At 36.0% G+C, this 72,089-nt stretch overlaps 3 protein-coding genes across 3 annotated transcripts in view; all 3 read left to right on the top strand.

The window, feature by feature from the left end:
• LOC144436569 (acylamino-acid-releasing enzyme-like) overlaps nt 1-4,631 on the top strand; it is a 19,419-nt gene extending 14,788 nt beyond the window's left edge. Inside the window, exons 16-22 of the mRNA XM_078125392.1 lie at nt 120-208; nt 594-704; nt 1,467-1,515; nt 1,830-1,860; nt 2,622-2,727; nt 3,307-3,413; nt 3,955-4,631. Coding sequence (XP_077981518.1) covers nt 120-208; nt 594-704; nt 1,467-1,515; nt 1,830-1,860; nt 2,622-2,727; nt 3,307-3,413; nt 3,955-4,060 — 599 coding nt within the window. The 3' untranslated portion in view covers nt 4,061-4,631. The remainder of the gene's footprint in view (nt 1-119; nt 209-593; nt 705-1,466; nt 1,516-1,829; nt 1,861-2,621; nt 2,728-3,306; nt 3,414-3,954) is intronic.
• A 13,592-nt stretch (nt 4,632-18,223) lies between these two features.
• LOC144440122 (organic cation transporter protein-like) lies at nt 18,224-28,688 on the top strand. The gene is made up of 11 exons (XM_078129389.1): nt 18,224-18,325; nt 18,747-19,139; nt 20,865-20,968; nt 21,632-21,786; nt 22,090-22,261; nt 22,894-23,047; nt 23,548-23,630; nt 23,926-24,140; nt 24,837-24,945; nt 25,950-26,159; nt 28,376-28,688. The coding sequence occupies exons 1-11, from the start codon at nt 18,305-18,307 to the stop codon at nt 28,479-28,481; spliced, it is 1,722 nt and encodes a 573-aa protein (XP_077985515.1). The 5' UTR covers nt 18,224-18,304; the 3' UTR covers nt 28,482-28,688.
• Nucleotides 28,689-29,188: 500 nt separating this feature from the next.
• Nucleotides 29,189-52,853, top strand: LOC144434021 (ATP-binding cassette sub-family C member 5-like). Its single transcript, XM_078122466.1, has 25 exons — nt 29,189-29,219; nt 33,594-33,891; nt 34,442-34,597; nt 35,655-35,802; nt 36,288-36,518; nt 36,793-36,966; nt 37,407-37,554; nt 38,925-39,073; nt 40,064-40,171; nt 40,645-40,890; nt 41,914-42,183; nt 42,567-42,770; nt 43,537-43,918; nt 44,615-44,799; nt 45,259-45,408; nt 46,317-46,446; nt 46,703-46,985; nt 47,204-47,390; nt 47,995-48,084; nt 48,292-48,481; nt 48,849-49,008; nt 49,464-49,542; nt 49,872-49,985; nt 51,850-52,014; nt 52,752-52,853. Exons 1-25 carry the CDS (start codon nt 29,189-29,191, stop codon nt 52,851-52,853), a joined length of 4,380 nt encoding a protein of 1,459 aa, XP_077978592.1.
• The last annotated feature ends 19,236 nt before the right edge of the window (nt 52,854-72,089 follow it).

Genomic DNA, 72,089 nt, shown 5'->3' with positions numbered 1-72,089 from the left:
CTTTCTCCTCTGACAAAGCATCACACAATGATGATACCATTAAAAGAGATTTTACATCAGTTTTAGCACAGAGGTATTTTAAGTACTTCCTATCTACAATTTGTTGATTGTTCTTTCAGTGAATTATCGTGGCTCATTTGGCTTTGGTCAAGCAAGCATTCTCTCTTTACCTGGTAATGTTGGATGTCAAGATGTACATGATGTTCAGGTAAAATAGTTATCCAGGTGTTCTTTGATAGCCAAACTATATAATACCAAAATGCATTTCTTCCCCATTAGAGCAAAATTACGGCACAATAAAAAACTACTTAAAAATCTCTTATTGTCCATTTTAGGAAGGAATTGCGTTATTAAGCTTTTGATTGTGTATAATTTCTTATGTCCCAGCAGTTATAGTTTGAAGAGTTTTGAAATGTTAACTAAAGTTAGTGTATTGTTGGTTAAAGTTTGTTGGTGTACAGAAGAATTTGTTGATAGACAACTGTTTTCTGTTGAAATTCACGATTGCTGTCAAAGTAATTGTAATAACCAGGAAATTTCAAAGTATAACATAAATTAATCATGAAATTTTATTTATATATTTATCTTATAAGAATGCTGTATCTTCTATCGTAGCTGAAGGCCTAGCAGATGAAAAAAGTTTGGTCTTGTGTGGAGGGTCTCATGGAGGTTTTCTTGTTACACACCTGATTGGACAGTTTCCAGTAAGTAGGGAGGTGGTTTTGAGGAGGTGGATTTTATAATTTCGTATAATTTTTTTTTTTTTTTTTTTTTTTTTTTTGGGAGGGGGGGGGGGGGTGGGGGGGGGTGTTGATATCAATCAATAATCTTGTTATAGGAACAGCAGTCAGTCCAACTGCAGTGACAAACCAATTAGGAAACATGGACTTGAGATTGGTAAAGTTGGATTTGATATAAAGTTGACAAGTTCTTTAAATCTCTGTTAAAGCTTTATTACCAATACTTTGACACCACATACACGGGAGGTCTTCATCAGGGTCTAAAATCAGTCACATAAACCACTCTGAATGCGTGGATTAAACCAAGTAGTCGACATTACAATAATGGAAACAGTATTTTATTAAACATTTCATAAAATGATGTCATAGCCACAGAGACTTGATTTGAAAGCATGATTTCCATTGGCTTACTATTGGTCTGATTCTTAAATTTGACTAATCACTACATTGTATCCACTGTGTTTTACTTGTAACTATAACTTGCCACTATTGTAATGTTCATGCTTGGAAGATGGAGTTCACTTATGTAAGCTTTCTTTTAAGACCTTGACTTTCACCTACAACGTAAAGCATCAAAATCAAGCCATTTCTTTCTGATCACAGACACTTTGTAGTATTTATTCATTCAGTCAGTCAGTCAGTTTAGTTTAAAGGGTAGAATAAAATATATGGAGAAGGACACACAAAGACAATTTTAATAATGGATTTTTTAACATTTTATTATAGGGAAAGTACAAAGCCTGTGTTGCAAGAAACCCGGTAACTAATATGGCTTGTGAGTATATGATCATTTTTGTCATTGCCCCATATGTATTTTCCCAATGCAATTGTAAACGTCTGTACTGATCCAAGGAAGATTCAAGTACCCAGCTCTGTAGAAAAGTTTACGGATTGAGAGAGGGGTGTGGGTGAGTTTTCGAAGAGTATCACATGGCTAAGGAAAGCCTAATGAATCAGTGCTTATGAACACCTTTGACCAATAATGTTATGTCATTTTCAATTTAAATGTTGAAATACAAAAAATTATTATCGAAGTTTTTATCATACCACTACCTAATAATAAATATTTTCTTGATTTATCCAAAACAGCTATGCTGTCAATAACAGACATACCAGACTGGTAAGTAAACTACTTTTACTACTTTTCACTCTACTACTGTGTTACATTTTGCCAGTTCCAAGATGCATCATGCATCTTTCCACACAATGTCATGTTTTCTGTACATGTGGGGGTTGGGGGGTAATGCATGCATTACTCGGTATGGTTGTCATCTGACCATACCGTGGGTTAACCAGTAAAATCCAAGTCTGTCATTGATGGGATGTGGGTCTTTTGTTCTATAAAACCACTTTTATCTCAACAAGATATTTACAATTAAAGAGGTCGACACTGATATCTTGCAAACCTTTCTAGCAATTTCTATGGATTTAGAAATTCACACATCAGATAGTATCTCATAAGAACAACAAACTTAAACTTACAGATTAAAAATTCAATAAAAATAATCTAGAGTTTATTTTACCTACTGTTGCTTTTTGGACAAGGACTATGCTACAGATATATACAACTTTTGAGTCATTTTGGGGAGAGGTTGATATACATGACTGTGTATTATCATACCATTGATAAACAAAACAATTAGAAATAACCAAATGCTTTGAACAAAAATTGACAATATAGTTAACATAGTGTTTTGAATTCTAAGGGACTTTGGATACGTAAGAAATTATAGACAAAGACATGATATGTAGTCATGACAACAGTTTGTCCTTTGCCATGTTTGACATAATGTTTTGTAAATAAATGCTGATATGTTATTATCCTAAACTTTACTGAAATATGACAAATTTTTTATGAGTATCATAAATTTGTCATACAAGGGTCACATGTGAAAGTGGTTTTGAAGAATTTGAACACAGTATTATACCATCACCAAAGATGTATGAAATGATGTTTTCAAGATCGCCCATTCAGTATGTTGACAAGGTAGGTTTCTGTTTTGTAGATGAACATGCTCAGTCATGAAGTCAGTTAAGTATGTCTACAAAAATGTACATTATGTGTGTGTATACCATGGCCCTAATCTCTTGCCCCCTAATCTAATAGCCTGAGCATTGTTTAGGGCAAGAGCTCCTAGTTTGCTTATTTTCCAGAATGCTCTGCCTCAGTGTACAGCAGGCCTCATCTCTTGTAGGCCAGGTTTACTAACTTCCATAATTCTATTTGACTATTTGAGAGAGGTTACACAACACAGGGTTGGCCAAAATTCATTTCTTGATCCCTTGTCTATAAAGAAATGCAGCTAATATAAAATTGCCTTGCCTTCATTCCACTTTAATTTTAAAGCATTTTCAAAATAGAATTTTTTATTCCTCCTTTCATGATACAACACTTGCTCTAAGATACCAAGTGCACTTATTCACTTGGGATTCAGTGTGCATTAGTGTCCAGCCATTTGTCAGATGAGATTAGTTCAAGAGTGATTTGGATCGTTGCATTTTTGTCAGTAATACATTGCATACCACCTGATGTATTCCTAACCATTGAGATTTAACAATTTAACAGGTGGAAACTCCTACTATGATAATGCTTGGTGAAGTAGACCGTAGAGTGCCTCCTAAACAAGGACATGAATATTATAAAGCCTTAAAGACCAGAGGAGTAGAAGTCAGGTAAAAACCATAGTTTGTTTTGAAGGGTCTGAGTAACTCCAAGACAATGGCATGAATACTACTAAGCCTTCGGGTTGGGCAACTTGGCAAGTACCAGAGTTTGTTTTATGGGGTTTGAGTACCTCCTAGACAAAGGCATGGATACTACAAAGCCTTAAAGTAGACAGGACTTGAAGTCAGGTAAGAACCACAGTTTGATTTGTGTGGTGTCAAGTTCCTCGTAAATGAAGACATGAATATTTAAAAACCTTTGTTCAGAAGATGTAAATGTATGTACAACTCAGAACTTTACAAGTGCTTCAGACATCAAGTAAGTTGTTTCTGAAATCAGATAACTCAAAATTGAAAGGACATTGTATATAATTAATTTATGTCTTACCTATACAGACTAATGAACATTTTGCAATTGTCACACCATCTTCTGATGAAATATTTGGAATGCCTTGTTACTAATTCTATGTGATGATGATGTTGTGAAAAAATTATGAAAAAAGTTGTTTTCAAACGCAAACACTTTCTTCCAAAATCCATCTATTTTCAGGCTTTTGGTTTATCCCAACAACAGTCACCCTATAAACAAAGTAGATGCTGAAGCAGATGCATTTGTGAATATTTACAAGTGGTACATGGAACATCTCAATGAGTGATTGGAGACCAGAGAAACATATGTAAAGAACCAACATTGATAGTGGTCAAGTAAAAATGGAAACCGTTTTCAGAAATCAGTGTGAATGTGATAGATACCACAAAGTAGTTATTATAGCCAAGACAACTAATCTTAACGATTATATTTGATTACATTCATGCTACATTAACAAGTGAACAATTTAAACAGTTTAAACAGGCGGAATAGGCATCCAGAGTGGCGCATTTTTATTGTCTTAATAAAATTTACGAGACGCTGTGTAAATTCATGTTTACTATTGTTACCACCACCTGATTAAAGTATACATTACGCATGCGTTCCAATGTAGATATATAAAAATTGCGATATATTGACAATTGCGTGCTTGACGCAATGACCACACACTGCGTTCACTCCTAAATAGTAGGAGTGAACGCAGTGTGTGGTCATAGCGTCCAGCATACAGTCTGTGCATACAGACTTATGTAGGTCTGATGCACTTCTACCTGTGTGTGAGCCGAAAGTCATTGAAGATTGTACTTTCTTTATGTATGCATTATCTTTTTTTCTTTTTTTTTTAAGCTTCACATTGTCACAAGCCAAAGAAAATGATATCAATTTATTTAATATATGAATAAAGTAATGATGTCATCACTAATATCACAATCGCATACTGTGATACAATTAATACTCACGATGGTAGTGGTAGTGGATGTAGAGGTTATTTTGTTGTGGTGATAGCAGTTTCAAAACCATTAAACACAGATACATATACACAAAGCAAACACAGATACACGTCAAACAGACACATACATTTCACGACCTTCCCAGAGTGCTTTCAGAAAAGTCATGCTTCGTGACCCCCCGCCCCCAAATGAGCCCAAGATCTTTTTCGTAGCCTCTCCCAACGTTAATATTAAATTGCGTGCATTGCAGCCCCCCCCCCCCCTTCACATCCCGAAATAATTTCGTGTCCGTGTCTGTGTCCACCCCGCCATAAATTCTGTTCGTTCCTTTAAGGTGACACAACTTCAGGCACATGCTGTGACACTTAATAACGGAAGAACGATCCCGTTACTAGGTCTTGGCACATATCAGGTGGGTATTTTTAATAGCTATCTCATTTCGTTCGCATAATAATGATATTAGTGTGTCTTAGATACATCCACAAATTTAGATATCTCAGTACGTATAATTTACATTGAGTGCACTTTGCCCTTTACACGACCCATTTTCAACTAGTATTTGTCATGCAACTCGTCCCATTAAAATAATATATCCTCTCTCAATCTCGACTTTGCAAACTATGAATTCTTTGAAAACATCGCAGTCGTGCATGTAAAAGATGGGATCCCGAGTGTAGGATTTGGCGTGCCATTCGATAGATGAGTGGATGGCCTGGGTCCACGGTCTACACGTCTGGGTAACTTGGGTTTGCGCTGAACCGAGGAACACATAATTCGAGTTCATACTGAATGAGTTTGCACCGCTTACTCAGCTTGACTCGTGTTAACTTGAACCCTTTACGAACTACTGTGAGAAACATTGTAAATAACAATCATAATGATAAAGTTGTATCTTCAAAGACTGTTTTTAAGGACATGCTGAAATTAGGCCGAATTCAAAATGTGACGAGTTGACTGGACACGCGTACGATCACCTGTCAGTCACGTGTGAGCTAATATTCTGGTCAAGGATGGTCATGATACAATTGGCGTTATTACTACTGTATTAGGTATTTATGAATATTTCAAAAATACCATCACCGGTGTTTACACGGGCAAAGTCTCCTTTTCTTCTGTTCAAAAACTGGTGACGGTATTTATATTCGTAAAATACCTTAGAACGCCATAATTTGGGATTGAGGGCCGGCCATTTTTAACTGACTTTGGGGCTGTCAAGTAATATTCAGTGTATATGCACGCCACTTAATTGTTTGATATATGCAAATTTGACTGAATGGTGGCCATATTTGTAGGTAAAAATCACGATTTACTGCATAACTCAAAAACTGTAATGCACAGACTCCATTCAAGTGTCTAACCCATATTATCAGATGCAAGCTATCTTTGGAGACAAGACCTTTGACCTTGACCTTAACATTCAGGGTCAATTATCAAATTCAACTCAATACATGCCTGTCACAGACACATTGTAGTATTTATATATCTCATGGTATTACTGCACAACTAAAAAACTGTAGTACATATAGCAACTCCATTCAAGTGTCTAACCCCACATGTAAATTTTCTTTTATGAGAGTGACCTTTGACCTGTATCTTGACCTACAGATTAGGCCATCAAACTTAAGAGTTGTAGCACGAGCCAGGTTCAACAAAGCATATTGAATACATACTTTGGTCGTTCCATGTGACGACAACGAGCGTGTGTGACCTTGGATTTTATCCATAAGTAGTTCAGTAACATGTTGAAATCGTGATCACCGCTGAGGGGGCTGATTTTTTGGTGCGGATCCAAAATTAATATTAGTTAATTATTGTACTTATCTGTATCTTGCATACAGCTCCAAAAATACGTTCGCCCAAAGGTAATTCAATACTGTTCAGCTACTGCAGCTTCAACAACAACAACAACAACAACAACAACAACAACAACAACAACAACAACAACTTAGCTAACCTTAAAGTCACTTTCTTTCCAGGCACTAAACTTTGAATTGATTGCCGAAGACGTTTAAGTGCTAGAGGGCCTAAACTGTGGTTGGAGGATTGCGGAAAACGTTTGGCAAATGTAATCATATATGATAATTTCTTATTAACACGATAATTTACCATCCAATGTAATACATCCAATGTAATACAATGTCATGCAATACAATGCAATATATACAATACAATGCCATGCAATACAATGCAATAGTATACAATGCAATTCAGTGCAGCAATAGAATACAATACAGTATAATACATTATAATACAACACAGCACAATATAATACAATACAGTACAGTATATACACTGCAATATAATTCAAATACAACAATAGGCATAATACAATGGATTACAATAGTCAATGCAACACAACACAAAATAATACATCACAACTGAATAAATGATGTAAATATCTCATATCTCTATCACTTCTGTCACATACAACGTCACCTGCGACGTTTTTTTAATCGTAATGACATAGATTTGTCATTATTTTACAGATTGAAATCGCATCCTCACTATCCTTGGGATGACAAATAGGAAGATCGAAAGGTTGTCACTACATAAATGATGATGATGATTCCATTATTCTTGTCAAAAACTAATGGGGATGATCGCACAATGTCACACAAGCTCAATAAGCGAACTTCGTTCTTTAAAGGAGGGAGGCCGTAGTCAATGCGATGGCTGAACTCCATTTTCGCACTTCTAACCAGATTTCGAAAACTTCCATGCCTGAGATACAGTTCTGGGTTTCCGGTAGTATTTTGATGTGTTTACCATCATCTCAGTATTGCAGGTTCGTAAGTTTGGAACTTTATGTTTACCATAATGTTTTTAAATGTCGATCGCAGTGGTGTGACCACTACAGTGTTCATCATGTGGTTTACATCGTATATAAACGTGTGATGTCACACTTGTGAACGTTTGTGTAAGGGAAGGGGTTGTCCTAACGAAAGGTGTTCGTTTATTGAGCTTTTCCGACATAGTGTGATCGTCGCTAATAGGATTGGGTTTGTTTAAGTCGGCATTTTGAAATTAATGACACGACTGATATTGATTTTATGTTAATGTCAATATACTGCTGCTGAACAAAATACTTACAACTTGTCACAAGGTTTTACATAATGTAGTTAATAAACAAATGTTATCCTCAGTCTACATTTCAAATAAAAATAACATAATTATAAATACATACAAAATCATATTGTTTTTCTATATTTTTAAAACTGTCCGAAAAACCAGTGTGAAAATACGAAACAAACTTGGCTACTCAGCGGGTACCGTGAAACATTGGAATGAATTGTTCGTGTCGCTATATCGTGACACATTGCATCGTATTAAGACCACCACCCCCTTCCTTCCCTGAAATAAACCCAACATTTGATAAAATTATATGCAATTATACGGCAACCCCCGCCTGCATTCTGGAGGTGTACAATTAAATTACCAGAACAATTCAAAATCACCCAATGGCACTAACAAGCCACCATAGTTAGTTATATTAGGCTGTGTAAACCAAGTCACATTAACAATATTTTTATTGGACAAATAAAGATATCATCATTATTATTGTTATTATTACAGTATACGGCATGGCTCTAGAGTTAACTCTGCTCAGTATACATACTAGTAAACAAACTGATATGAGCATGGCACTATCCTACACCAGAGGCACCTGTTGTTGTAGTTTTGTATCAATGGATGTCAATTTGATAGTGTGATAAGGAGACTTTGCGACACCTTCAAAGACAGTTTAATTGTCCACCACTGCTAAAACATCATCAGAGACTGTCTTACACAACTGTTGCACTGAGAGGTCGTATAATTTGAAACGCATGATGAATACACACATTCCAAGAAATAGGTTTGACCGAATAAACAGTTTTGTTAGTTATTTTTTACAAAACCATTTTCACAGAACCTGTACTTACAACCAATTTGCGACAATAGCCACTGCACTTGCGAAAATAATTATGATATATGAGATTGCGAATTTAAATAGATTGTTCAGTGTTGAGATTTCATTGTAGATTTGCGGAGTCATGTTATAGTTTCCGATACACTTGTTTATATTTTGCAAATTCACATTCCATTTATTAGTATAGAGCCTTTAGATTACAGATTATGATATAGTTATGCATCGCAAGAAAAAAAAAACTAGTGCACAACTAGAATTTGATGATGGTAACTAAATAAATGGTCTTTGATAAATGTTGAAACGTCTATATAATCTATACACTGGAAGTTTATTTTTAGGACCAGACAGACAGACTATTACGTTGTATTATATAAGCTTATACTCGAATTTTATGTTACAACATGACTAACTTTCACAGACATAAACAAATTGATAAAAGAGTCGTGTGAACCACAGACGGGTATATGTATTATATGTGCGTGAACCTACATCAGAGTAGCCCGGTGTTGTTTTTGTACCAATGTTTGTCAGTTTGATAGTGAGAAAAAGTAGACTTTTTTCGGCACCCTGAAAGACAGTTTTCATTGTCCACCACTGACAAAACGACGTTCTGATCACAGGCATTTCTATATAACTCCTGCAATGGTACTACTATTGTAACAAATCCGAGTGTGTGATTCCTATAATAAGCGGAGTCTAAATTATGCTTGGGCTAATAAGTTTTATTCGCTGCCATGTCCACCCAACAATCAACCACATTAAAAATTGTTTAAATAAAATTCAACCACGAGTGTTCTGATTTCTAAAAGCCGAATTCATTGTGTATGACGAAACGGGCCATGTACAGTTGTAGACAAGTTGTACATGCATACATTGTATTATGATCATCATCATCATCATCTTGATCATCATCAAATTCTAGCTGTGCACTTTGATTTTTAACACTGATCCAATATTGACGTGAACGCCGGTTCAAACAACAAGAAAAGACGTTGTTGCTATCTTGGGTGATTATGTAATACTAAATCGAAATCCGTTGTATATGTGGTAGGTAATACTATAACTGTACTCTCGCAAGTTCCCTTTGTTTTCAATCGCAAAATTACCGAAGATTCTGTTTTTTAATTTGTTTCGCAAGGTTAGACAATCATGCTACAAGCGGTACATGGGGATTACCTCGTTGGCAATTAGCGTCAAAAATACGCGCAACTGCACACTTCGCCGCAAGCTGTACAGCTTTTTGTGAAGGAGTATTTTGGTCAGATATCTCTACGTTGTCTTTGTCTTTGTCACTCCTTTTTCTGCACGCATCCTGACATCTATCCAATCCCGTTTTCCCTGCCATCACGATGGAACCAATTATAACCATTGACGCACCTACCCACTCTAACGGCACTGTATCAATATGCGTTATAAATATTTGTAAGATATAAAACTTACTGGAATCGAAAAGAGTTTAATAGTTGAAACGACAATAGCTCGTTCTAACTTCAAACTGCCAAGCGTGCAATACTTATTCAGCATAGTGAATAAAGCAACGAGCAAAATAAACTGTACAATTACACCCCATGGCTGAGAGTCAATTTTCCACGCTTCAGGCTCGATAATAAATGTTATTATCAGGCAAGCAAACAACGCAAATGTGTTTGCATAAACAAGCATAGTATTTGCAGAAACTTCCATTAAAGCTTGTGTACGAGGGATAATATAGGATACTGTTAGGAACAGTGAAGTCATAGAAGCAAATACATATCCTAGTGCGAAATTACCATCCTCCATGTGTGTTGTGTTGTTACGTTCACCATCTACTGTAACAGTTTCATTCGTTCGAGCTGGGTCATCACCGAATAGGAACGTTGGATGACAGGCGAGAATTACACCAATGATGTTTATTATTGCTCCGCATACATCACATATGGTGACACGTTCGTGGAGGAATACGAAACCTCCAATCGCACACAGAACTGGAAATAAACCTAGGTACACAGCCGCTGTGTTTCCTAAGGGTGCATGACGTAATGCCAAAAAGAGCGCAGTGGCCCCTGATACCCGTGCGATGCCAATACCAATAAGGAGACTTGTTTGTCTGATATTCTTGTAAATAAGCTGATCCTGGGATAGGCGCGCTATGATGTATACCACTACAGTCATGGTTAGACTGACGAGAAACGTCAACTGGAAAGGACTGGCTCCATGAGACATTGCGATACTTGCTGAAAGGTTCGCTAATGGACTGAATATAGCTGCCAACAACGCCATAAAAACCCCTGCAATGGGTTTGAGCCACTTCAAATATGGTCCCATCCAGTTATATACAGAAGTGTAGCACTTCAGAATTCTCGGGTTGTCATCGGATTGTGGGAAAAGTAACCCCTTCGATTCGCCATTTGGTTTCATGTTGACAAACAAAACTCGAAAAGTGTTCGACAATGTTAATTCAACTGTATGAAGTGATCAAAAAGTGGATGCCTGCAATATGTCAATCCTGTTCTTTGTCGTTGTTGCCACTGTGATTTGCATATGATATAAACGAAGCTAACGAAGAATCGTGCAATTCGTTGTTGCCTCTGCGATTTGCATATAAGCGAAGCTAAGGGAGCGATCAGTTTTTGCGGCCGGGGGTGGGACGGTGACTTCTTGTTCGTGTTGTACTTAAAAAGAGTGAACCCCCTGCGATTCATCCACAAAACAATCAACCCCCCCCCACTGACAAATACAAAAACACACTTACCCCCCCCCCCCGACATCTGTTGACAAGAAACATTCTTCTTCTTGCAAAAGACACTCTAGATTCTCAAAGCACAATACAGCACATTGCATAGATAATTTTACTTGTTACATTTACAGTAATTTTAAGTGTATCTGGTAAATTGTTATCCCAAATCCATTGCTTCACCTGCATAAAGCTCTTTAGATAGGAACCCTATGAGAAGTATGATTGTCTGTTCATGGACATGCAAAATATTCATGGTTTAGTAACCAAACGTTCTAGCATATCTCTTAGATTGGGTGAACTATTACCATTATAGATTAATTCAGCTTATTATAAAGTACAATATTAGAAACGGGGTTAATATAATTGTAAACCTAGGGGTTTCAACAAGTTTCAAAGTAGGGAAAGAACTGGGAAAAGAATGAGGAGAAGTGCACGCTACGCGCGTGCTATACAAGCGCAGGGGTTTGGGGTTGGGAGCCTGGTGGGGTGTCCCCCTCCCATGGTAAGAGTTTTTTGAAAAATGAACACCTTTTGGAGGCCATTTAGAGCACCATTCGAAGTAAAACACAACTTAGTTATATCATAAAAGTATCACTAAGTTTAGGTTTTAAATCATTTCAAGTTGTGCCCCCGCCATGCTATGTACATGTAGGTGTGGGGGAGGGTTTGGGAGGGAGTGTCGCACCTCCCATGGTAAGAGCTTTTTGAAAAATAAACCCCCTTTGGAGGCCATTTAGAGCACCATTCAGAAGTAAAACACGACTTAGTTATATCATAAAAGTATCACTAATTTTATGGTTTCAAAAGTTTAAACCATTTCAAGTCATATTGATATAATTAATAATGATAATTATAATAATAGTACATAATAATCATAATAATTATAATAATCGGGTTTATTCGAATATTAACCACCCTACCTGGGGTAGTTTTGTATGCCGAGTTCAAAAAACATCTGTTGCCATGGTAACCAAAATCACCATAATATGTTAATCATTTTTCCAAAATTTGACATAAAACATTGAAAAAAAGGATAATACAGTGAAAAAATGTCCTTGTATTAGACATGTATGAGTTAGTGCTACCTGGTGTAACATAAATTGTATAAAATTGGATGGCTGTTTCCATGGAAACATAAGGTAGACGTGAAAATAATGGTTTATTTTCATTACATACACATACATCTCACAAATAACATTATAAATCTGATAAATATCTTTTTATTTGCACATTGACCCCACTACCAAGGGTAGTTTGTCATGCTGAATTCAAAAAAGTGGTCATTTAATGAACATCAGTTGCCATGGTATCCAAAATAACCATATTATGTGATTTTTTGAAAAATTAGACATAAAACACTTTAGGAAAAACCATCATTGCAGTTTGAATGTATGGGTTGGTGATATATGTTGTAAGAAGGTTTCATGAGTTTTGAAATTATCTGTATCAAACCTATGCAATTCTAAAACTCTAAAATCACCAGAATAAATTGTAAATACCTAAAATACCAACAGTCCTTGACAATTCCATTTACACAGCTTGGTTCAGTCTTTTATCACAAAATCTTCAAAGTAAGTGTACACACACATTTGAGTATAAGTTGACATGATCGACTTCATACTGTATATTATTGTTTGTACTTGGATTTTATCCAACAAAATATCGTCTGCTTTTAAATTCTCCAACTCAACTGATCTCTCTCCAACTCAACTCCGGGTCCCAGTGACACATGCCAAATTCAAACGATAAGGACACAATATAGTTGGGATCGATCACAGTATCACTACATTGATTGTTACAGGAATATCAATATTATTATCCAGAATTTCTCAGTCGTGAAGCTTGCATGCAATTTTGAAATTACTTTTATTATATTTTAGGGCGGCCCTTTTTATTTTTCTGTTTCTCATCTCCCGACCGACCCTAATTTGCAGCTCCCGACATCAGAAAAAAACCCTGTTTTTATTTCCGACCAACTCCTGAGTTCAACACAGCAAGATTGTAAGGTTCGAACGAACATCAAACGTTCCACATGGCGTCTTAGACCAGTGTTCCATTGTAAGACAGATTATCTAAGATTATCTAAAATTGGAGAGTGGCTTCCATGGAAACATAAAACATGCTTACATTACAAATGCCATGTTTTAGTAAAAAAATACATCTGACATACACCTAGTACAAACGAATAGGTTTGCTATCAAAATACCAAATATTTTGTTACTCCAAGTCCAAATAAAATATGCAACAAGTCACAAACTGAGTGGTCATAAAAGCTTAACATGTATGTCAGAAGATCTGTGCCGATTACAAGACCCAATTACGATCCCAAATTTCGAAGGGCTGAGCCCGACTACATTACAACATGTCACGCGCAAGGAGGGTGCTACATGTACATACATAAACAAACTGGTGTGGGAATGTGAAGAAAATTACAGGCCTTCACAAGTTTTCTGTTAAATATTACATGTAAAAGCCTGCAACCGTTAGCAATATTGACGGCATAACACAGAAATAAAGATATACTGTGTGAAATTACGATTTACACTTTTTGTCATAAAACCTTAGCATTTGGGTGTTTGAGACACACACAATTCTTGTTTGAGACACACACAATCCTTGTTTGAGACACACTGAATCCTGGTCATAAGACCTTAGCATTTGACGTTTTATGCTACAATTTACTCTAACACAGAACACATCAAAAGATGCGTTAGTCGGAGGTGAGGTCTTCAAAGCATCCTGCTTTACACACTGTTACAATTTCGTGTGGTGTTTAAGACACACTAACTTCTGATCTGTCCAACAGAGTAAATTGTTGACATTAACTGTCAAATGCTAAGCATTTATGAACATCAGAAGATGCCGCTTCCAACGTTGAAGAGAGCGCTCGAGCAGTCAGTAGACGTCTACGCGATGTCCAGTGTTTTCAGTGACCATCCCGCTTTCCACTGATGTTTCTCGTGTCTCCTTTTTCACCCCTCTCTCGCTGTGTCTTTTCTGTGTACGTATGTCCAGTGTCTACATCAAATTTTAACAAGTGACCTATCGGTCAGAATAGCTCCGCTGTTCTTTTTATTTTTTTATTTTGGTAACATGTAGAAGTTGTTCAGCTCTTCACTATGCAGTTTTGTTTTAGCGATGTAATAAAGCGGTTAGTGGTTTCATATGATGTCTCACATTTTACACAGAAAGTTGGTAAGATATTGTACTTTTGTACCATAGTCACCATTTTATTTAAAAAATCTACTGTTATGAAAAATTACACAAAATCTCAGAAAAATAATGACTGGGAAATGCACACAAGAAAAGAAAAAAAAAGGATTTTTGAGGTTGACTATAAATAATTCCAGTGTCTAACAGCTTTAACCCTGGAAAATTTTAATGATGAATGAAATAAACTAGGGATCTAAAATAATTTTGAGGCAATTTCAATTTTCTAACAAATTTACTAAGTCAACAACTTGAACATTCGACTTGTAGTAGACATAACATCGTCTGATATTTTAATTTACGGAGTGTCTCGTGTAATTTCATCTTCCTAGACTTTCGATTTTCTATGGTGTGACCCTCAAGGAAAGTGAATCAAATGACAGGCAGAGGAGTCTTGAAAACCGTATAAAAGGTTTTTATTCGATCTGTAAATAGTAACAAGTATAATATACAGGCAGTAAGTTTCTGTTCATAGGAACATGAACATTTGCATAACATATGCATAAACTAGTATGGCCATCCATAAGTGTCCATAACTACATAGCAAATATGTATGGCTATAGAATATCTTTCAAGATACATAAATACAACGTAGTCACGGAATTACGAGTTTGCAAAGTAACAGGTACACTTGTGTTTGATTTCAAGTTCTATTTATAGCCGAGTTACTCGTTGTATTCAAATACTGATAATGTCTTCATTACAAACGGTAAACTGATCCATATTTAGAGTTCTCATTAATATCCTAAAGTATGCTGTCTAAGTTCACTAATTTGGCACAGTTTCTAACAGTACTTAACGGCGATTGTTCATATTGATATACTGTATGATGAACAACATCACGTGTAAGAGGCGTATCTCACTAAAGTATCAAGTCACATGGTTTTGCTGGGTAGTTAGCAATATGTTCAAAATAGCAAGTTACAGTGTATGAAATGGCTTCAAAACAAAAATAAAGAGCTCTTACTTCTTTGGCAAGACTCCACTGAAAACTACTGAATAGTAATTTAGCAAACAGACAGGAAACCTGCTGGTTTCACTGGAACAGTGTCCGTACAGCTTAAACAAACTGTAAACGACCAGATTTAAACTGAATGCCTCCCGTAAGGGAATCACTAATTATGCAAATAACTCATTAAACTAAAAAAACTATGGTAACAGGCTTTGTTTTTTGGACAAGGATGCTTTCTTAGGTTAATGTATGTAAGAGTGTATGATACTACTTAATGCAGTCTTAAGATATAGCCTAATTACCGAAAGTCATTAATCATGCAAATTATTCATTAACACTGAAAGGTACACCAACAAACTTTACAGGACATATGCGATTGTTATGGTTAACGTGTGTACTGAATTATATTGGAATTGAAGTATGTATTCTTAAGATATAGCCTAATTACCGAAAATCATTAATTATGCAAATTATTCATTAACACTGTATGGTGCATCAACACACTTGATATGACATATGTGTTTTCTTATGGTTAATATATGTACTAAATTATGTTGAATTTGAAGTATGTATTCTTAAGATATAGCCTAATTACCACAAATAATTAATTATGCAAATTATTCATTAACGCTCTAAGATACATCAACAAATTTTATAGGACAAATGTATGTTGTTATGTTTAACTAATACACTAAATTATATTGAAATTGAAGTGTACAGTCTTAAGATATTGCGTAATTAGTTGATTTCATTAATATGCAAATTTCTCTACTTAAACATTAACTGATCTGGCTCAAAACCTAACCAGGTCGAGCTATTATCCTAAAGATTATATATCCCAAATTTCATTACAATTGAGCCAGCCGATTTTTAGAAAATGATGACAAAGACAGACAGACAGACAGACAGACAGACAGACAGACAGACAGACAGACAGACAGACACACACACACACACACACACACACACACACACACACACACACACACACACAGATATTTCCCTTTTAATCAGACATGTACTGCCTCTATCCTTTTAATATCACCCGTACCCTTACGGGAGGTAAAAATGGCGGCTACAATCTAAACATAGTACATTTCTGTTGTGTGAGGGCGGGCTTCACATAGCTATATCTATTTCGCAGCGTACCATAATCATGATAATGGTAATCACTCTCTAGAAGTATGTGCTCCGAGAACGAACGAGAATGGTACCAGTTGTGACTTATGAAGTCAGAATGTCCTCTGCACACGTCTCTATATCAATGCAGTAAATAAGGTCACTGTCCTTGAAAACACAATTATAAAGTAGACCACTGTGTTCTCGTGTTACAGTTGGCTCTTTCGAGAAAACTTCCACATGCACTCATGATCATGCACCAATCCTGACCTCTATGCGTTGACGTATGACGTACGACAGTCATGGTTTTATTACTCGGGACATTGAACATATACGAAGTGAACTTGACAGCTGTAGGATAACGGGCACAGTGAGGTCTACTTAGAAGAGATAACTAGTAGGTATATTTGTAAAAGGTCTTCGAACCCTACTGCTTTCCATTGCAGCCGATGTTTAACCTTGACTTGTTTGCCACTTTCACTTGATACCAAACAATACTTCCACGTTTATAACGGTCCTTCTAATTTGATAGATACATGTTTTATTCATGAAATTGACAGTCAATCTCACCTTTCCAAATTTTATATTGTTAGCAGTATATGTCTGTCCTATATCAAAGGTTGAGTGCACATCGATGACAGACATACACATATTCAAGTTGATGACCCCATTCTATGACATTAGCCTGATATTAGCTCGGGGGCAGTTCAAGTACGATTATCTCGATTATGCCGGACAGTGAACACGTTGACGTTGTTTTAAAACATAGTATGCACTATTATATGAGGATTAAGGAAATAGTTAAAATATCAAGACATTTACAGCATCAATTTTGCAACTTGACTCCTTGCATAAGGAAGAAAAACACTTCTTTTCAACCTTGACAGGATACATCATACTAGTAGAAAAAATAGTACAGTTTACGACACTTTCCGTACTATAGTTCAGATTGAGTTCAATTCTGTACTTTTATGCTGATGAGGTGGACGTTTCTGTACTTTCCCATTAGCGCCTGTCTAATCGGATTATACTCGATCTGAAAAATAGTTCAGATTGCGAGTCAAGCTGCTGTAGGAAAGTAAAGAAACATCATCCTACATACAGTAATGTCGTTGTTGTATGTATGTATGTATGTATGTATGTATGTATGTATGTATGTATGTATGTATGTATGTATGTATGTATGTATGTGTGTGTGTGTATGTCTGTCTGTCTGTCCGTCCGTCCGTCCGTCTGTCTGTGTTTGTCTCTGTGTATCTATGTCTCTCTGTCTGTCTGTAATGGTAAAGGCTAAAATTGATCAGGTTTTGGAATTCGCCATGAATATTACTGAGCTATTTACATAATAAATGGTTTTCGGTAATTAGACCATATCTTTAAGAATACATGTTTCAAATTCAATATGACTTGGTCCATACATTAATTTCAGTAATTAGACTATATCTTAAAAAGCACTCTTCAAATTCGATGAAAGTTGATACTCACTTCAAACAAAACTAATCGCATATGTTATGTTGCATTCCAACAACTATTGTGTGTACAGTGTAGAAACGAAAATTTAAAGACTTTGCCCTGATGAAGGCATCTATATATATAGATGCCTTCATCAGGGCAAAGTCTTTAAATTTTCGTTTCTACACTGTACACACAATAGTTGTTGGAATGCAACATAACATATGCGATTAGTTTTGTTTGAAGTGAGTATCAACTTTCATCGAATTTGAAGAGTGCTTTTTAAGATATAGTCTAATTACTGAAATTAATGTATGGACCAAGTCATATTGAATTTGAAACATGTATTCTTAAAGATATGGTCTAATTACCGAAAACCATTTATTATGTAAATAGCTCAGTAATATTCATGGCGAATTCCAAAACCTGATCAATTTTAGCCTTTACCATTACAGACAGACAGAGAGACATAGATACACAGAGACAAACACAGACAGACGGACGGACGGACGGACAGACAGACAGACATACACACACACACACACATACATACATACATACATACATACATACATACATACATACATACATACATACATACATACATACATACATACAACAACGACATTACTGTATGTAGGATGATGTTTCTTTACTTTCCTACAGCAGCTTGACGTTATGAAACAGTTCGAGGAGGTTATTGCAACTGTCGGAAATTTTGGAAGATACCAAAAACTTCAATGTATCCTCTTCCTCATCGTTGGGGGCAGTAATTCCTTCTACATGTTAGGCAACACCTTCTACAGTGCATCAGCTGACCACTACTGTAGAGTATTCAACAACCAAACATATACCGATGTCTCCCCAGTAAAGAATTGTACGATTCCGTATATCACTAATGGCAATAATATTGTCTGGAACAAATGCAAGAGATACGACGTGAACGTGTCACAATCAGTATCTGCCGACGTTTGTTTCCCCCGTAGCGACACTACACTAAGTTGTGATCATGGATGGGTTTACGACAAGACTTGGTATGAAAACACTGTTGTTTTTGAGGTAAGACTGGATTACAGATGTATCAAACAAGAATAAGATAAAATCAGGATGGAGGGAGAGGTCAGAAGTTTTACTATTAATTCATTCGCACTTCTTGCCGTCATTACTATTTTTGTACACTGTGTACAATCATATCATATTATATATCATATCATATCATATCATATCATATCATATCATATCATATCATATCATATATAATAACATATCATATCATATATCATATCACATATATCATATCACATCAATTACAGCTAAGAAGGCTAAGAGCCTACCAAAAATGTAAGTCAAACGTCTAATAGACTGAGAATGTATACAGTTACTAATACAGTTTTGGGGGCTATTTTCACTATATATGCAAAGTACATATATTAAAGTTCATACATAATACAGTCCATAGTTCAGTCCTGAGTCAAACAGTGCACTTTCACCATGGTATAAATAATCAATAGAGTTTCAAAAAAAGCGTTTATCAAATGCTGTATATGTACAGTTTAGGGAAAAGGCCACAATTCAAACAGTGTCCAAGTTCATGTTTGCTATGTGTTTATAGTCTGTCAAATGACTGTCTAAACTGTTTGTGAATGAATGAATTAATACCACTCCAATTGCTTTTCCCCCAAAGACTGACATTACGTCTGATCATGGTATGACGATTGTGTACCATTGGAATCTTATTACAAGTACCTGTTGATAAATTTGGGCATAGACGTTGGAGCCAATGTCTATGATTTGGGTATTTTCATAGCTACCTAAGATATACTGATGCCATTGTGTTTTGGAAATGGTAGAAAATTTAAAATTCAATGCTTCACTGGGTGCAACTTAACTAGTTTTGAAACTGTGCAGTTAGATATAGTGACTTACTCATATCATTTTATACACTATGGTGTGTATTGAATTATATATAGGTAAACGTGTGTAGTGCACATAACATGGTATAAAGTAAACGTAATGAATATGCAATGTGCGATACTGACCCAAACATCAGTGTCTCCCATCGATCAGCACACATTGGATATGCACAAATAAAACGCAACAATTCACGAATAACGCTGTCAAACAATACGTGACAGTGTGAATGTGTAAGACCTACCTGGTGCCTCGAATTTGATATATATAAATATGAGTGTCGAGGCAAGCAAAACCACCAGGGTGCCGGATTAACACAGCTTTTGCTCAAGATGTGATCCTGTCACTACACGATCAACGGATAAAATCTTTCATTAACAGGTACAACGTCCTCATATGAGTAACTGAACAATTTTTAGCTAACATATCTTTGGTGTTGTTTGATAAAAAAAAACCAAATATCCCAGTTGCAGCTCATGCAAGTTTAAACATCAAGCTTATTTATATTCAATATAAATCGACGTCTTTTTTTTACTATTGTATTGTTTTACCTTTCGTAACATGGTACTGCAATAACCATATACTCGTAATACTACCTTCTAGTAAGTGTAATTGTATTGTCTGCCATTCTTATTTCGTGCCAAATGCCTTTCTATTCCTTATGTATTACCAATTCATTCATTCATTCATTCATTCATTCATTCATTCATTCATTCATTCATTCATTCATTCATTCACATTATTATTTTTTATTTTCCGAAACTTGATAACTTATCTTGCTCATTTAATTCACAACTTGCAGAAAAAATCAAATCTGAAGAAGTGTCTGTTGAATGTCAGTCTACGCTTCATGTTGTCTTTTTATCTTGACAGTATGACCTGGTTTGTCACAAGGACTGGATGAAGCAACTGTCAAAATCCATTCTACCAGTTGGTAACTTAGTTGGTAGTGTCATTTTTGGACAATTATCAGACATGTAAGAAGTGTCAAAGATCTCTACATTCTGAATATAAATAGTCCATTGTATATTTTACCAGTATGGCCAAGGGGAGGGGGTGTGGTTGCTAGGTTACGATGTGTGGGTTAATTAATTAATTAATTTATTTATTTATTTATTTATTGGTTTATTTATCTATGTAATTTACTTATTTTGTTATTGATTGCGTGCTTGCATAGTTAGTTAATTAAGTAATTAGTTGGGTGATTCATCGATGGATGCGTACGAGAAAAATGTTCACCCATTCGATAACCTGGTAACACATAACATTACTAATAACTAAACTTCTAATCGGTTTGTTTGGATGCTAAATGGTTGGTTGCATGATGGTTATTTGATTAATAATGAAGTGACTGCATGTTTCCTTGACAGATTTCCTTGACAGATAACTAACTGGTCGATTCGTCGATTGATGTGTACCAGACACATATTTACCAATCCTTCCACTTGTTCATACATAATTCAACTTGTGGATGAACTATTTTAAGATTTACTGAGTCACGTGATTGGTTTACAATCTTATCAACTCTGTTATGTAATGGTGTCATTCATAATGTTTATGTGTCGGATGCACACACAGGTCGATAGCTTTATTAAGAACTCAATATATTGCTCTGAGTTTTTTTCTTTATTTCTCTGTAGATATGGCAGGAAGCCCGTTTATATTATGACCTTAACGATCTCTGTTGTCTTTGCGATCGGAACAGCATTTTCAACTAGTTACACGATGTTTATCATCGGACAGTTTTGCCTCGGTGTCTTTCCAATTTCTCTCTTCATAACGTCTCAAGTGATGAGTAAGTTCAATATGTCATTTTTTTTGTATGAGGTGGTAGTGGTAGTCGTCGTTACTAATTGTTATTGTTCGTTCGTAAATCCCTGGATTTTTGCCATACATGTCTTTATTTTACCAATGCAACGGTATACCAGTGTTCCAAGTACATTCTAAGACACGTCTGTGTTGTTCAGCCCTTTTCGGCTTCTCGAAACTTTGCTTGCTCGCAGCCTCATAGAATGGTATGGCATAATGTATCTTACAGACCAATGTTCCAAGGTAATGCCTTCATCATTTATAATGCCCTTTTCTTTCATTTTAACAGTGCTGGAAATGATTGGTATGAGGTTTAGATCAATCACTATTATTTTAATACATATCGGATTCAGTATTTCCTACATCTTACTAGGAGTCATTGGATGGTTATTGAACGGAGATTGGCGCAAAATGCATCTGATTGTTGGCATTTCATGGGCAATATTTCTGCCCTCTATCTTGTAAGTGGTTCTATGTATGTAAGGAGCCTTCAGTAAAATCGCGCTCATTTGCATATCTGTATGCAAATGAGCGCAAGATCGTTTCATGTCCACGGAATCACGTGGACTTTTTATTACCTATTTAAATTTGCACAAAGTGTAGTACTTTTTTTCGAAATTTGTTGTATATCAAAGGCATGAACTGTTAGTGGGAGTACTAGTGAGTGTACTGTGAATCATGCTTACGCTCTTTCATTCACCAAGCTCGTAAGAATACGGTCGTACGTCAGAGAACATCGCATGCAAGTACCCGGCGTGCAAATACGCCACACATGCACTCGCACATCATGAATAGGGTTCTGTCATTTTACTGGTTTTGCATAAAATGTTTATCGTTACAAATACTAACACTTCTTTGTACAATGTATATAGCCTCGGTGTTTCTGGATTCGATTCCAGAAACACTGAGGCTGCGGTGGTTATCTATTACTTCATTTTCATAATTGTGCATGTAGCATACGTGTATGTTCGGCGACATATTTTGAGAATTAGGTTATAAGATACTGCACATGTACACTAAGTAGTGTTTTTGTATTTATGTTATACTATTATTTAAAATTTACCAAAATTGATCCTTTTTTCGTTTTCAAAAGTCTCATCACAGAATCCCCGATGTGGTTAATGCAAAAACACAAGTATGACAAATGTGAGAAAATCTTGAAGCGTTTTGCTAGGTTTAATAAGACCAACTTGCCTGATAACATATTTGAGGAAGAAAAGGAAGTGCACTTGAAATCTCAAAAAGAAGTTGGTCTACCACAGGTTTGAGATTTCATTTTACTGTTAATTTGTTATGAAATGATTACCTTATAGTCTATTTCGTAAATGTTTTTAATCAAGCTCTACATTAGGCTATGCATTGTAATTACCATAGATGATTTAGAAAGACATAAACTTCAAGAAAGAAATTCGAATAGTTTTCATGTGATTCTGTACTAATGCGTCTTGCTCAATCATGGCTGATCAGCTTACAAACTTTATTACATATAAAAGCAGCAAAATTCAGCAATAGGCACAGACTCTCCTTACAAATGCAACGCCAGGCTAACAAATATTATTTTTACCTGACAGAGCTCGAGCTTGATCATTGCCTCCGGGTTTTGAATTATTAATGTTAAAACCTGCTATTCTGACACTAAATCTGAGGTCAAAACTCATGTTGCAAGTTCAAGGTCGTAAAACATTGTGTATCAAGCAAGCCGTGAGTCACTGTCAGTATAATAGATTCTTCAATCTTTTCTCTTCAGGAAGGTGAGCATAGGTACACATTACTAGACCTTCTAAAACCTCCCAAGTTACGACTCAGGACATTACTGATGTGTTTGAATTGGTAAGTATAGACTTCACCGTAGCAATCTCAGTACAGTTAAAACGAGGACGTCTGAAGCACATTTAGTCACAATGGATTGGTTTGATGGCGCCGGGGTAGGATGCGAGATTGCAGGTGGTCAGATCATGGCAAACGTACTATTTGCTGTTTCTGCGAAATCAATAATTAAAAGAAGACTGCTTTACTTTTAAATTTGTAAATGAAAACACAATTGAACTATCTGAGAACAGGATGTAAGCTTATATTAAGTCGATGCAATTCTTCACACCTTTGTTTTATATAATTACCGTTTCAGGTTTTCATGTGCTTTCGTATATTACGGCATTTCTCTAAACACCGACCAGATCGGAGACAACCCATACACAACTTTCATCCTATCTGGACTTGTAGAGATCATTGGTCGTATTTTGGTCATTATGTTGTGGTTTAGGAATGTCCTATATAGACGTTGGTCAGTTTGTGGACTGTCACTTTTTGCAGGTGTAGCACTCATTCTCTGTGAGCTTCAACGTAAGTCAACTTGTAGTACTCCCTAAAACATTTACATACATAACATCAATATCATGGTGTATACCTTTTCATGTAAGCTTGTTGATCATGTAAAATTACAGCTTAGCTTTCTCCTTTTCAAAAACTTTTGTGTGCTAGGAATAATAGCTCCCGTAATACAAATACAGATTTGCATTCAATTTTTGGACCACGTGACATATTACAAGCTCTCTTTCACGTCGCCGTGGAACTTGCAAAACTTTCCCAGCCAGTTCACAGTCTGTCCTGGAGTCACCCGGGCCCTGCATAACACCTATTGGCTCTGTGTGTATAATCGTCAGCATCTGTTCAAGTCATTGCTCCAACAGAACCCTCCCCCCCCCCCATTCGCAATTCGTCTTGTGTGTGAGACACGGTTGAGTGATACAGCCTACCTATCTAGTATGTATAACACTCTCCCTAGCTGGCCTGGTTTTGAGCTGGTCACATAAATCCCTTGCTTCCAGTTACATCGAACTCAATAACCCCCGACTAGTCCAGAGCTTTAACCCCTTAGCCATGGTGCCGGTTAAGCTAATAGTTCAATTAGCTTTCTTTAAAATGACTCACTTCATCAATGTACACTGTAATCAAAGGATAACACGTACATATACCTACTATCACACAAGAGTATAAAACTTCTCTTAGACAAGATCTCAATACATTTTCTTTGTTCAGGGATTCCTGGTGTCTCTGTAGCCATAGCTATGGTAGCCAAAATGTGTATTGCCGTATCATATTCGATGGTCTTTATATATGGAATGGAAATCTATCCTACAGTTGCCAGGTAGGTAAAACCTTACATTTGTTGACTTGCTTGTGGACGTGTGTTACTGTGCTGTCGGTAAATGGTTCGATGTTTAGAATGTAAGCGTCCGAATGAAATATCATTCTGCCAATAAGTGTTAGGATCTTTAGATTAAAAATGTCTGTCAGGAATATCACCTGAGATTAATTTTTGTTGCCCGCCCACGGGATAAACGATATTTGAACGCCCTGACGCATGCGCACGCCGTAACTACAAAATTGCGAGGTACATTGTCATTGTATATGTGTTTTCTACTCTCAAAGATCAACAAAAAAAGCCGCCAGGGGTCGGACATATCTCAGTTGTCCATGGCATTTTTTTTAATACGTGCGATGGTAGAGTATTTTATATGATTGAAATAACTTTATCAGTTTATCCAGAGCTGTTATTTCTTCCGCTACACTCAGTCCTGTTCTTAAAACACGTTTCGACGGTGTCGTAAAAGAGGCTGTGGTTTGCGACGATGATCCCCATTGGGATTAACGTTCGGGGAAAAAATACTAAAGGACAATGTATGTTTTTATTGTCGAAATTTTTGAATGAGTAATATCATAACCATCTTAAAGTAGCTGTGTGGATTAAAAAGTGGCTATTTATTTAATTATCAAACTAACCTTATTATGTTTTCCTACTTGGAGAACAATTCCATAGGAAAACATAGACCCTGTTCATGTTTGTAAATTAATAAATTGCAAAGAAACCTAATTAATGTATAATGTTTATAGCTGTTGTGAAATTATTTGTAAATGAACAGCTTGCACACACTACATTGTGTCTAGCCTGAATATGTATCTTGTGTTTCCTATATTAAAACGTCTCTGTCTATTACTTGTGTTTACTTGTTATTGGTTGTAATGAATTAGACTGGTTAATATGTCTTTTGATTGTTGAATATATATGATTGATGTATATCCCTGGGGTTATTATAATGGTGAGTGGAGATTAATTGCAATATTTATCACTATGAGGTATTTTATTCTTAGGAATGCAGGTATGGGTGTGTCTGCCATGAGTGCAGGTGTTGGCGTTATTATCTCACCGTATGTAATGCTATTGGATGTATACTGGACCCCGTTACCATTTGTTATAATGGGTGGTACATCAGTAATTGCCGGGTTGGCAGCTTTTTTCCTACCAGAAACAAGAAACCGAAAACTACCAGGAACAATCGAGGAGGGTGAAGAATTTGGAACGTAAGTCGATAAAGTTTAGCGAACGGAATTCATTACAGTTATTGATTGATTGATTGATTGATTGATTGATTGATTGATTGATTGATTGATTGATTGATTGATTGATTGATTGATTGATTGATTGATTGATTGATTGATTGATTGATTGATTGATTGATTGATTGATTGATTGATTGATTGATTGATTGATTGATTGATTGATTGATTGATTGATTGATTGATTGATTGATTGATTGATTGATTGATTGATTGATTGATTGATTGATTGATTGATTGATTGATTGATTGATTGATTGATTGATTGATTGATTGATTGATTGAGATCGATCGATCGATCGATTAATATTTATTTATTTATTTATTGATTGATTTTGTTTAATATAGCTATGTGTAACTGATTTACAAGGAGAACAATTCCACCAATTTTATTGTCATATTGAGACACTCAGATTGGTGAAGGGAATACTTTTCACGATGAAAGCTCGTGACTGAATTTGCCTTTTATGTTTTGTCGACTGACGTTTTTACCTCCCGTAAGGGTACGGGAGGTATTAAAAGGGGAAGGTGTGTCTGTGTGTCTGTCTGTCTGTCTGTCTGTCCGTCTGTCTGTCTATCTGTCTGTGTGTCTGTGTCATCATTTTCTAAAAATCGGCTGGCTCAATTGTAATGAAATTTGGGATTTATAATCTTTAGGGTAATAGCTAGACCTGATTAGGTTTTGAGACAGATCTGTTAATGTTTAATTAGAGAAATTTGCATATTCATGAAATCAACTAATTACGCAATATCTTAGGACTGCATACTTCAATTTCAATATAATTTAGTATATTCGTTCAACATAACAACATACATTTGTCCTATAAAATTCGTTGATGTATCTTACAGCGTTAATAAATACTTTGCATAATTAATTATTTTTGGTAATTAGGCTATATCTTAAGAATACATACTTCAAATTCATCATAATTTAGTACATACGTTAACCATAAGAGAACATATATGTCCTATCAAGTTTGTTGATGCACCGTACAGTTTTAATGAATAATTTGCATAATTAATGATTTTCAGTAATTAGGCTATATCTTAAGAATACATACTTCAATTCCAATATAATTCAGTACACACGTTAACCATAACAATCACATATGTCCTGTAAAGCTTGTTTGTGTACCTTTCAGTGTTACTGAATAATTTGCATAATTAATTATTCTTGGTAATTAGGCTATATCTTACGACTGCATACTTCAATTTCAATATATTTCAGTACACATGTTAACAATAACAATCGCACATGTCCTGTAAAGCTGGTTGATGTACCTTTCAGTGTTAATGAATAATTTGCATAATTAATAATTTTCAGTAATTAGGCTATATCTTAAGATTGAATACTTCAATTTCAATACTAATTAGTACATAATGTTAACCACAACAAAGCAGGTACGTCCTATAACATTTGGTGCTATAGCATACAGTTTTTATGAAATATTTGCATAATTATTGATTTTAGGTTACTACGTTGTATCTTAAAAATGCAAGCTTCAAATTTCGTATAATATGATACATATATCAACCATAATAATACGCACCTGTCCTATGAAGTTTGTTGCTACAACTTTTACCTTTTAATGAGTATTTTGAATAATGAACGATATTCAGTAATTGAGCAGTATCATGCACTCTTCGAATTCCGCATAATATGGCACATACATTATCTTAAGAAAGCACGCTTGTCCAAAAACAAAGCCTGTTACCATAGTTTTTTTTTAGTTTTTTTATTTTATTTCCATAATTAGTGATTCCCTTACGGGAGGCATTCAGTTTAAATCTGGTATTATTTACCATGCCTCTTTTTGTAAGTTTGGGTTCCTGTATTCCACATACTATTACCTGATATGAAATTGATCTATTAATTTAAATATCATTTCATAACACAAACTCTGACTCATTAAAAAGAAAATGTATTGTTGATCGTTAAAATAATTCAGGGGCAGAACGGTTTAGAGGCATCAGACATCTCTCTGACAGTTGAACTGCAGTGTGTTACGATACATCATTTATAAAATTCCAAGTTACACACACACACATAAACACACACACACACACACACACACACACACACACATACACGCGTGCGTATGGTGTTAATTCCCAAATACGGTAGACAAAGTTACGATAATTAATGTAAAATAATTTCAATTTACCACTAAAACACGCAGAACCGGTGAGGGTGACCCTGACAGAAAATCGGAGACACAGTCATTGATAAGTGGGGAGAGACCCGGCGTGACAGAGACGAAACAGCCAGATTATGGTACGATCTGATATGGGCGTCACCGATGAATCGTTTTGGATAGGACATTCCCCCAAAGGACACCCGCCCGAAGGACACTCACCGAAAGAACATTCACCCACCACTGACTTCAGGATAGCTTTTTTATTTGCGTTTCTACTTATCAGTGTATAATGTCATTCAGTATGAATAAAGATAGTATAATCAATACCGTCAAACATTCCGATAAGCTGCCATGTGTAAAACTTCATTTTTTCATTTTTTTCATTTACGAAATACGTCAGCACCAATGGTAATAGTGGTAGTCGATGACAAAATTTCAAACGCCCCTTTGTGGCCCAGATCATAAATGTCAATAAGGCATGTACATGTATTTGAGTAACATACGAGCAATAAATCAATGACCATGTGAGCACACTGGTCAAATGTCCATCATCATACATGCAAATTTAATATTTACCCAGTTCCGTCAAACTGAAGCCGCGAGAATTTTATTCTATCTTATTTTATTTTGTTTTCCTATTGTTTTGTGCCACACAGTTAAGTCCTTCTGTGTATTCCTGTTGGCAAATGTACATATTCTAGGAAAGCTGCATAAGTTTATTATTGTTTTTACAATGATGGAATACTTGGCGGTAATAACATAAAACCGCAATCTTACAATATACTGTGAAAATTGATTTGCATAATAAACTTATTACTATCACATATAATCTTGTGTTAATAATAAATCGTTAAAATGATCGATGGCGATTGTATACCGGCAGCAGGTAGCTTACTATCGTGGGAGCTCTGAACGTGCCAAATTCAAGAATGTGACGAATGTAATAAATGACGAACAAATGTCATATTCAGACAAATCCAATAATCCAATAATTTTGACAGAGAAACCACAGCACTATCTGATCATTCGTTTGCAACTCAGTAATGGGGAACCCGCCATGTTGAATATTGCATCATGGGAAATGTGTTAATACATACTAATCAATTAGTATTGTAAACAATGTTGATACATTGTTTGTAACCACAAATAATCAATTCATAGTTACCCTGACAATTATGGGAGGTTAATTTTATAAGTAGTTCCAGATTAGGTATTACGATAACCACAGATAATCCCATAGTCCTGTGCGTTTGAGCATGCTCAGTCTGGATTGCAAGTTCCGTATTACAAAACACTATTTTGACAAGTAAGATAAAAGAAAATTGTGTAAAAAGTTTGTGATTGTTTATAAGGAAATAAATTGTACACAAAATGGATGAACACAAGTAATCACGTGTACAAAATTTAGATAGGACATACATACATACATACATACATACATACATACATACATACATACATACATACATACATACATGCATGCATGCATGCATGCATGCATGCATGCATGCATGCATACATACATACATACATACATACATACATACATACATACATACATACATACATACATACATACATACATGCATGCATACACATACGTAATGTAACTTTTTTCTGACAAATAGTACGAATAAATACAGAATATGGACAGTGCAACCAAACTAAGTAATCAAAACAAAGGAATGTCCTTTTTTTGCATTTTCTTTGGTCCTGATCGCAAATATCAAAGAGCATATATATGATAGTATATATTAAATCGCATACGAGAAATAAATCACTGTGCCAACCAGCTTTCACATGCACATGCCAATAATATAAGTTCAGTTTCAATGAATGAAAGCCGCAAGAGCTTTATATTCTTACTCACCACACAGTATTTCAGTGTCGATGGAATCGTGGGAGAGGAGTCATATTTCACGCAACAGGCCGGGCCTGATTTTTCTTTTCCCCCTCCCCTCTGTAATTACTGAAGACTCCCTAAATTGAGGGGAAAAATAGGAACTCAGCGTGTGCTTGGTGTATATGCCAATCTGTGGAATGCACTGCTCCAACTGACGAGGTAAACAGGTTACACTAAAGCAATAATACTTATTTAGGGGCGAGATCAATGGTTCAGTGTAGGATACAAAAGTAAATTCTTTTACTTGGGGAGAGGGGGATTTGAACCATTTTAGTTCTCATCCTACAAAATCAATTTCACTTTTAATTTCATCTGTTTTGTACCCTAGAAAATGCCCTCAAATCAAAGGATTTTCGACCTGTAATGTACGGCACTCAAATACATAAATAAAAGATTTTTTTTTCTTCATGACATACTGACTTTGCATTCATAGCACGACATACTACTACTACATACTGATTTAAAAACTGATTGTGTTGTCTGAAACAATTTTCAATTTTGACTAAAATTTAGTTAAAAGTGTGGGGGGGGGGGGGTGAAGGGAGACCTAAAATAAACAAATGTAGTGTGTTTTTATCCTAAAGTGATCATGAACTATTGATCTTGCGCCCTTGAACTGTTGTTATTGTTATGTCGTACTCAAGTCACGTACGCGTGGGGGTTGACACATTCAGTAAAATTACAAGTACTTAGATGTATTTCCCGCTTTTCTTGGATATTGTGACTATCTTTCTGACTGTCATTTTATGCTTAATGACATAGAATACTGTATGCGGAAATCACTGAGTGGTAAGTTATAAGAATTACGACTTAAATGATTGATAATCCCGCCGTTCCCAACAAGTCATCTGAATATGCTTAGTCGACATCGGGGTCACATCATAGCATGGTTTCTGGCGAGGCGAAAACGAATTTGTATTTCTTTTTCCATGCCAAGTTATGCCAGTTTCATGGTCATTAACACAAATTAACAGTACCCCTGTCCTTGACGTTACTTGCATGTGATATACACAATGACACACGACTTTGTACTAATACTTTTAGACTAGATACATAAATTTATGACCATACAAAGCGAGAATAAGAGTGTGTCAATTTTGCGCCATATGTTGTGTGCAGGTCGCCATATATATAACAAACACAATATGTATTTTTTAGCTTTTGTATGATACCATCAAAGTATTATGATTGAACAAGTTTCTATTTGTTAATAACACTTTTTTATTTCAATTTTTTGTGGTGGGAATTGCTCCCAACGATATTCTTTTTATGCAGACGTACATGTATGTACACAATCACACATAATTCTACAGAGTTCCATTCAGGCTTGGGACTACATAACACAGCTCCATATATCGCGTTACTATGGAGCTGTCAAGGCTTTCCCAGTCAATCCACAGGCTACCGCAGAGTCACCCAGGCCCGGCAAAGATAGCATCTGCCGGCTCCGCGTGAGTAATCGTCCCGACCTCTTAAGTCATTACTCCAGTAGTTCCACCAAGTTTGCACTAGTCTTGTGAGTGAGACACGGCTGAGTGATACAGTCTATCCACCGAGTCTGTAGAACACTCACCCTGGGTTTGGGTCGGTCACAGAAAAATCCCCTGTTTCCAGTGGGATTCGAACCCATGACCATGAACGTTTTGAATAATTATGGGGAAATTGTTGGGGCCGGCCGGGCCGACAGAATTTAGTCGACATCAGGAATGTGCTAAGGATTACAGTTTAAAGTCGCTAGTGAGCCTAATTCTATTCAAGAATGGTGATGGGTCATACGTAATGGTGTTATTTGGTATTTACGATATTCAAAACTATCATCAATGCTGACGGTATATTTTGAATATGACCATGCTTGAATAGAATTATTAGCTCACAAGTGACACTGACTGGGTTGTGTCACCGAGAACGTACACAGAACGATCGTCAGACAGTAATAGTGGACAAGATCACAACAAATACATTAAACAGTAAAAGGCTTAAGGAATATTTAGATAAAGTTTAAATTTCTGTACCTGTGACAAAGTACCTGTAATCTCCACAGACTATATACGTGTGTAACGGATAATCTGTTGTTGTCTTCTCGAGATAAAGTAGGGATTGCCCGTACCCGCCTCAACCATATTTTAGAGTATCTCAATTCCATATATCTCGAGAAATATATCATTTGTCCGATGGCATTTCAAGTTTAGGGCATATTCATGTTTTTTGATAACTGTATTTATGTAAGGCTGAATTTGTTAAAGTTTGTTGGTCAGATATGGTCTTAGTTCTTCGTTGTTTCTAGTAACAGCTACTGACGTCGGAGGTATATTTAAATTCACTCCATTGGAATTCAATAGGGATTAACCTCAACACTGAAACAAGTTATACAGGCACATCTAGTGTGTATCACCATCTAATTTAATATGTAACAAGTTGAACATTAATAGTCAATTGCACAATAACCAAGGATACCAAACAACATATTGAATCGATTTACCGACAATGGTCATGCTTACATGTATACGAGTCTATGCAAGAACAGAATGCGTGCTTCCAAATCCCTGACCTAAATACTTCCCCATTGAATTTAGACTTATAAATACAACCAGATTTGATTTGGATTCCTCTTGTAAGGTATGTGATTGTACCATGTTGCAAAAGTACTTTGCATTGTAATGTCATTTTAGCACAACTGAGGTATAGTGAAATGTGTGTGTGTGTCTGTGTCTGTGTCTGTGCGTGTGTGTAGACGACACAAACTCAAAAGCCACTAGAGACCGATAGCCTTGGTATTTAGTGGGGATATTAGTGTTGGTGTCTAGTTGCGAAATTGCTCATTTGAAAATCGCCATTTTTGCGCAAAGGATGTCAGGAATCTGACGTCATACCCTCCTAACTTCGAGGTGTTCTAGAACATGGAAAACCTTTCATATGTAGCTGTCCAGTGTTTATAACATTATAAACACGTTATACGATTAAAAAAGATATGATTATGTAAAATGAATTGTTACTTTGTTACGGTGTCATACCAGTAAATATTATCCAGATGGATAATAGTAAATATTATCCAGATGGATAATAGTAAATATTATCCATCTGTGCGCTTGTGTGTTCATGAATACATTTGTATCCACCTGTATCTCTGAAATGCATGAGCAGATTTCAACCAAACCTGGCACATATGTCAGATACTATAGTGCGCATATATATATATATATATATATATATATATATATATATATATATATATATATATATATATATATATATATATATATATATATATATATATATTACCAAACTTTTTTGGTAATCATTGTATAATATTTGATAAATATTATTGGAAAAATTGAGACATAAATTCTTTAATTTCAGAAAAGCACCTTGTCGTTCATCAAAGAACTGATGATAGCGATACTAGTGTGAGAGTGAGTAATGATGACATGGAGATACAGGAAATTGAAGACGATAAGTACATTTCTAAACTTGAGAGCAAGGAATGTACTGGAATATACCACCGGCCATATTCATATGCTGAAGCACTCCAGTGTCATGACTTTGACATGTCAGCTCAAGCTATACAGAAAGACTACAACCTACAAATGCCAATGGCAGCAAGAAAGACAAGATACCATGCATGGAAAACACTAAAACCAATTCGCAGGAAAAGAAGGTATTGATTACTGAATGAAAATTATAGTGATGTATTTTTATATTTCTAACATTCCTTCAGATAATCCCATCAAACTTAGATGAAAAGTTATAAAAAAAAAACATTTTGTAACCACTTCACTTTTGACGCTCCTTGGCTAAATTTCTCACACGTTTGTAAATAAGAAGACACAATTTCACTAAATGATTAAATTTTTTCATAGGCTATGTGATGAAATTTGAAAAAAATAAAAAAAGTAAGCTAAAGAATTTAATTTAAATAACAGAGGGTGTGCAATACAATAAAACAATCACCAGCAGGTTTATATTAAATTTGGCTCCTTCATTGCCTATGTTTGAAACATTGTGGTTTATAACTGTTAATACCTATGACTCCATTAGTAAGATAGAAGTATTCCACGACTATGGGATTTAAAACATTGTGGTTTGAAAATGCTAATCCCAATGACTTCACTGATAAGATAGAAGTAATCCAAGACTATGGGATTCAAACATTGTGGTTTAAAACGTGCTGATTTGATGTGTCCCTTTTCTGTTTTCAATTCATACAGAAGTAAATACCTGCCAATGGAAGATGTTGGATTATGGTCATTCCTTTGGTATACCTGGCTGACACCATTACTGAAGAAAGCTTGTAAAGAGGGTTTAACCATGGATGATATGTGGTTGTGTCCTAAAAGAGATTCAGCAGAATTTAATTCAGCAAGGTTTGTATGGTACTATAAGTATCTACATAATAACACATGGCAGCAAGGACAATATATTATCTTTAGTAGTAACATGTTGACTGGTCATCATACAAAAGCTTTGTGTAGGGACTTTCCAACACAGTCTGTTTCCTGTGCATGAAGCCTGAAGGAATCAGACTGTGCTGGGGTGACTTACATGACAAAGTAGAAAACTAACGTATAATGTCGGTCAAGAACAGTCAACATGCACACTTCATAGGCCTATAGGGACTCAGGTTTACAGTGACGGCTGTGCCCATAAAAGTAACGTAGAGTAATCAATAAATCCCTTCAGCGTTTTTACTTTCTCGTTTGTTCTTTTTAATTCTTTTCTGATAAGAATGACAAGTTTGTCCATAGAAAATGATGTCATCTGTCATCAACTGTGAAATTAAGCTTGCCCAGAATCGTTTCTTATCACAAAGTGATAACTGTCGATCCACATACACAATAGTCAATGTCATGTGAACATATATTGACAAATCATCATGCTATTAACAACATGTTGGTGATGCAATATGCGCATCAAGCTTAAATGTGTGGTATATCATCACAGTATTCGCCAACATGACATTGACCCAAATGTATTATGATTGGGTTTGAATGTCATGTTTAACATGTACATTGTCATGGTAATTGGCTTTGAATGCTGTTCCTTACATACATAATTCATTTCAATTCAACATTATTGTTTATCCCAAATTTTGCTTGATGGACAGCAAATCTATACAACATGATACAGAGGAAGAAAAGAGTAAATCAACAGAGCCTAACCTACAATACTTAACGCTACAAAAATAACATCTAAATTACGCTGTTTAGAAGCCACACACTGAAAGCTCTTTCATCAGATCTGTTTGTTCTACCAACGGGGCTTGTCATCAATTGTTAGGCGATAATAATTAGGATCGAATGTCCTGACTTTTGTGTATAAATGATATGTACTTCTCTTCATCATTCTACACTGACTTGCAAAGGTTTTTGATTTAAGCAAACTTAAGAAAGTTGAAGATGTTGACGTTTTTATTTTCTTTAGACTCCAGAAACTCTGGAAGGACGAGATTTGGAATCAAGGAGAGGAAAAAGCTTCTTTGAGAGCTGTATTTTGGAGATTTTCTTGGAAAGAATTAACTATTTCTATTATTAGTCAAGTTATCTTCGCCTTTGCATGTTTCTCTGAAGTAGTGAGTATTTTAAATGCATTCTCTCAGATTGGCAAGTGGTAATTACTTTCTGTGAGTCTCAAACAGTCAAAAACTATGATTGTCTGTTTTAAGCTACCCGTAGCCATGGGATTAACCACTTATGTTACATAAGTGGCCATATCAAGTTGTATCTCATGATTATGTATTTCTTAAAATGCTAACACAGCTCGCTATGATCTGTGTTTACATGTGATTACAACTGATTAATGGAGTTAACTCAGTTTGTGTGCAAATCACTTCCTGTACATACAATGACAACATTTCTACACAATACTGTTTCCAGTTGTTGAGTTACAAACACAGTCTTGGTGTATGAATTGTTCCATGTTGTTGTTTTCAAGTAGAAAAGAAAGTAAAATTGCTATTATGAATTATAAATCCAACATAGATAATTTAATATTTCCTGTATATAGATTATCATTAGCAATGACTAACTGCAATTTATTACTCACTTTCTCATATAGTTGATCGTCCATGACCTATTACAATATATACAAGGAACGGAATCTAACCTACTCTATGCATTGGTACTCACCTTCCTCACTCTGATTACACAAACTATAAAAAGCCTATCAATATCTTGCCAATGGACGTTTGGATTTCACGTAGGAATGAAACTGCGCAGTGCCGTTCTTGCCACCATTTACAGAAAGGTGTTAGCATTACGGAATTTACAAGATCAAACTGTTGGACAGGTGAGTAGGTTTGGATGATAAAAGTGGTACATTTGTATGAGAATGGTATACAATGTAGATAAAGGAAGAACAATTTCTCTTTTTGGTGAAGATAAAATCTCTTGATAATAGTGTGTTCCACAGTATATGGCTCAGCACAATATGTGTACCTTACTGTGGTAAATAAATGTCTTTCAATAGTTTACATAATTTTTTATGTATGATTTGTTGTTTCCTGAAACCCACTCTTCTAATGAGAGTGATCTAAAAATGTTGTTTTTGAATTGAATTGCAGATTATTAATCTGTGTACAAATGATGGACAGAGAATCTTTGATGCAGCTGCAAATACATCCTATTTGATTGGTGGTCCTTTAGTTGTGCTTATTTGTATCATTTACTCAACATACATACTTGGACCTACTGCATTGCTTGGTAGTTTGTTGTTTGTCCTTGCCTATCCATTGCAGGTATAGTACTTGTTACCCTTCCTATTTGTTATCAGCTCATAGCTGCTTGTACGTAATTGCATATTAGCTGTAACGGGACATGTACATATACGTGTAATTTGATCTACTCAGTGGTTTTCCGTTGAGCTGGTCTCGAATGGCATTCCACCATAGACTGTGACTGTTCGAATGCATAATTAGACACGCAGTCAGGTAACATAATGACGCCATAATTGTTGTTGTGATTAAGTAAACATGATAACACTTAAAACATACGTATTTCATTAGTGAAGGCTAGGTGTCTTGATTATTTAAATACTGTTCTGCAATTCCTGAATTCTCACCCCCATACATACATTATCCAATCTTAGAGTGCAAAACTTACCCTAAAAATTATTTTTGTATAATGTATACTGTGTACACAGTGCTTAATAATCGTCTATTTTGTTCCCTCTCTCCAGGTACTTGCATCTAAAGCTGTAGCCACGTTGAGAGTAAAATCCATCGAAATAACAGACAGGAGGGTGCGTATGATCAATGAAATGATCACAAGTATCAAACTTATCAAAATGTATGCATGGGAAAGACCATTTGCTGAAAAAGTTGCTGGTAAGTGAAGGAAGTAACTTGGGTCATAAATCACCAAGGTGTTGATTATGATTTTCATATTTTCATCTACCTTTAAAACACTGGAATATTAAGCATGGCAGTATATATATATACATGTGTATAAATTATATACATGTATATATATATATATATATATATATATATATATATATATATATATATATTTAGATATAAATATATATATATATATATATATATATACATACATACATATATATATATATATATATATATATTTAGAGATACATACATACATACATACATACATACATACATACATACATACATGTATATCATATTTTCATCTACCTTTAAAACACTGGAATATTAAGCATGGCAGTACTACTAGGGTAACAAGTACTATACCTGCAATGGATAGGCAAGGACAAACAACAAACTACCAAGCAATGCAGTAGGTCCAAGTATGTATGTTGAGTAAATGATACAAATAAACACAACTAAAGGATATATATATAAATATATATATATATATATATATATATATATATATATATATATATATATATATTTAGATATAAATATATATATATATATATATATATATATATATATACATACATACATATATATATATATATATATATATATATATATTTAGAGATACATACATACATACATACATACATACATACATACATACATACATACATACATACATGTATGTATGTATGTATGTATGTATGTATGTATGTATGTATGTATGTATGTATGTATCAGAAGTGATTTTCAAGCCTTTTGGATTATCGGTTTCTTATCAAGTCTAGTAGTGCCTGTCTGAATTAGTGAACAGTCATACCCAGGCATTCAAATCATATACAGTCAAGAAGACTAAGAGCCTATCAGCTGCTCGTGAATCAAATACCAAATATGTAACAGTCAGATGTTCAATAGACTGAGCATGTATACAGTTCCTAGTACAGTTCTTTCTTTTCACTATATATACAAAGTACAGATGTTACAGTTCATATACAATACAGGCCAAAGTTCGGTCCTGAGTCAACCCGTGCACTTCGAGGAGTAAACACATCCTCGAAAACCACGGCCTCTTTTACGGCACCGTGGAAACGTGCCGTGCCGTCCAGATTTCTTATTTCGTAGTAGACGGAAGAAATAACAGCTCTGGTTTGCGAGAATGAATAAACAGTGATTATTATGTGACTATTGCATGCATAATCCCACAATTAAAACATTTAGATCTGACCCATCCCTCTTGTTGAAGTATGATATGTGTTGTTATTCATATTGATATTGCTGTTCTATTATGTGTTACTTACATGTGGGGGTTTGTCAACAGTTATCATTCTAAAAATGTTCATTATTGTTGCCAGATATCAGAAATAGTGAGAAGAAAGTCTTGCAAAGAGCTGGTTTTGTGCAAGGATTGAGTCAGTCAATAAATCCTGTGGTACAAGTGTTATCAGTGATTTTAACTTTCACAGTGCATGTTTCCTTGGGATATGAACTCACGCCAGCTATGGTAAGATATTTTAACTTTTACAGTTCATGTTCCCTTGGGATGAACTCACCGGCCATGGTAACTTGTACATGACATGTTGCCTTAGGATATGAACTCACGCACGCCGGCTATATGGTAAGAGATTTTAACTTATGCAGTACATGTTACCTTGGGATAGGAAATCACGCCAGCTATGGTAAGATATTTTAACTTTTACAGTTCATGTTCCTTTGGGATATGAACTCATGATCACCGGCCATGGTAACTTGTACATGACATGTTGCCTTAGGATATGAACCCACGCACGCCGGCTATGGTAAGAGATTTTAACTTATACAGTACATGTTGCCTTGGGATATGAAATCACGCCAGCTATGGTAAGATATTTTAACTTTTACGGTACATGTTGCCTTGGGGTACGAACTCACAAGCTATGGTAACTTGACATGTTGCCTTGGGGTATGAACTCACCGGCTATAGTAAGACATTTTAACTTGTACAGTACAAGTTGCCTTGGCGTGTGAACTCACCGACTATGATAAGATAGCATATTACTCATATGTCTGCAAAAGTGTTGTGCTGTCCCATTTAAATTCTATTTTAACAGATTATTGCGACATGATTCTATAATTATCTTAAAAGCCAATGTATATATCCCAGGGTTTTTGCATTAGTATAATTATAAGTATTATATAGGATCAATTATTGCAATCTCAGTGACAGCAGATCTCCTTGCAAATTTGTACTCATTAATGACTTGTTTTTGCCAGTTCTGTCACATATGGTAAAAATTATACAAGAAGTCATAGTTGCTATAAGTTTGGTATACTGATAATCAAAGGAAAACATCATCTTTTGCACGTATCAGGAGCACCTTTACTAGGTGATGACGCAGTTTGTTTGATGCACATTTTCACGTGTTGTAGATAAGATGTCTTCCATTTTAATATTCAGTTATGTAGTTACATATAGTATAAAGAGGTACAATACTGTGTTTTATCCAATTCGCAGGCTTATGCTGTGGTGGCAATGTTTGCTCAAACCAGATTTACCTTGTTAAGTGGACCAAGAGCTTTGAAGGCTGTTGCTGAGTGCTTTGTTGCCATTCATAGAATAAAAGTGAGTTTGAAAATCACTTTATTTTCTCCTTTATTTGAGACCTTGCTACTTGATTCAAATATCACTATATTAATATATTGCTTTCAACAAAAGTTGATGTAATCATTATTTAGAAATGCAAATAGTAATACAAACTAAAGAAGAATTTTAGGATGTTCAGTGACATAACGCAATGAATACAGATTTATCAAGAATATTAAAAAAAATAGTTAGTTTGTTCACTCTTTATGTTGTTTACATATTCATTTCCTTAATGTGTGTACATGCCATTCTCGCAAGCCAAAGCATACTTTTCCACTGTCACAAATAATTGATGGCATGTCTTTTACAGTTGCAAAGAGGACCTTTTGCAATGATGATACAAGCATACCAACATGACTTATCTATCCATTATTATTATTTGAATTAGTATTAACAATACAATATAAGTACACCATGTTATATTTTTTATTTTAATATTCGATAACCTGTAGAAATTCTTACTGATGGAAGAACTCCAGGCATACACTAAGAAACCAACCGATCAAAATGTTGCCATAGAGATGTCCATGGCAAGTTTTGCTTGGGATAAGCAAGAACAAAATGAAATGGATATACCAAATGTTGAAAAGCTGGAAGAAAGAGAATTGATGTCACACAAAGAACAGGACTTTGAAGAAAGTACTGAGAGTGCAAAGTTTGTTAAAACTCTCTATGATATTGATTTAAATTTCAAAAAGGTGCTTATGATGATTAAGTATTCTTGAATGGATTTGCAATTTTACAGTTTGAAACCACTCTGCACATGAACACTTCTCTTTTGCAATACATAAGTACTCCTTTTGTACTGCATATAAGCGACAACACTTTCAAATGTCCCATTTGCATGATGATTTAGTGATTGGACCTGACTAATACTGATTTGAAAGATAATGATTGCATGTAATTGATGCTTTTAAAATTGAGCTATAATAAAGATAAGCACGATGACTTCATATTCACTTTGAACAGTTGAGTTAATGTTCTTTTCTTCGGAAATCATATTCAATAGTAGAAATTAATATATAAATATATAGTATATAATAAAAGAGTAAATTCTTACCACAGAAAATAATTTATTTTAAATGAATCTATCATTTTTAATGTATTGGTATGGGTAGTCTATAAGAACGCTAGATTTTCATGTTGACATATTTGAAACACCCTCCGGATGATAAGCCTTCATTTAATTTCATAGGCTGAGAGTACCGCTACATTTTTGTTCACCCAATCACAACAAATCATTGAAATCCTGCAACTAGGTTTTATTAGATCACACACACAAACACGCGCGCGCACACACACACATACATACATACATACATACATACATACATACATACATACATACATACATACATACATACATAGAAACATTGTGGTTTATACTACACTATTACATTCTGATAGATGTATTTAAATTATCAACATAGTAAGAATTATATAGGTATTTCACACATAATGTTAACGTTTTTATATATAACTTCAAGATTTTGATGAAAGAAACGCATTCTAACTGAATGATGCACAAATGTTGATGATGTGCCCGAGTGGTGTTTCTGACATTTGAACCAGGGCTAGTTGTAGTTTAGTTTGTGATAGTGTAGGAAGTGTTAAATCATCACTGATTTCAGTCATTTTGGCACAACTGTAGTTGATGTTTGATTAGTGCATGCTAATGGTATCACGGCTTTGACCATTCTTATGTGTTTTTCTTTTTCCAGGGTCAACTAGTTGGCGTTTGTGGTAGTGTTGGCAGTGGTAAATCATCACTGATTTCAGCCATATTGGCACAAATGCAGTTGGTATCTGGTCAAGTGGCTATTGATGGATCGATTTCATATGTTTCACAGCAAGCATGGATTTTCAATGCTACATTAAAAGAAAACATCGTTTTTGGATGTATTTTTAATGCAAAACTCTATGAAACTGTTGTGTCTGCTGCATGTCTGAATGAGGATATAACAAATTTACCAAATGGTGACGAAACAGAGGTGAGTAAAACTCATCAAATAATACCTTTTAGAATTAGATAACCCCCAGTGACCTAGCCAAGTGCTCTTTTCTGGTTATTTTCTAATGCTATACATTCAAGCTTAAAGGACATATAGACCCTAAATATATGCGTGAAGAGCCGAAATATGAGTCAAGACGTTCGAAATTGCTATAATTACGCCGATATTTTTCTTTGATATTACTGACATTGGTATAATTATATTATTACTAATTATTTTTTCTTAATTTAGCCAGAGAATACTCATGACCTAAGGGCTCTGTCACTGCTCGTCTAACGACTCATAGTGACAAGACCCCTTAGGTTCCTCATATTTTCCTTGGCTGAATGATGAACAATATGGGAGATAATCTAATGTTCCAGATTGGAGAAAGAGGTATCAACTTGAGTGGTGGTCAGAAACAAAGATTGAGTCTAGCTAGGGCTCTCTATGCAAGTCGTGATATTTATCTCCTGGATGATCCCCTTAGTGCTGTCGATGTAAAAGTTGGAAAACATATATTTAATCACTACATCAAGGGTGAACTTCAAGAAAAGACAGTCATTTTTGTGACACACCAGTTACAGGTGAGCGAGAAACAGATTGTGTTGAAACTGAAACTGATCCTCGTGTTTTATAAGATCAAAAGATAGAATTACAAGATAATAAGCACACTGTTATTTCTAAATTTAGGACCAACTTCTTATATTTAATGACTTTGTATCATTTTTGAAATGTTTTTGTGAATGGAATCAGCCAGATTGAAGATGATTTAAATGCATCATTTGCATTACTGGGACAAGCCATTAGCCAAGCAAGTGGACTTGTTATCAAAGAGTACCAATATTTACACATGTGATGATGGGCTCTTACATAACACAAGTAAACAGCTGTAAAAGTGTAGTTCACAGCGTAAGATCATTTCTAAGGAGTGAGTCAATTGAGGCAAACCTTATCTCCGTCTTATATCAGTTGTTATCAATTTATTAGGCTATTATAAGTAACGCTACAAACAGCTTTAGAGATGCAAACAACTTTTATGACACCCGTTTTCGCCAGGCAAGCCCGCGGGTTTGTTGCACTTGGACCGCTAATGGTTTGTGACTGTCATGGTGTTGAATAGGGGAAAAACACAATATTGATTTTTGACCTTGAAAGTGAAGGTCAAGGCCGGTACATGCATATTAAGTAGTTTGCGTACAGACCCAGTAGGTACTCCATATGCAAAGTAGAAAAAGCATTAGCATGACAGAATGTTAAACAAATTATTGAAAGTGCATTTGTGTACAGTAAGATATAATATATATGGATATTTCTACAACAATCATGACATTTTATCTGCTGTATCATTAGTATTTGAGTGGTTGTGACTATATCATTGTGATGAGTGATGGCAGGATCAGGGAACATGGGACTCACCACCAGTTGATGTCAAAAGGAGGCCAGTACACTTCTGTTATGGATACTTTTCATTGTGAAGTGGATGAAGCCAAGCAATCCCATGCAGATGTGTCACACATGTCGAGCAAGTCGTCAGACCTCAATTATCAAAGACACTCCTTTCATGGAACTAGTTATCAGACAGAGCAAAACAAAGTCCATTGCCTTGCTGCCAGTTCTTGTAATATAAACTATCCTTGTGGTGTTTCAAAGACAATAGAAAGTAAGCGATTAAGCAGATTGTCAACATGTACCACTGTCAGTGATGAAACTAATGACACAGAACTGCTTAGTGGTAAGTGAAAATATTTATACATCCTGTAATCTAGTGTGTTTCGACAGCTTACACTTGTAACTCCATGATTGTATGTAGTATATGTTTCAATATGTACCAGTTGTTGTGTACATTCATTACATGTTTAGATAATAATGTAAATTTGTACCAATTTTATGTAGTCACATAGACTACACCCTCTGAATTTTATGTTCATTTGTAATGTGTTAATATATATTTGTGTCAGTTTATGCACATTCCTACCATTTTTAGATCATGTAAATTTGTACCAATTTATGCATTTTCATACCAAATTTATATTATGTAAATTTGTATAAATTTATGCATATTCCTACAATGTTTAAAGTATGTAAATTTAAACTAATTTATGCATATTCATATCCTGTTTCAATTATGGAACTTTGTACTAATTTGTGCATATTCATACCATGTATTAATTCATATGTATATTTTTACCAATTTATTCACATTCAAACCATGTTTAAAGTTTGTAAATTAATACACATTTATGCATATTCGTACTATGTTTCATTTGTGTAAATTTATGCACATTCTTGTTTCTTTTGTGTCAATTCGTACCAATTCATGCACATTCCTACTATGTTTAAATTAGGTTAATTTGTACCAAATGTGTACTGTAACTTTCGTGTTAATAATTAATACTAATAATATATTACGTTTCTCGCCTTTTTAAAGATACACTGATGTCTGCAGAAGAAATCAATGTTGGAGTAGTGAGTTGGAAAACATACCATTGTTATATAAAACAAGCTGGTGGCTATCTGCTATCCCTTGTCATGCTCCTACTTTTACTACTTTCCATTGGCAGCAATGTTGCCTGTGTTTGGTGGTTAGGCTACTGGATCACCGAGGGAACCAAGGTAAATTTAAATCATATTTGAGATAAATTATTTTGCTTTTAAATGTCATGTATCCATTATGTATTAGGAACCTGTCATCCAGACTCTCAGCGCTGGGGACTCCTATACACAGCGAGACCTCCTGTTGCGAATCTGAGGAAATGTAATCCAAGTCATTCGCACCAGAAGTCATGCAGTACCTTTCTTCCAAGTCATGAAGAATCATCGTTCAACGTGAAATGTTGAATGTGAAGTATTCCCCAAAATGCACTGCTCTGGTAGAAAACCGGTGCGGACAACTTTTTATTACGTTTCCGCCAGACTCTTGTCTGGGTGTTCTCAGAGTAAAGCCCCAGTAGTGGGAGTCTGGTTAACCGAGACAATAAGTCAACTAGTTTGCCCTCACATATAATTCAAAAAGGTCATTTTTAAATAGTACCACTAATGAAAAAATCAAAATATTTATTTTGTTTTCTACAGATTGTTACCAATGGAACAAACACAACTGATGCAGTAGCCAACGTTAATTTACTTGAACATACAGAGGCATCTTATTTTGTGATAGCATTTATCATTTTGTTGGTGGCCATGGTCATATTGATCTTTTTGAAATGCTTGATGTATGTGAAGGTGAGAATCTTACATCACATGTATGTAGACTGGAACAGAATGACTTGCAAATATTCTTTTTTAGATTCTGTCTGTCCAGTTTGGAATTACACAAGGAAGCCTTATTACACAACTTCAGTACCTTCAGTGCCAGTGGGTAGAGTATGGTAAAATCAACATTAACAAATGTAATGTTAAAACAATAACAATACAACAAATTGAAATTGAAAACTAAACTGACTAAATAAATGAATTAACAGCCTGGGGCGTCATAATTTTTCATAATCTTAATTTTTAAACAAAATATTGTTATTACTTACAGTGAATTGGGAAGGTATTATTTCATAAATGCAACACTGCTCACTGGGATAGGTAGAGATAGGGAGTAATATTTGTACAGCAATTGAATTTTTTAAGTTTATTATTTGTAGGCAAACTAATTGACATAACTTAAAACCTTTGTACTCTCGACAGCAATACATTTTCCTTTTTAGCGAAAATACCTTCTGTCGTGGAAGAAAATGCTCCCTTACACCTTGATTTACTTAGAAAACTTCGAATGAGAATATAGTTGTTGTTTTTTTGCAAAATTCCAGCACAAATTTTAAGACTTTAGTTTCCGAGGCACATACTTATCTTAGAGTAAAATCGTGTTTTCATATTGGTGTGGTAAAAAAAGACAAGGAAAGAGAAAAGTACTCTTTCCCTTGTTTGTGATCTGATATTTCAAATATTGGTTCCTTACCTGCTGATAACAAGTGATATCACGATAGCAGATCAATAGGAGTAAGCAGTAATGCCTGAAACGTTGTCTTTTCTTAAATTGTTAGGCCGAGTATCTATTTTAGTGTCTAATTTACTCCAATTTCAGTCCGAGGATTACATGTACATTTGTGTGTAACATACGATCAATTTATTCATTTGTGCAGGTTACTCAAAAAGCAGCAAGTACTTTGCATGACAAGGTGTTTCTACAAGTCTTCAGGGGTCCAATGAGTTTCTTTGATACGACTCCATCGGGACGAATTCTCAACAGATTTTCAAGAGATCAAGATGAAGGTGAGCAAAGCTGTAACACTACATTTGCACTATCCAAGTTGTATAGGTACATATATTTGTAGTTTGTTTTTATAACATTTACATTTATAGTCGTTTTTATTCTCTGTAGAATTTGTTAAATATTATGTATTAATTAGTTGATAAATCGAGAGCACACAAAAGATACATGGTTTAAAAAAAATGTATTTGTCACGTAAGAGAAAAGAATGAGTAAATATGTTTTTGAAAGACGTTTTCTATTTTTTTCCTTTAACAGTTGATGTACTGCTTCCGTCAAGTTTGGAAACATTTCTCGACCAAAGTATTAACGTACTGTTCCTTGTAATTTCCATAATAATTGTGTTTCCGTGGTTTCTGTTGGCATTGATACCATTTAGTTTCATTTACTTGCTTACTGGCAAGTACTTCCGGCATGCAATTCGTGATATGAAACGTTTAGAGAATGTCAGTCGGTCGCCATGGTTTTCACAGATCACAGCAACAGTCCAAGGTTTGCCTACAATACATGCTTACAACAAGAAGGAGGAGTTTTTTAAAGTGTGAGTATAGGGTGGTTTTTGATCGTACAACTCATGTTTATCAAGTATGCACCCGGGAAATAAACCTTTACTGTTACAACATACTTTTGAACCCATTGTCAGTTATTGAACATTCCTACACAGGGGATTAAGTAAACATACTAGTATAAGCAGATTTAAAAGAAAGTGTTGTCTCTCTACCACATTTTCACTAATGTTATCTCTGACATTTGTTGCAGATTTACAGAGCAGGTGGATGTCAATGCTGTTGCCAACTTTCTCTTTCATTTTATTAATCGCTGGAATTCTGTCCGTCTGAATCTTATAGCAACGCTCACCACATTCGTAACAGCATTGTTTGTTGTATTAACACACGGACAAATTAGTCCTTCATACTCTGGAGTAGCAATGATTTCTGCTATGCAGGTAATGAGATTAAGTCTTCCAGAAATGCATTTCGGTTGTGATTGTTTCTTTTGTACAAATTCAGCTAATACACCATATTCTGGTTATTAGAAAGATACAAAATGTTATGGTTTGGCCACTAAGAGTGCTGTTCTTGGGGGTCATTTCTGCTCACTTGTATATAGTTTCAGTATGTGAAAGGTGAGGACTTACTACCACACCATATATAGAGTTCAGTTAGGAGGCACGATACTTTCGTCGCCTCAAACAATGTTTTCTGGTACGCATTACATAAAATAAAATACAGACACTGTTAACGCTGAAGCATATAAGAAAAATGATACATTATATCTCACTGTGAATGAACACAAAGCAACACCACTCTCAGTGAAACAAAGAGATTCAAACACAGAACTGTTTATTTGTGTTCACAGTGATGGAAAATGTTAGTACTTCCATATATCAGTGTGTGTGTGTGTGTGTTCCAGTTCAGTTTCTGGGAGGGCGTAAAGATTGAATTATGTACCAGTTTGCAGAAATATGATATCTCAAAACAAAGTTGTTATGACTTGCAGAGAAATAACTACTGTGTATGATATAATTTATATTTTGTTTCCTTTGTCAGATGAGTGGAATGTTTCAACATGTTGTCAGATTGATGACAGAATTGGAGGCAAGATTCACATCTGTGGAGAGGTTGTACTACTATATAATGGTACAGACATCTTTTTTGTTTTTTCAATAGTTTTGAATATTATGTTCAAACGTTTCCATGCTTTTAATACCTAGAAAACCCTTGCTTGGTGTCATAACCAAAAGTGTTAGATTTACTTTCAATTTAATTCTAAATGCAACATTGTACTTTATCGTTATTGTTGTAAGAGCATTATTGACAATGTTGTCACTTTTGGCCACTCCATAGAATATATCTTCCGAGGCTCCTGGAATTATAAATGGGCACAGGCCACCTGATAAATGGCCAAACCATGGCAAAGTCCAAATGGAGAGGTTAAAGATCTGTTACCGTGAAAATCTTCCCTTAGCTTTGAAAGGTGTTTCCTTTGATGTGAAGCCTATGGAGAAGATTGGCATTGTGGGTAGAACTGGTGCAGGTAAGAGACTAATTGATCACGAGTCTCTATCCTACATGTCGGAATTAAACTTCTTCAGTTTGGGTGGGTCATTAAAATCAACGTGCTACCTGATGTGGAGGAGATTAAATGGGATTATTATTTAATTTGTAATAGAACATTCTGGCATCATTTATCTGTGAACACATATGAATAGACCAAACCAAAGGTAAGTGTATGTGCATTGAAATGTTGAATGTAAATGAAGATTCAAAAAAGGCAATATATGTTAATGATATTGGATACCTGAAACTAACATCTTGTTGTTTAGTAAGAGAATGCAAGGTTCTGTGAGTTCATTTCTGATCACCAAATCAATATATCTAACTATATGTATTGCTTTTACCAGGAAAGTCATCTCTTTGCCTGAGTATATTTCGTTTGATGGAAGCAGCATCCGGCACAATATGGATAGATGATATTGATATCAGTACTATTGGATTAGAAGATTTAAGATCAAGATTATCTATAATCCCACAAGCTCCAGTACTATTTGTAGGAACAATCAGGTATATAAGCGGCCGACAGGAAATAACGCAGGAATCCAGGAAGTTACCTAAGGCTGCATTATCTGCAAATTGAACATTTTTTTCGAACTCATAAAATAATACAATACGTCCAATCAAGTGGATTTTGGGTCCGCACCCAAAAATCAGTACCCCAATGAATCACAATTATATCTATAACATTAACAGTATACTACGTATAGATAAAGTAAACGTTTAATTTATTTGTACAATGTCTAATTATTGGTATTTTAACAATTTTCAGTGAATCATGATGTTAGTGTCATGTGTCAGGTGGCCATTATCAGTTTCCGATTCCAAAAATAATAATATCATCATTATAGATAGTACAGCTTTAAACAAAGAAGCAGCAAAAGGTATTTCCGAGGCATAAGTATTGAAGATAATTTATCTTTTTACCAAACCTCATTACCATGTAACTGTTGTCTCTCTAACAGGTATAACTTGGATCCTTTTGATAACTATGACGATGATGTAATTTGGGATGCTTTAGAAAAATGCTACTTGAAAGACATGGTAAGGTTTGGTGATCTTTTAAAAGAATTCGTACTTTGCATTTTAACATCTGTAACGAAACTCTCTGTTAGAATTTGAAGGAAACTCAATAAGATTAACGGAAACATGTACAGCATTCATTACAGAATGAATGATTAACCACCCATTTGGGTTTCCAGCACTATATTTACACTGAAGCTCAATGTTTTATTAATTCATTGATTCAATAAAAGTGCAAACAGCTTTAGAAATGCAACCAAATTTACTAAGCTGACTTGCTGGCACAAGACCTCTCTATATTTATTTTCTGTCAAACAAATGTCTCATCACTAACTTTCACTGTTTCCAAGGTTACACAGTTGGATGGCAGACTTGCTGCCCCTGTAGTGGAGAATGGGGAAAACCTTTCAGTGGGTGAAAGACAATTAATTTGTATGGCAAGAGCTCTCTTGAGAAAAAGCAAGGTAATTTGTGACCATTTTTTAGAAGAGCCGTGTGCAAATGTGTGTGTGTGTGTCTGTGCATCAGAAACAGCCTTGGTGTTGACATGATTGTTTCACATTATCAAATGTGTGTTTAACAAGCGTTCTAGGCACCTTTAATAAGCTTGCAGTCAATATCAATATTTTAGACACAATATATTTTCTAAGTCTAGTACAGACAATTGTCTTGTTAGAACAAAAAATAATCAGGCTATTTAAGATTGGTTGTGAGAACCAGAGAAGGTGATAAAATCAGCGATTGTGTCACAGAAATCAAAATATTGAGAGGTATTTTAATAGATTAACAACAATTTATATCTATAGTGATTTGTTTAATAAGCAAATGCATATCACATGATGGACTCTTGCTAGCATTTTTATTTCATTCAATTCATTGGCTAAGATTTTGTTCATTAGTTACCCAAGGGTGACTATTTCAATATCTCCATCCGTCCGTCCATAATACATAATTTCTCAGACATGCAAACTTCGCACAAAGGTGACGTCATATATGGAACATATGCAAATTTGTCTGAATGCCATATTTATAGTTAAAATCAATATTTAAAGCATAACTCAAAAATTGTAATACAAGGGATTCCATTCAAGTGTCTACCCATTATTATCAGGTACAAGCTTTCTTTTAAGATATTGATTTTTGACCTTCAGGGTCACTTATCAAAATTCAGCCATTGCTTGCTTATCATAGACACTTTGTCATATTTATTTGTTGTCAATTTCTTTGAAATCATGTCCACGGATAATACAGGAGAAGAAATAAACAGGATTGCTTTTAGTGCTTTTACTGAATGGCAGCCATATTTGGCGTAACAAATGAATATATTACTGCATAACTCAAAAACTTCAATACATAGAGTGTCCATTCAAGTGTCTAACCTTATATAATCACATGCTAGCTTTCTTGTAAGAAAGTGATCTTTGCCCTCAACCTTGACATTCTGGGTCAATTATCAAAATCAAGCTATTTCTTACATATTGCATAAAGTCTATAGCATTTATGTGTGGCCAGATCCTTTCAAAATGATGTCTAAAGGTAATGCAGAACAAGAAGGGAAAATACATTTAATACATGCATTACTTTTGGTGCTCACATAGCATTTACTGAATGGTGACTATATTTGCAGTAAACAATTATTATTTACTGCATAACTCAAAAAATTATTTTATACTTCAATCAAGCGTCTATCCTTTATTATTTCCTTTGAAACGTTGATCTTTGACCACGACTTTAACTTTCAGCGTCAATTATAGAATTCCAGCTATTTCCTGCATGTCACAGACCCCTTTTTATTATTTATTTGTTGCCACTAATTTCTTTTAAATCATGTCTCCATTCAGTCGCATAGAAGTAAAATATGTGAAGGATTGTGTCTTCCAAAAAGACTTATTTTTCCATTGATTCACTCTGAAAGATACGATGTTGTAACATTTGAACTAGATTAGCAGATTATCATGCAAAAATTGTTTTATAACGGTGACTCCTTGTGTCAAAAGAGGTTTCCATCCAGTACAAGCATGACAAGTAATGCCTGTAATGCATTTTAGGAGTTGTCGTCAATTACTTTTGGATCATGCAGGGGTTGGTGGTGGCCGAGCGGTAGCTCGTACGCCTCTTACCTCTGCAGCCTGATTTCGAACCCGCCAGGTGTCGGCTGGCTCAGTTTGACCCTGCCGAACAACGCACGTTTTCCCGGGTACTTCGGTTTCCTCCCGTTTCTTCAACACTATGGCATTGGGGCGCTGCTCTTGTGGTGGCCATTATAAAAAATTTCCGAATTTATTTGGACGAATAAAGTTCATAAAAAGAATTCTTTTATTTTGTCAGATTCTGGTGTTAGATGAGGCTACAGCTTCAATAGATACCAACACAGACAGTCTAATACAACAGACAATCAGAGATGCTTTCAAAGAATGCACTATGTTGATTATTGCACACAGACTCAACACAATTCTTACTTGTGATAAGATTTTAGTCATGGATAGTGGAAAGGTGAGTACAATCAGGAATTAGATTGTAAGGCTAGCCACTACTCATAGTTACATCTCTGACTTGATTGACAGTAGAAACCCGCAACTCGTTATTGTGCCCACATTGTAATGCATGGTGAGCGTGCGTTCTTGCAAGAAGTAGTACTACTCTATGGAACTTTTTTAATCATTCACCGTCGATAAATTCAATAAGGATATCAAAACGCATATAATTTCTTACAATGGTGTACTTTGTTCCTGTACAGTACCATGGAACATTACATCTTATTGGATTTTGCCATTATATGAATATTTGTGATTGGTTGGTTGGTTGGTTGGTTGGTTGGTTGGTTGGTCGGTTGGTTGGTTGGTCGGTCGATCGATCGATCGATTGTAAGGATTCGATATGATCATTCTTTTGTTTTGGACCATCTATAACTACTGGACAACTGTTTTTGTATGCCGAGAATTTACATACTTCAATCTAAATAGGGTCTTTAAAAGCAAGGTACTCAGCGAGAACGCGTTATGGTGCAGTAGGTAAAGTCATCTGATCAATAATACATGTCCGTATTAGAATTAGAACTGCCAGTAAGAATTATCATATATACAACCTTTAAAATACACACTGTCAATAATATACTCAAAAGAGATACTGCCCCCAACTGCAAAAGAAGTGCTATTGTAACAAAAGGTTCAATTTATGGTCCTTATGATAAACACCAACCGTAATCATTTTTTGCATATGTTGTATTGCAGGTGGCAGAGTTTGATAAACCATCTGTTCTACTTGCCAATCACAATTCAACGTTTTCTACACTGATGGCAGCTGCTGAAAGAAGCAAAGAATGTCTTAAGTGATGTTACATCATACTATAACAACCAGATGTAAACTGAATGCCTTCTATATAAGGGCAAAGCCATTAGATCTTTGCTCCTACACACATTTTCGGAATGCAAATGCACAATTCTGAGCTAAAATATTTAATTAATATACTTTACTCATTAAAAACTACAAAACATCTTAGGGGAGGGCAGTAGGTCATTTATACATTTATACGTTAGCAGGGGGATTTCCGCAAAAATACACCCTTTGATTAAAAACCCCACCCCACCCGGAAGAACCATACACGATATTTTGGGGTTACATGTAAATGGTGAACATTTAGGCATGGAAATCGATTTCGAAGCATTATCATGAAATTATATATTCATCGTATTTTGCATTATACATATTTGTTTTAGTCATTGTGCATACATGCATGCATGCATGTTACTGTATATTAAATTTTCCGCGTTTCGCTAGTATAGAGGAAAATTATTGTCTGAACGTTGTGAGAACAGCCAATGGGAGACGTGGAAAAAGTCACGTGGGTGACAGTATTTAAGTGAGGGAAGCGGGGAATTTGAACCATTCTAGGCCAGCACCCGTCATAGTGCAGCCAGTTTGTTTGAGTTTTGAACTTATGTCAACTTAGTTAGTATTGCTCCTTTAGCAAAGGAGTTCAGTTCTAGGAACCAGAGCCAATAAGGAAGACACCCGAAACCTCCCCAGACGTGCATTAGACAATGTGTCGGGTACAGGTTTCCAGACTTTTTCCCAATGGGTTTTAGTCTGGTTTTTCCTGGGCGGTCTTATGTACGGTAGAAGGGGCTGTAGGGCTCAATCTGTTTGTTTGTTGAAATGTTTTCTTTTCGTTTTAATTTTTTGAAGGAGTGTTTTGCAATTGTATTTTGCACTTTGTTACATCTGTTAATAAATTACACGGCCGGCATGCACTCATGTGACAGCTTGGCGACCAACCAATAAATGGTGTGTTTTTTGGGCTGTGAAGCATTGGAGAGACTTAGTCTTAACAGTTGTGTGTGTTTACTGGCCTTACATTATGTACACTTGATTTTACACTCAACTTTGAGTAAAAAAATACTTTAGTATAGTATCTGACAAGATAGTATAATGTGAGGTAGAATGGCTTCTGCTTACATTGCTGTCTACAACAGAAATGACGATGTTTAATGATGCCGATAACCACCATGATGATGGTGTTGAGGTGATAAATATATTAACGAATCAATAAAGAAAATAATTCAAAACAACTTTCCAGTGTGGTCCAACCAATTATTCGATAAAATACAAAAGTGAAGACTTCAGGATATTCAATAAATATAAACCAGTTTATACCAACACTTAGTTTAAATTATCTAACAAGTAAACAGTGTATAAATTTGCCACTTTCTGGGTGGGTGTTACAAGTCATGCACAATCCGTTTCATTCACCCTATTGTGACCAGACTATTCTCTGGTAAAGGTGGGTGGGGTGGGGTAGGGGGTTGTATTCCGAACAGCCCGAAAATATAACAGGACTTGTGTACTGGAAATAAACACCGCTCTCGTTGATTATTTGCTAAATATGGATGAGAACACTTTAGGTTCGAATATATATAAATGTTCACGATGTCAGATATCGACATGCATCAATCTTAAGTAAAGTGGGCAATATTCTTACCAGACAATATATTGCGCCCCTTATAAACATTGCGATGATTATGCACTATATGACATAGGTTTGTTCTCATGAGATGAAGAATGTGATGTGAACATTGTTAATCACGCCATATTCCTAATTTACACAACCAACAAAAAATACACTGTAAGCTTATTTCCATTTTCTTTTTGCGGCCACTCACACGTTCTGGTAATTACATATACTATAGTGTCAGAGTGCGGGACATTTAGTTTAAAAATCTTCGTAACCGATGTGGAATGTAGTCTTCTGTGTCATATAAGGTACGAATAAAGAATATAGACAGTGCAAGCAATATCGTTGAACTGTCAGATAAGCTGTCATGTGTAAACTAATTACTCTTGTGACATACCTAGCATATTACGCAATAGCATTGCTCAATCACAAGAATGTCTTGACCTCTCATTTCATATTTTTTGGCCAGATTACAAATGTCAGAGGGGATATATTATGCAACATACGAACAATCAATCACTGACCTTGTGAGCACACACTCCTGAAAAACCAGCCACCTTATCAATGCACCTGCCAATATCACTTTTAATATATCACTCAGTTTTAAAGAATAAAGTGGGCGTTTTAAAATCTTACCTACCACACAAGATACATAAGGTCATATATTCTGTACATGATTGGTTAAAACTATACCCTTAGGTTATACTATTGGTTTGCTAATACTACATATGAACATTTAGATGACATTCATACTACACTCATAGTGTTCTCACTCCCTTCTCCGGCCAGTTTGAATTTTTTCTTGCTGCTAAACAAAAGAAATATTTGATATCCCATAAGTTTTCTTTTGAATCTAGTTACTGAAAAACTATGGTGACTAATCTGTTTGTCTCCTACATAAACATTGTGTGTTAGTGTAGCTGTGAAAGCTTGTTGGCAGGAGATTGTTTAATGTGCACACAACCTGTCAACATAAATAATGTACTATATGTGTACAAGTCAAAAATGTGTCCACTAACGGGCGGGTCATGGTTCACAATTTCTTTAGGCATCACATGGCAATTCAGTGTGCATACAACGATCCTCAACAAGCAACGAGTGTGAGTATTTCATATAAATGTCCCATTATGTATTTAAAATATTACTATATGTTAAAATCCTTAATACGCATTGTTCACGGCGGCAGTAAATGCTAATACGCCTGCAGACTATTGCGATCGGACACTGAACTTATGTTGTAGCTGCTTTTGCAGAAATGCACGTGGTGATTATACTCGGCATTTAGTAATAAACACATTGACTATCGAACATATTCTGGCTATAGGCATATATGATCAAGAGTGATCTTTTCGCTTCATTGCAAATGTATACGCCCTCCAATTATGATCGATATGTAGCAGTACAGTTAAGCAGGTAGTTATTGCTGTGGGGCTTTTCTAGTGTCTGTCTAGAGTTACATTTTGTAGCGAGAATGCCAGCTCGTTCTACTACTAGGAGGCTGCAGTCTACTTGCTATCGGCACTACATTTTAACCACATCAGGCTAAAGTACTGTAATTAATATTGGAATAACGTTTCTAATGACAAATGCTTTTAACGTTACTTGGAAGTGTTCCTAGCAATCTACCAAATGATTTATGCAAGTCATGTATTTGACATGCGTTGTGAAGTTCACTAAAGTAACTCTAAGGGTATTAACTGGAAATGGGGTCGTTGACGTCTTTGTCCGATTTCGACCATAGTGTTATTGGGAATCATGTGATATGTTAATATTGTTGCGAATGTACATTGTTTTTACATTTTAAATTATTTATAATATATCTGACAGACGGACTACAAGACAGGCAGACAGACGGGTAGACCAATCGACGACATTAGTATCCCTATTAGGTGCTAAAACACAAAACAAAATTGAATCACTTCTAAAGATATCCACGTGAAATACGTGTATCATAATATTGTTCAATATAAAACAGTGACTGGGATATTGGAAAAGAGTGACTGGGATATTGGAAAAGACACACATACATACATACATACATACATACATACATACATACATACATACATACATACATACATAAATGCATGCATGCATGCAGGCAGGCAGGCAGGCAGGCAGGCAGACAGACAGACAGACAGACAGACAGACAGTCAGTCAGTCAGTCAGTCAGTCGGTCAAAACGGAAACATCAGCATCCTTATGCGAGCTAAAGCACAAGTAAAACGTATTATAATCAAGGGAATATCGGAATGAAGTAAATGATACACTCATAGAAGCAACGCTACTGCAAATGCTGAGCAATTCGCTCAATAGTCCAGTTATATCTTTTATAATATAGTAGGAGTTCGATAATGCTAAATTCGATAATGCTAAATTCCAGATCTCGAATTAATTGGAACTCCACCCAAAATCTTATGAATTTCCATATGGTCAATATCACATTCAACCCTTCATTATATTAAGGATACATTTAATACTACTTACAAACAATTGCAGAACAAACCAACAGACTAGAAAACTAACAGCTTGAAAGCGTGACCTCCGTCCATTGTTGGAAGTTGTACACTTTTAGTACCATCCCTAAATGGAGGCGATAGCAGATAGCGATGTTTGCCAGCATTTCCCACACCCTGTCAACCTGTGTCATCATTGTCTAAGAAATAGGATGAAAGGAATTTAAGAGCCATGTTAGATAAATAAGGAGTAGCTGCAAATATGTGGTCCTCCCATAATGGTTTCGTCGATCAAGAGTACCTTCTGGTACCATATAATTTTGACCTACAATTTTGTTTCCTTGCAGTAACTGGGCGTAATGAAACAGTTCGAGGAAGTTCTAGAAATTGTGGGCACTTTTGGCCATTACCAAAAGCTCCATGTTGTTTACATTTTACTGGTTGGTAGCGTTCTAGTATTTCCAATGTTAGGTAACACTTTCTACAGTGCATCGGCCGATCACTACTGTAGGGTGCAAAAGAACCAAACGTATCCTGATGTCTCTCAAGTAAAGAATTGCACAATTCCGTCCACTACGGATGGTGATGATATTGTATGGAACAAATGCAAGAGATACGATGTGAATGTAACCCAAGAAGTAACTGCGGAGGTTTGCTTCCCCCGTAGCAACAATACACTAAGTTGTGATCAAGGATGGGTATACGACAAGACTTGGTATGAAAACACGGTTGTGTTTGAGGTGGGTGTTGTATGAAAGTCCGGGGCATCATAAGGGATGAAAGTCCGTCATCCTAAGACTCTTTGAGTATTTGAACTCAGTAGTTAACAGAAAACACCTATCCGTCCGTCCTTACGCCAGCCCAAATCCCTACATACATACATACATACATACATACATACATACATATATACATATATACATACATACATACATACATACATGCATACATGCATGCATGCATGCATACACACACACACATACATACATACATACATACATACATACATACATACATATGTAACCTACTCCATTTTTCACTTTTTGAGTATAAGGTTTAGTTGTTATTAAGTATACATGTGTCAAGTATTGCTCAGTACAAGCCTGTAACGGAGGGTTGTGTGACGCCACCAGGTGACAGGGTGGGAGAGGACAACCACGCGTGGGGTCTTGCTACGTCAGCAGATTCCATTAAACTATTTCTTGAGTGAACGGAGAAACTTTGTTCTCTGCCTGTTATTTGTATTTCCCTCAAGATTTGCCGTAGAATGGTTACTCATCCATCCTACATTAAGTAACAACTCTCTACTTCATTCACAGAGTTCTCTTTAAACTGGTTACATAATTTGGCGCCCAACGTGGGGCCCTAATGCTAAAGTATAGACAAGATACTTAAGCTGATGGTGCCTCGATACAGACTGTTGTAGTTAACTGGAGAACTGGAAGTTTGAATGGTCTATATTAGCAGTACTCCTTTGCTGATGTGTAAAGCCTGCTGCTACTGACCAAGTGATACTTGCATGGTAACCCAGATTCCTATTTTGTGGAGCTGTATTTTGTGGAGCTGTATTACCACTACACTGGAGCTAGAAGACCAAAAGCTGATGCGATCAAGAAGTCCTGTATCTTTTTAGCTGTTTGTAGCTGAATACTGTGTTAATATTATCAAATTTAAAAAGGACCCTGATAAATAGTGACACAGATTTGAACCCTTGCTGCATTTAGAACATTGATATAGATTTCTTAGTCATCCAGTGTATGTACAATAATTTTGGTTGAAGTTTGATGTGTAATATTTTTTTTCTTTGCTACATTTCACCCTTTTGTATAACATTTCAATCATAAGTGAAACTAAACATGGATACACCACCATGTACACCTAGTCATAACCCAATAGACAGTACAGTTTTCATTAAGGGTATTGCTATTAGTGCAACCTCTCAGCAACTGAGAGATTTTTGTTCATCTGCTGGTGAAGTTGTTAGAATAGAAAGACCATTTGACCCAGAGTTATCATGTAGTAGAGATTACGCATTTTGTCAATTCATTGATATTGCAACAGCGAAAACTGCTCTTGGAATATTGAGTGGTAAAATGTTTATGGATAAGCAAGTCGAAGTGTCAGTTGTCCCATCAAACATGAAGGATGAACTTAGGTATTGTATGTCTCCTATGTATGTTACAAGCCCACTCATGATGCCTAGTTATAGACGTAAAACCAAGTCTGTTATGGGTCCTAGCATGTCTACACCTACATTAGACTATGATAATGTAGTAAGTCAAGCAGATCTCGATCATATGATATCTGTTGTAAGAAAAGCAGGTCATGATGTCACTCCATTGCACAATCCCATCGGTACTTCGAGTAAAACAGGATACAGTGGCCCATCAGTGACATGTCCAATGTCTTCTGATCAGTCAAGTGTTATGTTACCTGCATCATTGTTTCAACCACCACGGATTGTCACATTTTCGGGTGATCCTAAAAACAAGGGTGATTCTGATTTTGAGGCATGGAAGTATGAAGTTGACTGTCTTCTGAGAGATGGATCCCATAGCAGACAAATTCTTACGACGGCTGTCAGAAAGTCATTGCGTGGTGAGGCCAGTAAAATAGTCATGCATATGGGTGTTGATACATCGATAGAGGCAATTGTAGAGAAACTAGTTGGTATCTATGGAGTGGTAGAATCTGGAGCTTCTCTCTTGCAGCAGTTCTACAACAGCAAACAAGAGGAAAGAGAAAGTGTAGCTGCATATGGTTGTCGTTTGGAAGTAGCTATCAATAAAGCCAGAGAAAGAGGTGGATTAGCTGCACCAGCTGTAGATGAAGCATTAAAGACTGTCTTCTGGAAGGGTTTATTTGGTGAGCAGATTAAGAATGTAGCAAGACATAGGTATGATCAAGCCAAGACTTTCGATGAATTACTTCGCATCACAAGAGTAGCTGAACAGGAAGTAAGAGAATCTGCCCTTTATTCTAAGCCGCCCAGATCAGGCATTACTCACCAGTCTTCAGTTCCTGAGCAGTCTAATGTGACAAAGGTAGCTGATCCCATGGTAAAAGAATTACAACAGAGTGTACAGTTGTTGACAGCCAAATTAGCAGAGTTAGAGAAAAGAGAGGTACCAACTACAGTGGATGGTCAACAACAGCTGATGGAGTATACAGATGGTGGTAGAGGAAGGGGAAGAACCAGAACAACTTCACAACGGTCACCTCGTGCACAACAGAGAAGTCCTGAAGGAGCAGGTCGTGTTCATGGTAATATTCGCTGCTTCAAGTGTGGTCAGGATGGTCACATAGCAAGAGGCTGTAGAAATCTTAAAGCTGATAACAACCAGTCAACCACTACTGCCAGTACTGCCAGTACTGAATCTTTAAACACCCAAGTGCCTCCACTAGTGGGCAAGTGGTAGGCACTAGAGTCAAGAAAGCCCAAAACAACATCATTGTACATAGTCAGTCCGTCCTTGATCGTATTGTTGGAGATCCTAATGAGGAAGATGCTGTCATAAATGGAGTTCATTGTCGCAGTTTGATTGACACAGGATCACAAGTAACAACTGTTAGTGAGTCATTCTATAAGACACATCTTTCATCATCATGCTCCATTCAGCCTATTGAAGATTTGTTAACAATTACAGGTGCACAGGGACAGACAGTCACATTTCTTGGTTATATTGAAGTAAACATTTCTTTTCCAAGCAGGATCTTTGGTACGGCTGATGGAATGGATGTCCTGATATTGGTTGTTCTTGATACAGCATACAATAGGGAAGTTCCCCTCTGTGTTGGTACAAATCTTATCAACTATTGCCGGAGACAGACTAAACAGTATAAAAACTCAAAGAATGTACAGAGTTTGAGAATATCGGCTGCTGTTCAAGCTGCATATGACCATCTAGATGCCAGAGAAAAGTTCTGTGGTGAAAATGGCAAGATTGGAGTAGCACGAGCCCAGTTGCGTAGACCAGTACAGATAGAACCAAACACTATTGTGAACCTGGTTGGTAAGACAAAGCCTGGACCAAAGGGTGATGAGTACCTGGTTACTTGTGAGGCTACCAAAAGAAGATTTTCTGGTAATTTAATTGTCAGCCCCTTGGCAACAAAGTTACAGTGTAATGGTAGAAAAAGTAGATTGCCAGTGCAGCTGCAGAATCTGTCAACCAAGGCAGTGACTATTCGTCCTGGTGATGTACTTGGTGAAGTGAGTGCCGTGACTTGGGTTGGATCACCAAACAACTACCAACAGTTAGCAACAGCTACTCCTACTAGTGAAGTGAACACATCTGACTCTTTGTTGACAGAGATTGATCTTAGTCAGTCTCCACTTACTACATCACAGTGTAAGCAAGTCCAAGATTTACTTGCTCGTAAGTCTGAGATATTCTCCAAACATGACAATGATCTTGGTTTCTGTACAGCTGTGCAATACAGGATTCCTTTGACTGATGACAAACCGGTATGTGAGAGACATCGACGTCTACCCCCTGCTATGTATGATGAAGTAAGATCTCTTCTTGAAGGCATGTTGGCATGTGGAGCTATTCGTGAGTCGCATAGTCCATGGGCAGCACCCATAGTGCTGGTCAAGAAAAAAGATGGGTCTACTCGCATGTGTATTGATTACAGAAAACTAAATGCTAAGACTATTAGAGACTCTTATGCAATCCCACGGATAGAGGAAAGTTTAGAAGCCTTGAAAGGAGCAAAATGGTTCTCGTGTATTGATTTGAAAAGTGGATACTGGCAGATTGGTATGGCGGATGATGACAAATCCAAAACAGCTTTTACGACACCATTTGGTCACTATGAGTGTAACAGGATGCCTTTTGGTTTAACCAATGCTCCCAGTACTTTCCAGAGGCTCATGGAGAAATGTATGGGAAATTATAATTTCAAAATATGTCTTGTTTATTTGGACGATGTAATTATCTTTTCATCTACTTTTGAGGAACACTTGGAGAGGCTTGAAGCAGTCTTTGACCGTTTACAACAGTATGGCTTGAAGGTGAAAGCTTCCAAATGTCAGTTTTTCCAAAGCAAAGTCAAGTATCTTGGACATGTGGTGTCAGCTGATGGTGTGCAGACAGATCCTGACAAGATTGAAGCACTGAAGTCCTGGCCTGTACCCAAGAATGTAGATCAGCTGAGGTCCTTCCTGGGATTTGCTGGGTATTATAGGAGATTTGTAAAAGGGTTTTCCCATATCGCTAGACCACTTAACGACTTGACTGTTGGTATGCCATCAAAAAGGAAGAAAGGACAGAAGAAGACTACGAAGCCAGCAAAGCCACCAGAGTTCATTTGGACTGACCAGTGTCAAAGGGCATTTGATACCATCATTGAGAAGTTGTCTAACCCACCTATTCTGGCTTATGCAGACTACCATCTACCCTTTGAGCTGCACACTGATGCTAGCTATGATGGTCTTGGAGCGGTTCTATATCAGGAACAGGAGGGTAAGAAACGAGTGATTGCCTATGCCAGCCGAGGACTATCACGCAGTGAACGAAATTACCCTGCTCACAAGCTGGAATTTCTTGCACTTAAGTGGGCTGTGACGGAGAAGTTCCATGACTATTTATATGGAAACCATTTCAAGGTAATTACTGACAACAACCCTTTGACATATGTAACCACCAGTGCCAAGTTAGATGCCACCGGTCACCGATGGCTTGCAGCACTTTCCACATACAACTTCAGCCTAGCATATCGTCCAGGTTCTCAGAATGCGGATGCAGATGGTCTTTCACGCAGACCGCACGATGGAAATGATGATGATGGACCCAGTGACCATGTGAGACAGTTCATGGAGCGGATGGAGGCTAACAGCAATAGAATGTCGTCAGAGTGTGTTGAAGCAGTATGCCAGTCTTACCTAGCCAAGACCTCTATTCCATTGGTAGAGTCCGTAAGTGTGAGTGCAACGGCAATTCCTAATACACTAGACAAACCACCACCTTTGCCAGGGAGTGAGTCATTGCCTACACTGACCAAGGAAGAATGGATAGCTGCTCAACAAAGAGATCCAAGTATCCAACGTGTTGTTATCTTGAAACAGGAAGGAAAGTCTCTATCTCGTACTAAGAGACAGAGTGAAAGTGTTGAGGTACAACGTTTATTACATGAATGGGATAAACTATGTTTTAGGAGTGGTGTGCTGTACAGAAGTCGAACTGTGCACAAGGGAACCAAAGCCTACCAGTTGGTACTACCTAGGCAGTACAGGGAAATGGTTTTAAGAGGTGTTCATGACGAGATAGGTCATCTTGGTAAAGAACGCACCTTGGACTTGGTAAGAGCTAGATTCTTTTGGCCATACATGTCACGTGATGTTGATGTCAAGATTAAGACTTGTGAGAGATGCACAAGAAGGAAGATACCACCAGGTACCAGAATTGCTGCCCCGTTGGTTTCCATCAAGACCAGTCAGCCCATGGAATTGGTGTGCATGGATTATTTGACACTGGAGGAGAGTAAAGGTGGTATATCAAACATCTTGGTCATAACAGATCATTTTACACGTTATGCGGTTGCTATCCCCACCAGTAACCAAACAGCACAGACTACAGCAAAGCATCTGTTTGATAATTTCATGGTTCACTACGGTTTTCCAGCCAGACTTCATTCTGACCAAGGTCGTAATTTCGAATCAGAGGTCATTCAGCAGCTATGTAAGATAACTGGAGTTCAGAAGTCTAGAACAACCCCGTATCATCCCCAGGGTAATGGGCAGACCGAACGTTTCAACAGGACGCTTCTGGATATGCTTGGTACACTCAGTGAACAACAGAAGAAGGACTGGAAGTCATATGTGAGTTCTCTCGTACATGCGTATAATTGTACTAGAAATGACTCTACACATTTTTCACCATACTATTTGATGTTTGGTCGTCACCCTAGACTACCCATAGATGTTTATCTGGGATTGGAGCCTGCAGACAGTATAGAAAACACACATCATGACTATGCAGCCTTGTTAAGGGATCGTCTAGATTATGCCTATGGTCTAGCATCGGAGGAGTCAACTAGAAAGTCTAAAGATAACAAACGGAGATATGACTGTAAGGTTCGTGATTCAGTTCTAGAGCTAGGTGATAGAGTGCTAGTGAAAAATGTCAACATCAGAGGTAAGCACAAGATAGCAGATCGATGGGAGAAAGATGTATTCACTGTCATCAACAAACCTAATCCTGACATACCAGTGTATGTAGTTCGCCCTGAAACAGGTTCTGGTCGAGAGAGGACACTCCATCGCAATTTGCTGTTGCCATGCTTTTCTCTGCCCAGACCACCAGACATGAAACCAGCCATTTCCAAAGAAACTGTTAGAACCAGATCAAGAATAAAGACAAGAAGCTACAAAGCAAGTGACAACAGCAGTGATGATGATAGTTCTGATAGCTGTGAAGATATTGATTTTGTACGTGTATCTACTAAGTGTAAACCACATGATGTGAGTTCCCATAAACACAAGCAATTGTGTGAAGAAGAGAAGATAGAGATCTTAGGTGAAGTAAATCCTAGTAATGTATCTATACGACGCATTGATGAAACCATTCCTATGGAAGATGTTGAGACACCTTCTGTGACATTGGTTGTGGAGAAAGAGATTCCAACGTCTACAGTGGAAACATCTGTGCAGGATATTACTGCAGAAATGGTGACGTCTCCAATTCCAGATGCACAGGAAGAAGCTCAACCTGATTGTAGTGTTTATGTTGAAAAGGAAGTACAAGAAGAACCCAACAAGGAACCAGAAAGAGAACCCTTACGACGATCGAAAAGAACGATTAAACCACCTGATCGCCTTAATTTAACCCAGGTTTGTGTGAAACCAGATTGGATGGTGAAAGCAGACTACTTGTCATCTCTAGACTTGTCATCTCTAACACAAGATTTAGGTGAAGAGTCAAAGCATAATGTTTGTAGTGCTATCATTAGTATTGTTTCCAATGGATAATCATTGTATGTGATGTACACCATTGTAAGTGAATGTCGGGACGCCATTCCATTAAGAGGGGGAGGGTGTAACCTACTCCATTTTTCACTTTTTGAGTATAAGGTTTAGTTGTTATTAAGTATACATGTGTCAAGTATTGCTCAGTACAAGCCTGTAACGGAGGGTTGTGTGACGCCACCAGGTGACAGGGTGGGAGAGGACAACCACGCGTGGGGTCTTGCTACGTCAGCAGATTCCATTAAACTATTTCTTGAGTGAACGGAGAAACTTTGTTCTCTGCCTGTTATTTGTATTTCCCTCAAGATTTGCCGTAGAATGGTTACTCATCCATCCTACATTAAGTAACAACTCTCTACTTCATTCACAGAGTTCTCTTTAAACTGGTTACACATACATACATACATACATACATACATTAAAATCATGTGTATGATAACCAATGGGATCCCGACGTGCTTCCATTAAAGAAGTGTCAGTGAGCGAAAAAAACCAAATCCAGTTGTATTAACGCAGATCTATACTTTGATTCGTTAATGTTACAAGATATGAACAATAGTAAACATACTTTGAACATTGTACAATATACTATTGTCACTAGTACAGGAGGGGATGTCACTGTTTTGTATCAACTGTAGAAAGAAAATTATTCAAAGATTTGTAATATGATAGTAACTATATATTTGTATTTGTCAGTACAGTATGATCTAGTTTGTGATGAAGACTGGATGAAGCAACTTTCGAAGTCTATTGTACCACTTGGTAACTTAATTGGTGTTGTGGTATTTGGCCAGATGTCGGATATGTGAGTTTGTACTTTTCAACATTACCACACAATCAACTTGAGACAACGTAGAAATTCAGAGAGCAAACTTTTTATATGAGATACTAGATGTCATTATGAAAGTATCATTAATACATGAACGAACTTGCTAATTAAAACGTTGATTAACATAGAGAAACATGTCTTCTGCATTCGACGACAGAGTCCCCAACACAGTATCCTTTATGTTATTAGTGTAGACAAAATGAATGGTGATCCTAACTACCAAACTAGTTATTGACCTTGAAGATGACGTTCAAGGTCAGAAGTCTGTGAAAATAGTAACCTCGCCTTAAGAATGTGTGAGGCCGGGTTATGTCTGTTGATCACTATTAATGTGTGAATACTTGCCTTATAATGGTTTAAAATTTATTTAAAATGCTCCCACTTTACGATTTATTTATCATATCACTGAGTTACATGTTAATCTTTTGCTTGTCTTGATATGTCTAAACAATTTATTTAATAATCAGTTTTCCAAATATTATTTGATAAAGGTGTTTAGTTTAATCATCCTCCTCTCAATTGAGACATTCGTGTTTTTAATACCATAATTGTAATCCTGATAAGCAACAGGGGCTCCAGGTTGACACCAGTTCTGTATCAAACCACGCAAACCCTTTGCTTATTCATTAATTAATCGTCCCGTTTGTCAATTTGATGATAATGCCATCAGGTAATGCCATACATACATACATACATACATACATACATACATACATACATACATACATACATGCATACATACATACATGCATGCATATGTACATGCATACGTACATACATGCATACATACATGCATACATACATACCTACACACACATACCTACATACCTACATACATACATACATACATACATACATACATACATACATACATACATACATACACACACACACATACCTACATATCTACATACCTACATACATACATACATACATACATACATACATACATACATACATACATACATACATACATACATACATACATACAAGGTTTACAATTCGTATTTATAATTTGATGATAATGCCATCAGTTAACATATATGGTCATGAAATGTTAACATTTTTACTTTGTTTTCACTTTAGATTTGGAAGAAGGATTGTTTTCATAATTACCCTAACACTCACCGTTGTTGTATCATTAGGAACAGCATTTTCACCCAGCTATGTTGTATTTATCATAGGACAATTTTGTCTTGGATTGTTTTCAATGGCGATGTATCTATCAGGCTTACTTGTGGGTAGGCATGATTCCATTTCATTGTCATGTGAAGTATATTGACTAATCAAAGATAACCAGATTTACCTTCTCAGAGACAACAACACCATTTGGCAAGGTCAAATCAGTTACATTTTGTGAATGCTGACACACACTGATGTAGAGAAGCGAATACATTTTCATTTCGATAAGCGTGACAAAGTCAACAATCATATCATTCATCTACCTATTTGTCGGCCATTACTTTTATTTCCTCAGTTAATGATTAATCAATCAATCAATCAATCAATCAATCAATCAATATCAATCAATCAATCAATCAATCAATCAACAAACCAACTAATCAACCAACCAACCAACCAACCAACAAATCAATCAATCAATCGATCAATCGATCAATCAGTCAATCAGTCAATCAATCAACGAAATAGTTTTACCAATATAGTGTTAACTACACCCCTTCCAGTTTATCTGTATCGTCCGTTTTGACTGTTCGAATTCTACAGCGCAACATAATTGATTTATGTCACGAGTATATTTCTTGTCCCACTACTAGTTATAGAAATGGTTGGAGTAAAATACAGAGCGATGTGTTCTACTCTCATGAGCACTAGTTATTCTATATTATATATGTTGTTTGGAGTGATAGCGTGGCTCTGCAATGGAGATTGGCGGAAAATTCATCTGATTGGGGGTATTCTCTGGGTGGTTTTGCTACCACTCATTTTGTAAGTACAATTACTTTCCAATTAGTTGAATTCACCAAGACTAGGGTTTTAAAGATATGTACTTTATTCCACAAAGCAAAGGAACAGGGACACACTGAAGGGCAATTTACTCGAGTAAAGGTATACATTTATGTATAATACCTTGTTATATCTCAACGTATAAGTACCTTATGATTCTCAACCCTGTTATATACAAAGGGACATTAAAAAAGTGCGAATCATCAAGGAAATTATATATCCCGTAAAGAGGTGCAGGGTATTTCTATAGTGGCATTCATTTCTTCCGCGATTTAATGTATTCACACAGCACAAACTGTACTTTAGGAGAAGTAAGGCAAATTCGTATGCGCATTTCATCTGCGCATCATAAAAATCGGTAAATTGTCGTAGCGTGAACTCTTACAAAGGACACAAGTACTGCGACCCTATTTTTAACTCATTATTATTATAAAATAGAAATGTTGAATAATCGTTTTTTTCAAAGTTTCGTGAAATTGATGTGACTCTCAAAAAAGTTACAAAATTGTGGTAATTTTCCGTATAAATGTGTATTTCTATTTTGTCATTCCACAAAATACATATATTTTCATTGTTGTCCCTTCTTTCATCAGTGTCGTCACTGAATCCCCGATGTGGTTAATGCAAAAACACAAGTATGACGAATGTGAGAAAGTCTTGAAGCGTTTGGCTAGATTTAACAAGACAACTTTGCCGGATAATATCTTTGAAGAGGAAAAGAAAATGCAATCAAAACGAAAAGTCGAGACCCCAAAGGTACGTCATGACTTTTTTTTTTAAATCTCTTTACCTGATATCCTTTGAAATTTAAAATAGTTTGGTGACATTTCGTCAGCCAAAGTAGAAGTATTCCTCATTAAAGATTTAAATCGATGGCCATTCTAATGCAAATAATAGTAAGGGTAAGACATTTTATTCTTTACGAATGTACTCATTTTTCCTCCATCCCTTCAGGAACGTAAATATACAATGTTTGATCTCATGAAAACGTCAAGATTACGACTTAGGACATTGGTTATTTGTTACAGTTGGTAAGTAGAAATAGCTTATTAATTAGAAATAGCTTATTAGTGTTATTAATCCAATATACTTATTTGCTGTCCCTGTTTGACACAAATTTCGCTTGTAAATGTTTTGCTGTCATCGGTGTCATTCTATTTATATATATATATATATATATATATATATATATATATATATATATATATATATATATATATATGTGTGTGAACTTCTAATTATATATATATATATATATATATATATATATATATATATATATATATATATATATATATATATAATTAGAAGTTTACATACAACTTTTTCTAGACTAGTATATAACATTATTATACTAATTCATCTATTAATAATGTATTGGGATTTTATTTTTATTTTTACCTTCCTTAATATCGACCCGATCAATCAAAAATTCGAAATTCGGTACACATATTCTTTAGGATAATGCTTAGAACGAGTAAGGTTTCGGTATGAACATTAAACTGACATTATGATAAATAATCATTTTCAATAATTAGGCATTATCTCCATAGTGCATGCATTAAGATTCGTTTAATTTTGTACAAACAGTGATATTAACATAGCGCGTGTGGCCTACACATTTGCTGATGTAGCTTTTAATCATATAGTGATTAATTTACGTAATTAGTGCTTTCAGTAATTACGCAATATCTTAAGTATGCAAGCTTCAGATTTCATATTGTTTGGTATAATTGACTTGCCACATAATGAGTATATCAGGTATGACAGCTAACGCTAAGAATTGTGCATTCCTACAACTTACTGTGTGTAGGAGTACAACTCTGAAGAATTCGACTAATATCTGGGAAAACAATCCATTCATCACTTTTATTTATATAAGAGATACCAGTCCACATCAATAGTAACTGTTAATTTCAAAGATACAAATTAATGAGATATAGCAAAACACGCCCTCAATTGATACTTTTTTTTCGATGAGAAAATTATTACAATCATCCATTGCGATAAATAGGGATCTTGCAATCCAAACCGATCAATTTCAGACGCAAAGGACTATGGGATTATCTGTGGTTATCGTAATACCTAATGTAGAGCTACCGATGAAATAAACCTCCCACAATGGTCAAGGGCGATTATGAATTGACCATTTGTGGTTAAAACAATATAACAATATTGTTCATAATACTAATTGTTTAGCGTGTATTATCACATTTCCCATGATGCAACATTCAACATGGCGGGGTTTTCAAGTTCCCTATTCAGGATGCCACCGTTATAATTGCTTAATAAATTTATCAATTCAGCTATCCAAAGCAGAACATTTACAAACCTAGCCACTAAACATATGATAAAAGACTTGAGCCACGTCAAAAATTGAAGAACAAAATATTTAGATTCAATGGTCGAATAATGTTCCTTGTTTTATATTTCTCATAGGTTCTCGAGTGGTTTCGTAATTTACGGTATCTCTCTTAACACTGATCAAATTGGAAGCAACCCATATACGATGTTCATTTTAGCTGGTTTTGTAGAAGTACCTGGACGTTTATTAGCATGGTGGTTGACGGGATTTATTGGCAGACGTTGGTCGCTTTGCGGATGTCATATCATCTGTGGTATAGCATTGATTCTTAGTATGATACCACGTATGTATAATTGCTGTTTAAAGTCCAGGTTCAATTTTGTTATTAGTAACATCAACCGTACCAATGCTGTACGCTACTCTATATCGAAATACAGAATGACATTGCACTATATTTGGAATACATTAATTATTGATCTGAACAGTCAACCAAAGGTACTAACGAATACGCCGAGTTGATACAATTGGATCAAACCATGGAGGTACAAACCATGCTCAAACTTACTGTTGGTGATTAATGCCAAAAAGGAACATTGGACAAGAGTATAACATGCGTTATAATATCGAAAGCTTTACAAACGTCAATCACACTGCCAAGGATCAATTCTACTCATACATACTCTATTGTACTTGTTTTTTCCGGAGCCGGGAAGTCATATAGATGCTCATGCAATGTCTTAAATAACTATGAATAAAAAGAACGTTTAACATCTTTCCTCAGAAAGTCCTGATGTCACCACAGCCATAGTTCTGCTATCTAAATCTTTTGCTGCTGCAGCGGCCATGGTAAACTATGTTTTCAGTCCAGAAATATATCCAACTGTTGTAAGGTATGTTGAGAGGTCGGGGGGGGGGGGGGCAAATGGATTAGGAGGGGTGTCATCCTTTTGAAATTGGAAGGGGTGGGGTGGAAATGGTCATGCTGTTTTGTCATTGTGTTTTGATTGTGATGGAAGAATAATTCATGTACACAATGGAATGACCATGTATTTCCTGCGGTATTTTTCTAGTCCTCATTTCTTACCTACATTCTTTAATATTACTTCATCTAGAATGAAACACTGGTTACGACATAGTCAAACAGTCCACTGTATGAGTCACGATGAAATGCTTGGCATGTGAATATGATATGACAGCGTTTGAGGGGGGTTGTCATATTTTAGAAACAAGTATAGGGGATGGTCATGTAACCTCTTGTGGGGTTTACAGAGAGAGGGATCAGACTCAATGGGAAAAATTCCAACGAACCCCCCCCCCCCTCCCATTCCCTTAGCATTTTGATTAAACTATGTTTACATACACAACTTCACTCATAACAAGTGCTCCCACCGGCTTCCTTCTAAAGATAAAGGGGAAATTATGCGGTCAGTCGATATGAAAATTATTGTCATTTTATAAATGCAGAAAAATACAATGCGCTCCGTCCGTCCATCTTAGCGTCCGTCCATCAGTCAGTCCTCGTTGATTCTATTGACCAATTTAAAATGTTATTTTGACAGAAATGCAGGCATGGGTGTGTCATCTATGTGTAGTGGTTTGGGTAACATCATTTCGCCGTATGCCATGTTACTCGATGTTCACTGGGCTCCACTACCCTTTGTTATAATGGGTTGTTTACCAGTGATTGCTGGATTAATAGTACCAATTCTACCAGAAACAAGAAATGAAAGACTACCAGGAACAATTGAAGAAGGAGAAATATTTGGAACGTAAGGAAACTGCAGTTACAGAAATAAGATTATTCTTGGCATGACTAAGTATTTTCAGATCTTGATTCATCGCAAATACATGAGCGAATGTTGTTATTGCCAAGATAATGGATCATCGTCCAATTTGACATTGCCACAGTTACTTTTACATCTTGTAAGGAGATAGGTTTATGTAGTTTGACGTTTGGACTTGCGTGTGTAGGCTTGCGTGACAGGCTGTGTTTCCGCCTGTCTGTCTGTCTGTCTGTCTGTCTGTCTGTCTGCCTGGGTGTACGGGTGTGTATTATTTATATGACCGTAAACTTGTTTTCTTGTGCACACCTC

Source organism: Glandiceps talaboti, chromosome 1 (genome assembly GCF_964340395.1).
Source record: "Glandiceps talaboti chromosome 1, keGlaTala1.1, whole genome shotgun sequence".
Lineage (NCBI taxonomy): Eukaryota > Metazoa > Hemichordata > Enteropneusta > Spengelidae > Glandiceps > Glandiceps talaboti.
The sequence above is the reverse complement of the archived record's forward strand: the minus strand, read 5'-3'. Positions and strand labels throughout refer to the sequence as shown.

Excerpts from the sequence above, each read along its gene's own strand:
- LOC144440122 (XM_078129389.1), top strand. The coding sequence starts at position 18,305 with ATGCGATTAGTTTTGTTTGAA. Across the intron at positions 18,326-18,746 it reads TGCGATTAGTTTTGTTTGAA|CAGCTTGACGTTATGAAACA; the intron begins GTGAGTATCAAC and ends ACTTTCCTACAG. Across the intron at positions 24,141-24,836 it reads CATTCTCTGTGAGCTTCAAC|GGATTCCTGGTGTCTCTGTA; the intron begins GTAAGTCAACTT and ends TTCTTTGTTCAG.
- LOC144434021 (XM_078122466.1), top strand. The coding sequence starts at position 29,189 with ATGATCGATGGCGATTGTATACCGGCAGCAG. Across the intron at positions 29,220-33,593 it reads CGATTGTATACCGGCAGCAG|AAAAGCACCTTGTCGTTCAT; the intron begins GTAGCTTACTAT and ends CTTTAATTTCAG. Across the intron at positions 45,409-46,316 it reads AATGCTTGATGTATGTGAAG|GTTACTCAAAAAGCAGCAAG; the intron begins GTGAGAATCTTA and ends TCATTTGTGCAG.